The sequence below is a fragment of the Protopterus annectens genome, chromosome 6.part1 (assembly GCF_019279795.1).
Source record: "Protopterus annectens isolate FY-2018-M chromosome 6.part1, PAN1.0, whole genome shotgun sequence".
In the NCBI taxonomy this organism is placed as follows: domain Eukaryota; kingdom Metazoa; phylum Chordata; order Ceratodontiformes; family Protopteridae; genus Protopterus; species Protopterus annectens.
Window position 1 is genome coordinate 247368717 of NC_056738.1, and position 72089 is coordinate 247440805.

The following is a 72089-nucleotide window of genomic DNA, read 5'->3' on the forward strand; positions in this document are numbered from 1 at the left end:
CTGTGATTCAGTTTAAAGGTTCTGGATAGGTTGCACTCAGGTATTCTGGTAAGGTTTAGTTATGCCATACCTGTGTGAGAGTAGAAGTGAATAGTGAAGGTGTAGGTAGGTCGGTAGAGGGGGGGGGGACATTGTAACTGTATAGTAGGCCATTAGTATGACTGGTGTTGGAGAAATAGGGAAGGCATGCAGGATGTTGGGATTTGTATGTGGACAGGACAGGAGCTGTCAGTTTCACTAGTTGGTGTAGGGGTACGGAGTGTTAGTTGTGGGGCGGGGATTTGCCAGGTGGTGAGCATGTGCTGTTCCAAGTGTGCTTGAGGTGTTCCTTCATGTGTTATTTACATGTGTTGTGTGGGTTGGGGGTTCCAGATTCTGCCAATATAGTTGGGGAAGAGGATGACAATTACCTGTGACTGTGAACAGTAGTAGTAATGACACAGGGATCGATAGGTAAGTGGTGTTAATGGGGAACACAGAGTGGCAGATAGTAGGAGGGAATGTCCAGGGATGTGCAGGTAGGCTGACGGGAAAGTTCACAGGTGGCCATTTGTTCTCCAGTAAAAGCTGTGTATATACACTGCATTTGGAGGTAGGTTTGAACACTCACACCCCTGGGTGGGGGTGGGGACAACAATAATACCGTGTGATGCCACATAGTTCAGCTTACATGCCTACAGTGGGTTGTTGTGACCATGTGTTCTTTGGTCTTATTTAGTGGAATCTGCAACAATGCATCTGTTTATACCGTACTTTGCCATGTAAAATAGACTGTGCAGTAGTGGGGCTCGTACCGAGAGTGGCTGCTCATTGGGCAGCCGCTCTGCCCAATGAACACTATTTCTTACATCCCTGGGGCAGTCTGAATAGACCCATTCCAGCAAACACCTGCATGCCTAGACCCATAATTACATACCCATAGTTCCCCCACCCGCATCTACTCTACATCACTCATCCTTACTCTGGGTGCAGGTCGGGTCTAAACACACCACTACACACTGCCCACTCTCCACTTCACGGGACCCATCTTGTACATTGTCTCAACCCATGGGTCATCAGGCTTTCCCACCCTTGTAGTCCAGGTATGTACACACCCCTCCTTGATAGGTCATTGCACGGGCTTCCTCCTATAACATAACAATTTTTGGGGTGTCCCGCAAGGTACGCTTCTGTCTCTGTTCCAAGATTAGACTTCTCAGATCCACTGTGTTCCCTCCCCCCGGTTGTAACCTGTCTGTGGTCTGGGGAGCAGTGGATTGTTTACATTGTTTGTGGGTTTGTTTGTATGTTTCCCCTATCCAGCTTGGGGGGGGGTGATCATGCTACGTGTTACACGTTTGTTGCTTGGGCCCCTCACCTTCATTGGCATGGCCTGTGAACATAAGTCATTCTTAAGTGCTGTATCTTATCATAGCTCTATATCTGTCTATATCTACACACACACACACACACACACACATATATATACTTATATATATATATATATATATATATATATATATATATATATATATATATATATATATATATATATATATATATATATATATATATATATATATATATATATATATATATGTCTACATATATATATGTATATATATATATTGCTGTATCTATATCTAACGACATGTGGTTGTATGGATGTCTGCATATGTATATATATATATATATATATATATATATATATATATATATATATGTAGATATATCTATATCTATATATATATATATATATATATATATATATATATATATATATATATATATATATGTGGGTATTTATTTATATGTCTATCTATGTGTGTATACATTTGTACTACAGAGAGGGGGAGGTATATATCTATATAGTTATGAGTATTTATACAAACACATATACCACTAAATATTTAGCTACATATCCTGTAATGTTGACTGGTATTTGATGGATACTGTGTTTCATGTGCATACTGGCCAACCTTGTGTGCCACGTATGCTTTGTGATAGCTACAACTAAATCTGTTAGTGTACACAAAGTCACATGTGACATCTATTGTTAGTACCAGGAATACATTTGTCCCATGCGGGACAACCAAAAATTGGGTATTCAACCTTTGTCTACATCCAGGGTTACATAGGTATCCCAGGCTATGTGCATAGTGCGTGTCGGGACATCATACGGGATGGGTCCCGGGGGGGGAGCAATGTGTGGCAGTGTAGTAGCTACGGGCCAGTAACCAGGGTAGGGATGGTGGCTGCATGTGTGCTGTGGGTGGGGGGAAGCATAAGTATGGGCTATACATGTATGGGTTGGGGATGGCCTGGGTTGGATGGGCCTGTACTGCTTGGGCTGCCTAGTTGGTGGTGGAGAGGTGTATGTGATGTCAACATGTGAAATGTAAAAGAGGGCTAATTTAATTTCCTAGTTCAATGACAGACATACAATACTATGAGCTTGGTAGTGTATTGCAGGGCGGACATGTTTAGCTGTGTGGGGAGGTATACAAATTCGTACGTGACGTATATTGTTTAGGGCCTCTCAGGCCCATTGATGGTGCATGTGGGCATATATGTTTCTGTTCATCTACCACTGGTATCTACAGATGTCTGGCCATATATACCTCTGTAGGTATATATATTTGCTTACATATTTCTAACTATGTTGGAATATAGCTACGGAGACATATATCTGCGTACATATGTCACTTGATGTATATATGTGGACATATAGATGTTGACATATATATGTGTAGTTGTCAGCATTTGCATGTATATCTGTTCATATGTTTGTATACATATTTATATATCTCTGGATATTTATCTATATGTATATATATATATATATATATATATGTGACTACATCTATAAATATGTTGTATCCGTTTAGATAGTGATATATTTGCACACACACACACACACACACACATCTAGCTGTAGATATACATTCTCTGTACTGTTGCATGACTGGGCTGAGGTTATGTTTCTGACAGCATACAACGTTTTGCATGTATGGTATGGCTTAGTGGTAAATCGTTTTGTGTATGGTGTGCATAGTCCTGGGTTCCGACCTTGCAGAAGCTGTTTGTTTTGTTGCTGTGCCGAACACCAGCCATTGGATACGGTGTGCTTAAGGCACTTTCAAGTGGTTGTAAGCATGTTTGCGCAGAGGTAAGCAATGCTGACATCTGGTCACAGTGTCTTACACCCAGTTAGCTTCTCCTTTGCTTAATCTGTGTCGGCAGTGCTTCACCCCGCGCAAATGCACTTGCACACGCTTACTAGTGCTTACATATGCTTACTACTGCTTATCTGTGCTTATGCCTGCTTACTGCTGACTTATTCATTATGGTACTGACTCTTCACATGTGCATTTAATGCAGTACTCCAGTTCACATTTAAATGTTATTTAGTAGGTTATACAGCAATAAAATGTAAATAAATGTTCATATACAAATTTCACATGGAAAATGGTACATGCTGCAGTGGGACTCGAACCCGGAATGCCTGCTCACTAGACAGATACTCTGACCACTACACTATTGCTGTGCTGCTTCATTTGCATATATCTTCCTTGTTATCCTCTTCAGCCTTTTAAGCTGCTTTAACCGTAGCTAAGCGGTGGGCACACTGGCGCACCTACGGTTAGCTGTACTCGGAGTTTAAAAAAAAATAAAGGGGTTTCTTCTTTTTATTTTTATGTCCTGTTGCTGTTGTACACATGGCAGACTATTGGTGGGGATATGCGGACACCTATGAGTGGTCTCACTCATTTATTTACACTTTCTGCTGTTCTGCTTTGCAGGGGCATGTTTATTCTGAGAGCTCTGCTCTCAGACACGCCCTCTGCACTCATACATGCTCCATGTAGGATTAGGAGTTCAGGCAGCGCTCCTTCATTAATATGCATGGCACACTGCCATCCTCCTCCTAAATGGCCGCTTCTGTGCAGGACTAGACTAGTCCTGCATGGAAGATTAATGAATCCAGGGGAATGTCTGAACCCTTGTTTATTCATCTTACAAGAAAATCATAAATGTTGTATTTCATGGTAATGTTTCTTTCGTTCTTCAGCAGAAGTTATTATATTGAAGCATTTCAGGCCAGGCAAAAATGGCCTTCTAACATGCCAACATACCAAAATATCTGCATAAAAAACAGCTGGATAACCACGGTTGAATTTACTCCACTTTAATAAAAACAGTACTTCGAAAACATATAGGACAAGCGCTTTCGCATAAAACAAATGCTTCCTCAGATCCTCATATTTAACAGAAACAGTACATACAATATTTATAATACAAACTGACCAATCACAATAATGAAAAATGGAGCCAAAATGACATCACCATTAGTAGGAGGATGTTACATCTCAAATCATTTGTGCTTGTAATTCTTTAATTTCCGCCCCTTAAGGGCAGACTAACACAATTGTTAAGACAAGGAAATATGTGTGTTTGCATCCTTAAAATCCATTTTAACTCATTCTGTTCCAAGTAGTTGTTCACATCACCTCCTCTCAGAGTTAGACTTAGACAAACAAAACAGAAGAAGTAGCAGAGAGATTTTGGTGATTTTTCGACAGGTAATGTGTTTGTGTGGCCGAGACATACTAATGAGCAGCACTCTGATGTCAGGAATGGTGACCAATGAAGAGCTGTAAGAGCAACGCTGGAAACCAGAGAAGAGGGATTACCTGTCACACCCTCGTCCTTGACCAACAACATCATACTTGGCACAGCTAACAGTACAGCTGAGTTTGCTTGTATCCCGATGCAGAATACCAATATTAATCGACCGGGCATCAGTCAAGATGATAACAACACACCTCCCCCTAACCAGCAATTATGGAACAATTGTGTAACACGTTGGTTGGTTGGGCCCCTCACCTCCATTGGCATGGCCTGTGAACATATATCATTCTTAAGTGCTGTATCTTATCATAGATATATATCTGTGTATATCTACACACACATACACATATATATATATATATATATATATATATATATGTATGTATATGTCTGCATACACACACACACACACACACACACACACACACACATATGTATATATATATATATATATATATATATATATATATATATATATATATATATATATATATATATATATATATATATATATATATATATATATATATGTATATATATATATATATATATATATATATATATATATATATATATATATATATATATATATATATATACAATGTCTTAACAACTGTGTTAGTATTAAACCCACCCTTAAGGGGTAGAAGTTAAAGAATTACAAGCATAAATGATTTGGGATGTAAATCCTCCTACTAATGGTGATGTCATTTTGGCTCCATTTTTCATTATTGTGATTGCTCAGTTTGTATTATAAATATAGTATGTACTATTTCTGTTAAATATGAGGATCTGAGGAAGCATTTGTTTTATGCAAAAGTGCTTGTCCTATATGTTTTCGAAGTAATGTTTTTATTAAAGTGGAGTAAATTCAACCGTGTTTATACAGCTGTTTTTTTTATGAAGATTTATTTTTTCTATTTGAATATTCAGTCTGCACTGGTGATTTTTACCAAAATAGTCATCAGCATAAGTGTCAAAATGAATCTAACTAAATTTGTCTAGTAGCATAAGTCAAACTTTAATTTCTTTATTGTTTAACTTACAATGTGAATTAACAAAAAAGGGAGCCCATTTTGAGCAGCACACGAGAAACAGAAATAAAAATTATTTGTTCATCTATATTAATTGTGATAAAAGTGTTTCAGCTGAAAGCTATAAAATTGTCAGCACTCCAGTTTATAGATCCATTGGCTGGCAGATTGTGCACAGACACTTTGAAACTCTTATTTTGCTTACTCCTCTTTCTAGGCCAATCAACAACAGAGTTAAGTGGATAAAAATTCTCATTCTTTAGCCACTTTGATGGGATAGAGGAATAAAGTCCTAACTAAGGTCCAGTTGACCCAGGTTTGATTAGTAACTCCTGTGACTGGTAGAGCAGCAGGGAGAGATGGGTTTGCCTGCTCTAGGTGAGAGAGTATTTATCCCTGATATGCCTTTAAGGGAGGCATGGTTTAAAGAGAGGAGTTGCCCTCAAATGTAAGTGATGACCATAGGAGGTGACAAGTGGCTAGGGCAAATAAAGACCCCCCCCAGGACAGAAGCATTGATGGCTAAGTCCCTAGGATGCTCTTAGGATCTGCCACCAACCTCAGTAATACTAGATCAAGTCTGGGGGGGGGGCTATAGGAGGCAATCTGGTGGACCTGACATGGACAGGGGTCACTGGCTGCCAAACCGGTAATATGATGTCCTAAGAGGGACCAGAAGAAAAATCACATTTCTTTATTATCTGTTTATAAGATCATAAGAGTTAAAAAACAACTGAGCTGTAAGAAAATTACATCCTTGCCAGTACCCACTCTTAGTCCTTACAAGCCTTTTCAAGGAGATCCAGCCCAGTCATATCAGAGGTGAATTTATGAATGACCATATAGTTGTCCAGCTCCTTCTTAAAGTGAGACAAAATATTATATTGTTTAAATAAGAGAGGGAGTTTGTTCCAGAGAAGTAGGTGTTACGTGACAAATCTATTTTTCCTCTCTCTCTACTTATTTATTTGAGTAGATTTAGGTCTCTGATCATAGTGTTAGCTGGACTGTTCGATTTATTGAGGTATAAGAGTTCTTGGACTACTGAATCCATTATAGCACATTTAGCAAGACACAGATCATTCCTAAGGAGTCTATGTGAAACTGGATATAGCGATAAAACCTCCCATCTTTCTTGATAGTTTGGATCATTTAAGCCGTTGATCTTTTTAGTTACAAACTTCTGGGGTCTTTTCAAATGCTTGCTTTGCTTAGCAAGAAACATCCCAAAAGTGGTGCTGTATTCAATGATGGGTACAGAGTACAAGGAAGTGAAGAATTGTTTTGATCTAGAAGAAATACCCTTTCCTATGAGCTGTACAAGGTAAAAGGATTTTCTAATCACTGCTGTAATGTGATAGTCAAATGTAAGGGAATTGTCTACCCAAGAACTCAAGTCTCTCACAACCTTTTTATTTTGAAGTAGTCTGTTATCTATGCTATAAGCTGGGGCTATGACACACATACTAAATGTACAGTTTTGCACATTTTGCCATTGTGCTTGAGCGCACTTTTACTTAGTACACCAGCTGATGACAGTGTATGCTCCTGATGGATAGCCTGTATGTCCGAGGTGGAATTGACAATGACTCCCATCTTGCAATCATTTGTAGACATTGTTAATTTGCAATCGGTTCACGATTTCTAAAGTTCATTTTTTACTACCTATATTGGTTTTCATTCTTGGTCTCTGTTTTAAGGCAGTTTTAATTATTTGCATCTATTATTGCTGCTTTTACTTTTAAATAATTATTTCTTTATTAACCACAAAAAAAGTTTTTTTTTCTTGACCCTACATCATCTGGAAAAAGTTTTTAAAGCTCTTTAAGTCTATATTCAGTAATTCCAGTAAATATCTGCTCTGATTTTTCACATTTATTTGGTATAACTTTTTGAATTAAATCATGTTCTGTCATTGTGAGTGGATTTGGGACAGGCTACTTGCAGGGGCACAAGGCAGGATAGAAGTGTAATTGTGATTATCTGTTGAGGCCCAAGAGTATGCCTGGCTTCTGCCATTTCCCCAACCATTCAACAACAGAGATGAGTGGCTATAAAAATTTCCACCCCACCCCCTTCTTGTTGTGTTCTTAAATCCAGCCACTCGGATTCAGAAAGAGTTATGGAAAATGGCACCGTGTACTGCAAGTGGCCAACCCTTCATGGTAATACTTTCCACTTCAGAGACTGGCTCACTGCAGTGTCTTTCTTGTGAGAGGAAGAATCACTGTGGAAATTGATCCAGCCAGCCATGCTAAAAATAAAGAGGCTCTTCAGTGGAGTGGGTAATGCTAATAAGCATGCGTTCCCCCCAAACTGTCTGTGGTTTATGCTGCTGTGTAAATTAACATGGCTGGCCGAGAAAATTAACTTGGTCAAAATGCTGTAGTCACTCAGTGTAGTGAATGGGTGAAGCTGCTTTGCTGGTAAAGTTCAGCAGAGAGGTATTGGTGAGGTAGTGTGGGGGTGTGTCTGTCTGCTAGTATGTTTGCATATCTGCAAGTGAATTAATGGGATGAATGTGTGTGTGTGTGTGTGTGTGTGTGTGTGTGTGTGTGTGTGTGTGTGTGTGTGTGTGTGTGTGTGTGTGTGTGTGCGTGTGTGTGTGTCTTTAGTTTTACTTTTGTTGTTTATCTCATGCCTAACCACATATTTATGACATTTTTTGTCTGGCATTTGTGCTCTTCCTGTTTTACTTGCATTATATGTCCAATAATGAAATATTTTTGCCTCTTGTTTCATAAGATACACCAGTCCACATAATCAGTAACTTCCATCAGAGCAAGAACTAGAGTGGTGCAAATGGGGAAGGTGTCCTGGGCGGTTTCACTTCATAATCTCGAATGACTGAAATCCTGAATTTCAGTAACCCGAGACTATAAAGTCGAACTGCTACAATTGCGAAAGTCTACAAGTGTGAAATTTGAAATCGTGAAAGTTAAAGCATCTGAAAAGTATAGGGTTTGACTGCACTGTTCCTACTGAGGGAATCTTGTGTCTTACAATCATAATGCAGGATGAAATATCTTTTGTGCCAGGAACTGTTGGTGCTGTGTATAAAACAGCAATTTCCCAGAAAGGCAAACCTATTCTACTATTAGATGGGTACGTCATGCAGAGGGAGAAAGTGGTAAATGAAAAGACTTACATAAGCTGCAAATTAAAGTGCTCTGACAAATGTACAGGAAGAGCAGTGTCTGTAATTGTACCAGGTGGTGAAAAGCTGCTAAAAATCTGTTAAACATACCCATTCCGGAGATCCAAGTGAGGTGGAGTGTTATAGGCTGTGTGCGGAGTTAAAGCTAAAGTCATAATTTTCCTGGGTTACACTCTGCCTCATAGTTGATGATGTTTTAGCTGCAACATCTTCTAGTATAGCACCTAGTTTACCTGCTCAGAAAACACTGTTACAGCAAGTAGGAAGAGTCTGGAGGAAGGACTGTAAGTCAGGTACTGAAAAGTTGGTTACACTGCTAGATATAAACATGAATGATTTCCCTACAAAGTCAGGCGTCTTTGTCAGCAAATCTATGAATGATGTATCTACTGATAGAACCATTTTAGTTTTTTCTACTAGGCAGAACTTACTGGATCTCAGTACTGCGACCATTTGGCTAGTAGATGGTACATTATTTTATAAGGGAATAATCTGTCATTAGCTTTATAGCATACATGGTTTGCTAAAGTATGGTGGCTTCCATAAGAGTATGCCTCTCCTGTTTTGTTTAATGACTAAAAAGTAATTGAAGTCCTATAACTTCATATGGAGTTATGTACTGCAATTGTTTGATGAACATGAGTTTGAGATAAATGTCAAGTACATTCTCAGTGATTTTGAGATAGCTGCCAAACATACTGTTGCTTTAAATTTACATGGTGTCATACCTAAATTTGCCTTTTCCATTTCAGGCAGAACATTTGGAGAAAGGTTCAATAGTTAGGTTTAGCTCATTTTTATAATACTAACGTGGCTTTCCAGTTACATGTCAAATGTTTGGTTGGATTAGCATTCTTACCAGAGGCTGATGTGTTAAGTACATTTAATGAGCTCAAACAAGTGTTTCCTATTGAAGGGAAGGAGTTATTAACATACTTTTCAGATTGGTACTTGCTGGGAAGACTTCGTAAATTCTGTACCAGAACTACTGGTTTTAGTAGGTTTCTCCTTTATTCCTGTTACATTTTTGGAACCTGCACGAATTAAATACTTTATTTCTGCCCCGGACCCAAAATAGTGTTGAGCCCTGGCATCGCCATTTAAAAATCTCTCTTGGGCTGGAAAGCAACAGCTCTAGCTGTTCTAATGACTGTCTTAGCCAGAGAGCAAGACAGAGTCAACAAATTGTGAGTTCATATGGCCTGCGGAAACCCACCTTCCCCTAAGAGACATTATGTGATTAAACGGCACAGTCAGTTTGAAACTGTACTGAAGAATAGTACATCCTATACATATCTGGAGTTTGCCATGGCTATATCCAGGCTTCTAAAAATGTAAGGAGATATATCATTTTGCATTTTCGTTTGGAAGGCAGTTCCGAAATGAGTTTTGAAGAAGAGGAGATGTTAAATAATGGTATGAGGTGCAGATGGTTATGTTGTCTGGATGAGGAATACTCTATTTATGTTCACATTAACTATTTGGATGTGCAGGACTGCCTGCAGTATAGTTTTAGAAGTACGACATGTAGTCCTCTAAGCTGCATTGCTTATATTTATGTTTGTTTAGATCTTGCAGTGGCGAGTTGTTGTCTATAACACATATTCTGCTACCAACACTAGATTATGAAGGTGAAGCTGTTTGTGACGGTATTTTGCACGTTTAAGTTACGAGTAATGGAACTGGCAGTTTTGATTTATTAATAAAGCATTTTAGTTTTTTTCGAGATTTTGAAGTAAATGATATTTCAGTCTTTTAGATATAGGATTCTAGGATACGGGATTGTGACAGTTCGTGCTTTTGCAATTTCACCTTATAGTCTCGGGTTACTGAAATTCGAGATTTCAGTAATTCAAGATTATGAGGTGAAACCATCCTGTGCACAAACTGTTAGGGGAACGTGACCAGCAATTGGTGATGGGCTGGAACAGAAGATTATCATTAGTTTATGAAGCCACAAGAATATCAAGGCTTCTTAAATAAATGAAATACTGTATTCACATATGCAGTGAAATTCAAGTCACTGTTGTGAGGTGCATGTTACTAAGAAAGAGCTTACTGCAGTTAAAGACTTGTTTACTAAAAACAAGAAACAAAGCCTATCAGGGGGAAATTGTTTCCATGAAGACTGACTTGAATGGTAGATGGGCTATGTTTACCTCAAATTTCCATAGCATAAATAAACCTTTACTTTTCCTATATATATATATATATATATATATATATATATATATATATATATATATATATATATATATAGTCCCTGCTCTAACCAAATGTTTATTTTATATATACTCTGGGGAGATTGGAATGCAGTAATGGAACCTGACAAAGATAGATCCAATAAAGAAACCAAGCAACCACATATCATAAATATAGCTCTTAGTGAATTAGAAAATACTTTTGAGCTACTTGATCCATATGAGAATTTCCAACATGACATTTCACCTAGATCTATCTCGGATCATTCTAAAATTAATATATTCATAAACCTGCTAAATTTCAGCCAAAACAATCCGGTCTCTAAAATCCTACTTAAAGTATATAACTATATAATACAACATGAAATAACAGACATATATATATATATATATATATATATATATATATATATATATATATATATATATATGTTATCCAAGGAATGCACCCACAAGTTTCAGCCAAGGATACACTGCTCATGTGGACATTGTCAAGTTTGTAGATACATTGATAATACAGGTAAATTAGATCATCTTGATCAAAATAAAGTGTACATTTTCAATGTTTCTATGACATGCAGCAGTGCCCATGTGGTCTGTTTGGCTTACTGCTCAGTTTGTATGAAATTTTATATTGGTAAGACCAACAGATCACTTAGAGAGAGGATTAAAGAACACTATTACCATACAGGTAAAGGTGATGCAGTTAGTGCCTTATCTGAACATACTGTAGATACAGCTACATCTCATATTTTTAAGTTTATGGTGATAGGACGCATATATGAGAATATTAAGAAAGATGACATCAGGAATCAGAGCAGTTAGAAGCCAAGTGGATAGTTAGATTACATGGGGATTATGGCCATTGCCTAAATGACAAAGTACCTTTGAGACCTAAACTTAAAGCCAGACCTTTAAATAGAAAATAGTCTGGCTTTTGTCTTGAACCATTACCATATAAATATACACATTAATAGTGTTATATTTTTTACATTGTTAATATATATTTTAAAAATATATATTTTTATATTTATACACATGTTCATGTTGCACAGAGTAATTTAAGATATCTTATATTTGTAGTAGATTACATATTCATGTGTGTGTATATTCTTTAATGACTATATTTTAAGGCATAGGTCTTTGAGAAAGTTAATCATGTGATTTTTTAGTCAGTGTATTTAAAGGACTGCATTTTAAATTGCCCCATGCATCTGATGAAGTAGCTTTGCTATGAAACACTTATGCTTCTATGTTTTGTATAATAAAAAAGGATTTATTTTGGAGTTTTTTTGGTCTTCTTTGGATCTTGTTTTACATTTTTTGTGTTCTACAAATTAGAAATTTCATTATTCCTTAATTTTCTAATACTTACATAATCAGATGAATGCATAGCAATTCTACATATTTTACCATTTCTACAGAAGGTATATGTAACCAAACATATAGGCCCCAATTCCAAAAGTCATGGTGTTAGTATAAGTGACCACCTACACTGGGAGCAGGCTGAGAGCAGGTATTTTGGAATCTTGTCCCGGCAGTAAGTTTGTCTATTGACAAGCTTTAGACTGAAGTGGGTCAGTTACACTGACAGCAGGTTTTTCAGAATCAGAACAGACTTATGCTAAGAGTAACTCTTTGGAATCTGGCCTGTGCTATAATGGATGTAAAATTGACAAAAAATATTATTATCATTATTATTATTATTATTATTATTATAGTAGCTAGTTCTTCATATATGCGCAAAAAATACTTATTTTAAGTATTGAGAAAATGTCATATTTGATAATTGAACTAACTATATGCACACAAAGTGACAATTTAACCAGAGTGCAGGCTGAGTGTAGGTCTTTTGGAACAAGGCTTGGAATTCTTGCAGTTGTTCTTAGTTAAGTTCAGTGAATACAATTCCAACACCATCAGTATGATTTCTGAATTAATGGAGCTAATGTTTATGTTTAATAAGTGCTTTTTCATTAAAAACAGAGTGTAGCTATGAATGCTCCTGTTTCCCCATCCTTTGCCAATTTGATTATAGGATGGTGTGAGACCCAGTGTTTACAAAGTTTGCCTTTTTTGTACAGTATGCAAAAATATACAAAATATTTGTGGATAACCTATTTTTATAAATAACACGGTGGAAGATGTGATGGAATTGATAACAGATGCTAATTTAAATAGCACATTTTTTGGATGTATTTATTGTTGGAATAACACAAACAGAACCTTTAGGAGTAAGATTTTCAGGAAAGAGTGTTTTTCTAACAACTATTTGCATGAGACTAGAATACATGCACACTTATGAAAAAGAACATACCAGTTGGGCAAATGATCAGAATGTCTTGACTTACAACTACTCTGGTAGATTTTTTGGAAGGTCTTGCAAACATTGTTAGGTTATTTGCATATAGAGGCTATGACAGGAATAAACTGTAAAAAAACAGCAGAAGAGATTACATCTAAAAGAAAAACTGTCTTTCCTCCTATACTGCATGTAGGTATGACTAGCAAGAATATTTCAGATAAGAATGCCAGTATAAAATACATAGTTTATGTTTGTGTATGACAGTTCATGACAATAATATCAAGAAAATATTACAGAATAACTGGAATATTCTTAAAGGGAGTTTTGAACTAAGTCAGAAAATAGGTGAACAACAATGCTTTTATATTAAAAAAGTTAGGTCCATTAAGCAATTTCTAGAGACATATAATACATATGTTAGTTTTATTCATACTCATAAAAATTTAGGAATGTTTAAATGTGGGTTTTACATTAGTTGCAGTTACATTTGGGAAGGTCATTCCATTATTCTGCCCCATAAGAATAGAAGGATTAAAGTAGAAGGACATTTAACAGCACAGGCATAGTGTATGTTGCTATATGCTCCTGTTGTTACTCCTTTTATATAGGAATGACAACAGGGAAGTTAAGTGCTAGACTAAAGGGCGCTTATATGGTGTAAAGAATGGAGACACAAATAATGCACTGTTTAAGCATTCCACTGTGTGGAAAGTTGTATTTTTCTGTCCTAAAGTTATTTACAAGATTTTGAGGGGTGGTAACTACATGAACAAAATTCTTAAGAGAAACTTTCTAACAAGTTAAGATGCAAGCAGACAAATATTCTGGTATTAATTAAAGTATTTGTATAAAGTGTTTTTTAGAATAGCATATTTGTTATTACTGGCTGATTTACATACAAAATTATCCTTAATTAAATGTCTTCTATAGACTGAATTGGAACTGTTAGTTGATTGGTCAAGTATTTTAAGTGCTAATTTTTTTTACCAGTGTATTTAAATGTGGTTTTTACTACACCATTTATTCTAATAAATTCTTTGAATGAAAGCATTAAATCTCTATGAATAAATACACTGTTCTGAAGTTAGTAAAACTTCTGATGGAATACAATGAAATGAGGTTTGGTAACAAACCAATTTGTCCAGGGACATCTTCAGAAGGGGCTTAGATAAATATATTAGTGGGAGTTAAGAGGGTGGAGGGAAGAAAGGGTTAAACGGGAAGGTGGGATGATTGGGAGGAAATGAGAGAAAGAGGGGAGCAGCTTAAGCGGTTTAGGCAAGTGTAGCTAGGTAAGGGATCACATTTTGGCGTGAGTTTGCTACAGTGCAGTCTAACATCCAAGATGACTTGTAGGCATTGTTATGGTCAGGCAGGCCTTGTGACATGGCAGTGGTAGGTACTGTTAGTACTAAAGGTTTGTGATGTGTATTTTTTTTTTTTTTTACACACAGTGTCATTGTTTCAGGATTTTGAGGTTACTAGGTGCTTGGACAGTCAGGTTTGAAGGCACCATGATTAGGGTTGGGGCTGTGGTGACTGGGTAATGTGTCATGGCTTCTATTAGTTTGACTGCTCTCACAGAGTTCAATTTATGATGTTTGCGGGCTCCAGCTTACAGTTGCTTACTGTGCATGCACATTGTGGCTTAACTATTATGGAAAAGGGCAGAGTTATAAGAGGAAAAAAGGAAACTTTTAGATTTTGTAGAGTGGCCAGGCTTTCCTTAATTTAATCTGCTTGGCTTGGAATGGTAGTTTGCTGGTGGGCTGCTGAGGTTGCAGTTAATGGAAAAGGATGGGTGTTGAGATCCATACTTCATATCCTTATGAATATGCATACAGGAAGAAATCCTGCTGTTTTAGCATCTTTCCAGTGATAAGAGCAGTATTTGACTTCTATATGGGTTGGGACATGGTTTAAGGGTGAGGTGTTACCGTATAAACACAGGGGACAAGGTTAGCTTATTTATAGACACTTTTGGAACCTAGGTGTATTGCAGCTTTTATGATGGGTGGTGCAGTTGTACAGCCTCTTCATTATCTAGATGGCACGAGGTGTTGTCAGGTTTGGTGGTTGATTTTTTGTTGGAGGTTGCTCTTCTGTGCAATCACAGTATCAAGAGAAAATATTAACTTTGCAAGCTGTGTATGCTTTTTATCATGCAGCTTTGGTGTGGTGGGTTTGGAGTTGACCTATAACTTGGAGTGGACGAGTTGTGAGGGGTCTTGGGTTTTGTGGTGTCCAGTTGCTCTGGATTCATTGATGGTTTGGTTTTTCCCTGGCCATGCCTCCTTTTGTGGGCGGCTGCTGTTTCTTGTTTTGGCTGAAGGAGAGGGGGGTTGGACGCACGCGCGGGTGTGGCGAGGGACTATTACAGCCATTGGGGTTGGAGCCTTCATCTTTTCATTTGTTCCTCATAAATCTTTGAGTTTTTTTTCTGCAAATTGTGAAGATTAAATTCATTACATGATCATCGACACATGGCTGAGAACCTCTTATACTACAGAGGATCCACACTTACAATGGGGACTGGGATGGATCTTTTATTCTAGCAGCTCTGTGAGTTTACTGTATAAGACTATTAGGAGGGATTAGTGCTAAAAGGTGTCCCTATATTGGCCTTTGTCCCCACCTGCTTTTGGTTTTCTTCATTCATTAAACGGATGGGAATAGGGTTAAATAGTAATAACAGCTTGGGGGGGGGGGTACATGGCTGGAGGAATGGGGATGCAGTTTTAAAACAAAAAGAGAGAGAGAGAGAGAGAGAGAGAGATCTTTTCTTCATACTGCATAATGTATTGGGGCTGAAGGAAGGTGGAAGTGATTCCTTTGTAGTACAGGGAGTGCTCGCACATATGTCTGATTGGCTAGGTGTTTTCAGATTGGCCGGACTTGGTGCATACTTGCATCTCTGATCCATATTTCATGGAACAGCATGAACAAATATTCTCATTGTGGGGATCTTTGCAGGCTGACTTTAGAAGTATTGATAGATGTTGAGTGTTAGACCCCTTAAATTTGTAACAGTGTTATTTATATTAAAAACACTGTTATTTATATTAAAAAAATCTCTAGTTTTGAGCCTTTGCCCCACAGTTATTTATGGATTGTCCTGATTCTGTTGCTCTAAGAAGATTTTGGCTTTTTTGTTATGGAGTTCATTATTTAAAGTAATTAATTAAGGGTAGTGGCAGAGTTTGCTGTTTGTGTGCTGGATGAAGCATGCACGGTGTATAATCCTTGGAGTGGTGAGCAGCCGGTAGATCAGCAGTTTCGTGGGCTGGAGAGCAGTGGTGGGTGTTGGTTATATGCTGTTCAGGAGTTGTTACAGCTGAAGCTGCTCTGCTTTTATCTTGTGAGTGCTGCAGTTAAGAAGTGTTTGGTCTGGAACTGCTTCCTGTTGGGGACAGGTCTGGCACTTGTCCAGATTAGGGCAGAATGTCCAGATTTTGCCTCATGTCTTGGATCTGTTTCTCATGATTTGTGGCTTTTTGGAAATCGCTAAGATAGAGGTGGAGGTCACTATATAATGACATATGATGGGTAGGGGGTCTGCTCAGTTTTTTACTAAGATAAACAGCTACTTTAATAGAGAAGGGGGCTCTTCAGCTGGTGCACTACAGGATACAGCTACATTAATGCAGGTGACATTTCAGTGGACTGTTTGAGGGTCCAGTAAGGCAGTATTTGACTGCTTCCTGGCTACGTGACATTAATGGAAAATGCTGTGCTGGTTAACTCTTATGTGACTTCTGAACGAATTGGGCAAATCATTACAGATGGAAGTTAGAAAATAATGAAAGACATTTGAGTTTCAGACTTCATACCCATTCAGAATCTTCATGTTATGCAAATCCCTGCATCAGGTTGACACACTGCAGAGCAGTAAAAACAACAATGATACTTTATTCAGTATTTAAAAAAAAAAGGGTATATCTGCTTTGGTATGTAGATAAGCTAATGGTTCATTAGTGACCAGGTCTGACATATTCGTATATATGTGTGGCAGCCTCAGCACTTAATTATGTATCATGACAGCCATTTTGCATATGATAGCACTTGGTTGTGTTTCACCTCTTACACAATATGCACAGCTCCTACCAACAGTTAAGTGTTGGCTGTCCTTTTCTTTTGTCTTTTGGTTTACAATATTTTCTGGTGGGTTCTTTAGGATAGAGGCCATGCAATTGATGAGCAAGGTGGCACCTGGCAGTGTCTACTGTTAAGGAGTTTGGTTTGAGTATGTGCACAGCACTTAATTAGTCTTTTCTTTTGCAGATGGGAAGTGCAGAAGAGCATCAGTTGGTGAACTGTAAGAAGTGCTGTTTAAAGGTGATGGATGCTGTTGCAGTGGATGTTTTGGCTGGTGGAGTGGTGTGTAAAGCAGTTGCAGGTAATCTTACTTTAGTAAGTAATCATTTACAAGTCAGACTTGGTGCATAGTGTGGGGAAGGTAACTAAAAGTAAAGTTACAGGCAGTGTGAAGCAGGCTTGGCAGTGTTTAGGGGGAGTTGGGGTTGTCCATAAAGGGGTGGAGTTACTGCAGCATGAGTTTGGGGCATGCTTTGGAGGCATGGTAGTGGGGTTTTATGTTCTTTGGGTAAGGATTTGCTGATGGGTTGATCTGTGGGCTTTGAAGCTTTGACAGTTAGCACTGTTGAAAACTAAGGACAAGGATGGGCTAATGAATGGTTTGTAGCTCTTCAGTTTCAGAATTCTATATGTCAGGCAGTTCAACTGGTTTGCTTGGTGGGTTGATGGTTTTCTCTTTATCGAGTGTCATTGGGTAAAGTTTAATAGGTTGGTGCATATGGATTGGACATTGTGGTAGATTGGTGCTTAGTAGTTAATAGTAGGGTGTCTGCAGATAGGGTTGTTCCAGGGGATTTGCAATTAATTACAGAGATGACAGCAAATTTGGGGATGGGGTATTTTGGGGGAATTTTGAGATTGCGGGCCAGCAGGAAAGAAGGAAGTTGGAAGAAAGGATCTTAACTGTTTAGTTTTAGTTTGGCTGGCATTGATGGCTAGCAGAAGTTGTGAAGAAAAGGATTAACTGTTTAGAGAAGGTGTCCTTGGTGGCAGTGTTGCTTTGTGAGTTTAGTACTGTTAACCATTAGATTGGGCTACAGGGGTGATATTGTAGGACTAGATTACGGGTTTGACAGAACATTACCAAGGTGGGTAGGAGGGTGTGTTACTTTGGATGGTGGGGGAGATCCCGCCTGCACTCAGGCTTACTGATATTTGCAGTTACTGGACTTGGCTAATGCCCAGAAATGGCACAATTTTTTAAGAGGTTGAGAGGAAGGCAAATGTTAGCAGGAAAGCACAGTAGGTTCTTTCTCTAACATTGCTCTTAAAGTTAGGGATTGTAGGCAGCAGAAATGGGAAGAGAGACAGTTTCTGAGTGGTAGGGGGTTACAGTTTAGTGACTTCATATATTCTACTGACTATGCCAGTGTACCTGGAGTCCTGGTGAGTTTGGGAAGATGGTGGCTTCTCCGTGGCTGGGAATGCTGCTGCTATGTGCATGCTTTTCATGTCATTCAGTTTAGTTGTGGGAATTGGCACTATTACAGTTCACATAAGTTGCTGTTGCACATACTGCAATGGTTTAGCTTAAATTACCAAGTCAGATCATTAATATTTGTTTTTTTCTAATGTACATGGCATCTGTGATCTAAACAACCCCCATTACCAGTTGCTTCAGTGATTGTGCAGGGATATTCTAGTAGAGTTGATTATGTAAATGATTTAGAGACTGTTAAGATATAAGTTTACTTGGTCTATACTAGTTTGTATAGGTTTTATATGGAAATCAAGAGGTGACCCAGGTAAGCTATATTGATGTTTAAGCTATCCTTAATCTACAGTGATTAGTTGCAATATCTCCAGTTGGTATCTCATTTTACTGTCTGTGTTTTAATGAGGGTCATTGATTCTGTTGTGTGCTCTTGCTCTGGCTATGAAAGGATTTGATGGGGGTAAGGTGGTGTCAGGTTGAAGTAGGGGAGGCAGGGCAGTGCAGCGGGGGCAGTTCAGGAGCAAAGTGTGCTTTGACATTGCCTAATGTCATTAACAAAGTTTGATTTTTGCGTGCAGAGAATTTGCAGGGTTCTTTCTTTTGCAGGTGGAAGCAGTCGGGGCATTAAGGAAGTGGCTCTGGAAGGTGATGATTTGATGGGGTGGTTGTTCCTGCAGTTCTGGCTATACCAGTCACAGAATTTGTCCTGGTCACCAGAATGGTGAGCAAAGAGGTGGCAGAGGGCAGTTAGCAGAGTGAGTAATGGCTAGTGGCTTGAAAGAAGTGGAGTTGAAAGGTAATGAATTTTGTTGGAGTGGATGTTCTGGTGGCTGGTGTGGCACAGTGGGGTCATGAGTAATCATAGTTTATTTGGGTTCATTAAGGCACTGGGGATGCACAAGCCAGTGCATTTCTTTGTGCTGGTCCCAAGCCCGAATAAATGGGGAGGGTTGCATCAGGAAGGGCATCCGGCATAACATTTTGCCAAATCATACATGCAGATAACATTACAGATATACATACCGGATCGGTCGAGGCCTAGGTTAACAACGACTGCCACCAGTACTGTTGGCCAACAGGGTGCTGGTGAAAATTGGGCTACTGCTGACCGAAAGAGGAGAAGAGGGGGAAAGCATGCCCAAAGGCAGGTTAAGGTTACGACTGTGATAGTGAGGGTCAGAACTTTGAATGTTGGCAGTATGACTGGTATAGGGAGGGAGCTATCTGATATGATGGACCGAAGGAAGGTTGGGATGTTGCATGTGCAAGAGACCAGATGGAAGGGGAGCAAGGCTAGGTGTATCAGAGGTGGGTTCAAATAGTTTTATCATGGTGTGGATGGGAGGAGAAATGGAGTAGGAGTTATCCTGAAGGAACAGTATGCTAAGAGTGTTTTGGAGGTGAAAAGAGTGTCAGATAAAGTGATGTTTATGAAGCTGGAAATTGATGGTGTAATGATGAATGTTGTTAGTGCATATACTCCACAAGTTGGGGGTGCGATGGATGAGAAAGAAATATTTTGGAGTGAGTTGGATGAAGTGGTGATGACTGTACCCAAGGGTGAGAGACTGGTGATTGGAGCAGATTTCAATGGGTATTTTGGTGATGGGAACAGAGGGGATGAGGAAGTGATGGGTAGGTATGTTAAGCAAAGGAATGCAGAAAGTCAGATGGTAGTGGATTTTGTGAAAAGGATGTATATGGCTGTGATGAATACGTATTTTAACAAGAGGGAGGAGCATAGGGTGTCATACAAGAGTTGAGGAAGATGCACACAGGTGGATTATATCTTATGTAGAAGGGCCAGTCTGAAGGAGATTGGAGACTGTAAAGTGGTGGCAGGGGAAAGTGTAGTTAGGCAGCATAGGATGGTTGTTTGTAGGATGACATTGGTGATCAAGAAGAGGAGGATGAGTGTGAGGGCAGCACCAAGGATCAAATGATGGAAATTGAAAAAGGGTAATTGTGAGGTGATGTTCAGGGAAGAGTTAAGACAGACACTGGGTGGCAATGAAGAGTTACCAAATAGCTGGGTAACTACAGCAGAGCTAGTAAGAGAGATGGCTAGAAAGGTGCTTGGTGTGACATCTGGAAAGAGGAAGGAAGACAAGGAGACATGGTGGTGGAATGAAGAAGTACAGGAGAGTATACAGAGAAAGAGGTTGGCGAAGAAGTGGTGGGATTGTCAAAGAGATGAAGAAAGTAGACAAGATTATAAGGAGATGAGGTGCATGGCAAAGAGGTGGCGAAGGCTAAGGATAAGGCATATGAAGAGTTGTATAAAAGGATGGACACTAAGGAGGGAGAAAAGGACCTGTACCGATTGGCTAGACAGAGGGACCGAGCTAGTAAAGATGTGTAGCAGGTAAGGGTAATAAAGGATAATGAGGGAAACATACTCCCAAGTGAGGAGAGTGTGTTGATCAGATGGAAAGAGTACTTTGAGAGGCTGATGAACGAAGAGAATGAGAGGGAGAGAAGGTTGGATGATGTGCGGATAGTGAATCATGAAGTGCAGTGGATTAGCAAGGAGGAAGTAAGGATAGCTATGAAGAGGATGAAGAAGGGAAAAGCTGTTGGTCCAGATGACATACCTGTGGAAGCATGGAGGTGTTTAGGTGAAATGGCAGTGAAGTTTTTAACTAGATTGTTTAATGAAACCTTGGAAAGTGAGAAGATGCCTGAGGAATGGAGAAAAAGTGTTTTGGTACCAATTTTTAAGAATAAGGGTGATGTGCAGAGCTGTAGTAACTACAGAGAGATTAAATTGATCAGTCACAGCATGAAGTTATGGGAAAGAGTAGTGGAAGCTAGGTTAAGAAGGGAGGTGATGATAAGTGATCAGCAGTATGGTTTCATGCCAGCAAAGAGCACTACAGATGCAATGTTTGCTCTGAGAGTGTTGATTGAGAAGTACAGAGAAGGTCAGAAGGAGTTGCATTGTGTCTTTGTGGATTTAGAGAAAGCATATGACAGGGTGCCTAGAGAGGAGTCGTGGTATTGTATGAGGAAGTCGGGAGTGTCAGAGAAGTATGTAAGAGTGGTACACGATATGTACGAGCGTAGTGTGACAGCGGTGAGGTCTGCTGTAGGAGTGATGGATGCATTTAAGGTGGAGGTGGGATTACATCAAGGATCAGCTCTGAGCCCTTTCTTATTTGCAATGGTGATGGACAGGTTGACAGACGAGATCAGACAGGAGTCCCCATGGACTATGATGTTTGCAGATGACATTGTGATCTGTAGTGAGAGTAGGGAACAGGTAGAGGAGACCCTGGAGAGGTGGTGATATGCTCTAGAGACAAGAGGAATGAAGGTCAGCAGGACTAAGACAGAATATATGTGTGTGAATGAGAGGGAGGATAGAGGAATGGTGAGGATGCAGGGAGTAGAGGTGGCGAAGGTGGATCAGTTTAAATACTTGGGATCAACAGATCAGAGTAATGGTGAGTGTGGAAGAGAGGTGAAGAAGAGAGTACAGGCAGGATGGAGTGGGTGAGAAGAGTGTCAGGAGTGATTTGTGACAGGCTAGTGCCAGTAAAAGTGAAAGGGAAGGTCTACAAGAGGGTAGTGAGACCCGCTATGTTATATAGGTTGGAGACAGTGGCACTGACAAAAAGGCAGGAGTCAGAGCTTGACGTGGCAGAGCTGAAGATGTTAAGATTTGCACTGAGTGTGACGAGGATGGACAGGATTAGGAATAAGTACATTAGAGGGTCAGCCCAGGTTGGAAGGTTTGGAGACAAAGACAGAGAGGCAAGATTACATTGGTTTGGACATGTGCTGAGGAGGGATGCAGAGTATATTGGAAAAAAGATGCTAAGGATGAAGCTGCCAGGTAACAGGAAAAGGGGAAGGCCTAAGATAAGGTTTATGGATGTGGTGAGAGAGGACATGCAGGTGGCTGGTGTGACAGAGCAAGATGCAGAGGACAAGAAGAAATGGAAACAGTTGATCTGCTGTGGCAACCCCTAATGGGAGCAGCCAAAAGAAGAAGAAGATTAAGGCATATTTGAATTACACTGGTTTGGGGTAGTGGGGTTTCAGGAAGCATTGCATGTATGCGGGTGTTCTCTGGGATAGTTCAGGATTTAAGTGCTTTGTCTACGTAGGAGGCTTAAGCAAGGCATTGGATTTGTTTTTCTTTGCAGACGTAGGCCCTGTTTTAATTCCTTACTATCTTAGTCAATCGGCAGTTTTCAGTATTTATATGACAGGGCTTTGGGGGTTGATCACAGGGATCTAATTTGGTTTACAGATGATGGATACACCAAATGATGTTTGGCTTAACCCCTCCTTTTTATGGCTGGTTAAGTGGTTGAAAATTTTGGTAGGAGGGAGGGGGAACAGCCTGGTCAGACTGATCAGGCTGGTGGGCAGAGAAGAGGGACAGGCTTACCCTCTTCTCTTCCCTCTCTGGTGTTGGGTGTTCTTTTCAATGAGTTGAGAAAAGAAAGTGAGCTGTTGGAGACTGCTTGATAAATTAATAAGCAAGCGGAGGTAAGGACACTGCTTATTAGTTTGGATGTTTAATTCAATAAGTAGTAAATATAAGCAAGCAGAGGTAAGTATGCTACTTATCTGGTTGGAGGTGTAATTCAATAAATGGTATATTAAGTAAGTTGTTGGACACTGCTTCATAAGTAAAGTAAGTGAGTGGAGGTATGGACACTGCTTACTGGGTCAGGATGAGTGAGGTCAAGCTGTCCTGATTAACATTACATGGATGTTTATGCTGTGATTAAAATCAGCTATACTATGTCCAGTTGTAATTAATAAATATTGGTTATCAAAGCTATGTTATGGAAGTTTAATAAAGGTTATCAAACTTAATTCGGTGTGATGTGTGTTTATTGAAGGGGTCTGGGACAAAACTGTATTAGTGTTACTAATAATAAAATTAAGGCATTAGAGCTGCTTATTTCTTCTCAGTTAAATATTACATCTGTTCATGCAGAAGTTGACACCATTTTTGCTTCAATGCAGAGGGATGTTGCTACTATCATTGAAAGAAAGAAGAAAAAGTTTGCTGGAGTCATTAATGCTTATACAGCAGGAGTGGCTAATACTAACAACTTTAAAACCCATACTGCTGCTTCTTGTCCTTCTACTTCATCTACATTTATTTCAAAGTCTTCAGAATTTCCTCCCTTGGCTAGGGCTAATGACTCTGACTCTTTTTTAGCCCTAGAACCAGTGAGGAGGTCAAAGAGAATTGTGAACAGGCAGTTGACCAACTAGATGAAGTCAGAAACCTTCCAGAACCATTGGACCCACTTCAGCAACTGGAGGAGGGCGTAACAATAGAGAAAGTGGGAGAGGCCAAGCTTGGAAGAGGAAATGAACCATGGCTGTTTCTCTCAAAATATTTCAGCTCATTTTGTCAAACTGAAAGACAATCTTTATAATTTCACTACTGAAAGTTTTGATGAGGTACAAAATGGTTTGTTCGACAAAGGTTTGACCTCCAGGAGAGCTATTGTAAGTCAAACTTTGATTGGTTTCAAATTATTTTGTAGAATACTGGCTTTATTTTATATGTTTGACCAACTTAGTACTAAGGCTAGTGTTCCTTTTCAAACTAACAGAAAATTTAGTCCTGTGCTGTCTAATACTGTTTCTACATTTTATGATGCATTTGAAAAAGACATTCAAAATATGAATAGGAAAAAAAACTTTCTAACAGTTATTATATTTTAAGTCATCCTGAAAGGTCTGCTCTGTAAAAACTTAGTAATAGGTCAGATTTTTGCTTTATATGTGCAGACATAGGTGGGGGGCTTATTATTATGTATCAAAGTGAATACATTCAAACTACCGAGTCTATGTTAAACAATCCAGCTGAATATGAAAATGTTACTATGTTACAAATCAATATTAGATATTGTTTTATTTGTGTTTTACATGACTTACTTATGAACGGGTTAATAGCTCATGAAGTTTTTTCATTTTTTTATGTGGAGCATTCAAATGTTGCTATTTTATTTGGGATATCGACGTTACACAGTGGAAAATTTCCTATACCTTTCAGGCCTATTGTTACTGCAAAAGACAGCACTACAGAGTGTATATCTATTTTTTTCTTAACCCATTAGTTCGAAATTTAAAGAGCTACATCAACGATTATTGACAGTTTTTAGAATGTCTGAGTAAGACAGTGTTGGAAACTGAAATAATGGCTATGTTTACCTTAGATATAAAATATTTATAGACTTGTATACCTATAGAACAAAGCTTGGAATTCTTGCAGGTATTCTTAACTAAGTTCAGTGTATACAATTCCAACACCATTAGTATGATTTGTCAAATAATGGAGCTAATGTTGCAAAATAATGAATGTGTTATTTCATCAAAAACGGGGTGTAGCTATAGGTGCTACTGTTGCCCCATCCTTTGCCAATTTGATTATGGGATGGCAACAGACCTAGTTCTTATAACGTTTTCCTTTTTTATAAAGCATGTGAAAATATGCAAAGGATTTGTGGTTGATCTATTTTTTTATAATTGATACTGTGAAGACGTGCTGGAATTTATACCACGTTAATTTAAGTAGTGACTTTTTAGCTTTCACCTTAGGTAACGTAGGTACTAAAGTACATTTTTTGGCTATATCGATTTGTTAGAATAACACAAATAGAACCTTTAGCAGTAATATTTTCAGGAAAGAGTGTTTTTTTAACAATTATTTGCACAAGACTAGTGCACATCTACCCTTATGAAAAAGAACATACTAAGAGGGCAAATGATCAGAATGCCTTGACTTACAACTAGTCAGGTAATTTTTTTAAAAGGTCTTGAAGCCATTGTTAGGTTATTTGCAGATAGAGGCTATAACAGGAGTAAACTGCAAATAACAGCAGAAGAGATTACCCTTGGGATTCATGAAGCTCGGCGCAAGGACGGCGTTAGCCTTGCACCGACTGTGTGGCGTAGAGATGGCGCAGCAGCACCATATGCATATTAATGAAGGTGCACTGCCACAACATCCACGTGCATAGGAAACGTGCGTGAGTGCAGGGGGTGTGTCTAAGTGCTGCACGGAGGTGTGAACATGTCAGCTACAGACGCGCAACCTAAAACGCTGACTAGTACAGCCTGCCTCTAATAACAACCACTCCTGTCAGTGTCCGTGGATACTGAAATATATGCAAAGCATACAAGACAGTTTTGTGAACACCAAAATAAAAAGTAAACACAAAGGCAAATAGCTGAATATTGAGTCCCCATCCCTCAAACAAATGACATTTAAAACCCTGTGCCCGTATTCCATTGTAGTGTTGATTGTTATACCAAGTGGAAGCAAAATGCAGCATGTTAGCGTGCTGCTGCCCTTTGCTAAGCCTAGCCCAATGGTTAGGGTTACCACCTGTCCCACTGTGTGAGGGACAGTCCCTGTCTGGGCAGTTGTGTCCTTACCAAAACCATTAAAAATGTTAAATGTCCTGTGATTGTAGAACATAATTATGTCCCATATTTTATTTAATTCCATAAAATAGTTAATTTCGTATCTAAACTACCTAGATGTTACAAGAAACAGAATAAGCAACTAAACCGCTAAAAGAATAAGCTGTCACTTAGGCATAAAAGTAAAGTACTCTCCTTTGTACTGACCATGGGCATGTGTCGGCCTGTAAAATCTGATGTGTGTCCCAAAGATGTCCCACTTTGGCCATCTGAAAAGGTGGCAACCCTACCAATGGTTAGAGCATTCTCTCAATATCTGCCCATTCGCAGTCCAGGTCGTCCCTGTCTAGATGGCCCAAAGATGAATGGGTATTACCCAGGTCTACCTACCATGTCATGAAAGATAGGTATTTGCATGTACCTATGTGTGTGAAGTACAGCATGTGGAAGATCAAATATGCCAGGATTGTCCTCACAACCATATTGGTACCAGAGATATGTAGGGTATGCAATCTGCTCTGTTGTCTGTGCCATGGGCCATCAACCAGAGAAGGGATGGATGGTGTGTGTGGAATATGGGGGTGGGGGGTGATGGGTAATGTAATAATTTGCCAAGGGGAGACTGGGTAGGATGCACAATAGGTGAACTAGAGGTGTACGAGGGAGCAGTGGGTGAATCAGAAAGGAAACCAAAGAACAAACATTCACATCTGCAATACAACCTGACAGGCCATACTGCAGAACACAATCCCACAAACATATGAACATTAAAATGTGCGACAGACATGTACAGAAACGTTACTGGCTCACACCCACATAATGGTCTGGCCTGAGCCGAGCCATCCAACCCCAACACACCTGGATACATAACTGAATACCCATAATCCCCTACACAGCACACCCCCCCCCTTGCTGAACATCCACCAAAACCACCCATACATGGGCTGCGAGCTTGGCGTAGCCATATTTGCACATAGTGACCCCTACCCACATCTAGTAGGCAGTTGCATAGGGCAGTCTCAGGCTTGCAATCTAGGTATCCCATGCATGCATAACCCTACCACATATTCGAATAGCCAGCTGAATGGGGTCCATTGTTTACAATTTTTGGACATTCCTCATGGTATAAGTGTTTGTTCTCAAGATTAGACTTTGCGGTATAACACGATGTCCACCCCCGTTGACATCCAGGCACTAGGGCTACCACCTGTCCCACTTTGCGAGGGACAGTCCCTCCTTGGCCAGTTGTGTCCTGCATAAAAATTGGAAAAATGGCAAATGTCCTGACATATTAGGAAAAACATATTTCCTATATTTAATGTAATAGCTGCATAAAACAGTTATTCTGTTTCTGAAACACTTAACGTTATAAGAAACAGAATAAGCAACTAAAGTGCTACAAGAATAAGCATTTATGTAGGCAAAACAGTGAAGTTCTGTCCTATGTCCTATGTACTGGCTGTGGGTATGTTTTGCCTTGCAAACTCTGACGTTTGTACAAAACATGTCCCACTGTGGGCATTTGAAAAGGTGACAACCCTACTGGGCACAAGTCAAATTAGCAGTACCTGACCACAGCCCTGCTCAGCCTCCACCTGGTCCTGCAGAACCTACGACCTGGGATTAAACACCTGACCGTGATGCACTTCTCCCCACATAAATTATCGGGAATAAATACCTTTCACATGTTCCCATGAAGCTTCCCCATAGCCATCTTCCAAATAGTACATGTCCACAAATTGTATTCCCCGTCCATGTTCCTCGTAGTAATGATGCACAAAACCCCTGTATACAAACGGTACAGGTACCTCCCATATGCGGTCGTTCATATACATGGCCATGTATAACTCCAGATATGTAGTCATATATCTATAAATGTACATACTTACATTCGTATAGCTACACATCACAAATACATGCATATAAGTACTTGTCAAATATGTGTCCAATTCATAAATATGTATACTTGCAAATGTATATATATGCCTCTCAGAAACATATGAACAGTAACATGTACTATACATATGTACACCAACCGACTGCCACATATGTTGCCAGTACTGTGGAATGCCTGTAGTAATGTCATATATCCTAATTACCAGCCATACAGAATGTATCATGGATGGTTTAGTGGTAGAACCAGTGACTATGCTGTTCCTGTTCCCGGGTCCAAGCCATGCAAGAGCTGCTAATTTTAAATGATGCCCACAAAATTGCAGTCGGAAATAGGGTGATTATGGCACCTCAAAGCATGCGCGGGTATGCACGATGGTAAATGGCGGTCATTCAACAGTATGGGAAATGTAAAAATGCATGTAGGTGTATATGCATGTGAATGTACAGATATATATATATATATATGAAGAATGAACATAGACACAATACAGCAATCCTAACAAATGTGAAGAGAAACAGCAGTGGAAACCCCCGTAGTATTTAGTGCTGTCATATCAAGCTGCCCAGAAGTGAGCACACCTCCTGCATCCCCAACCACAGGTAGGGTACTAACAGTGGAAGCAACTGTGTGCACATGCTAAGTCTGACTTTCAAACAGGTAGAGGGCAGTCCCAGTCACCACTTGGACAAGCCAAACCAGAAGACTTAATGAACACCCTGACCATTATATGAATGTATGTCCCAGGACTGTATGCTTGGGACATCTGAATATACTTGGAGTGAGTCAACATGTAGGATGGGCCCAGAGCAGTAGGGAATGGTGCATGTGTAGTGGTGCAGTTTTCCTTACTGGAGAATGGATGCCTGTTGTGTCAGTGATGTGTTGAGGCATGTGTACAGATAACTATGAACTACGGGTATACATATAAATGAAGCAGCATACGAATAGTGTAGTTGTTAGAGCATCCGCTTAATGAACAGGCATTCACAGTTCAAGTTCGACCATAGCACATATTATTTTCCATGTGGAATGAATGTCGTCCTGCTGTAAAAACAACATAATAACATGTAAAAGTGAACTTGAGTATTGCATGGGACTTTTATCCAGATCATTTCAATCAAAGGGGTACTGTCATAATGAATAAGGCACAAGTAAGCTCAAATAAGCAGCAGTAAACATATATAACAAACAGTAAGCATATGCGACTGTGCTTGCACGGGTGTAAGCAGCGCCCAGCATAAGAAATGTGTATGAGTATGTACAGATGTAATATATATATATATATATATATATATATATATATATATATATATGTACACACACACACACATATATATATATATATATATATATATATATATATATATATATATATACATACATACATATATAGATACATATTATATATATATTTATATATTATTTATTTATATATATACATAGTAAATTTCACAGATACATGTGGATAATTATAACAAAGATGACAATATTTATCTAAATAATGTAGGGGGCCACCCCCCCCCCTACAACCGGACATGGGAACTGTACACGCAATCAATGTAAAATGTCCACTGCTCCCCAGACCACAAGCAGGATTCAACCGTGAGGGGGCACAGTGCACCTGTGGATTCTAATCATGGAACACATACTGGAGCGTCCCTTGCGGGACACTCCAAAATTGGCAAAACAATACATATGTGATAGATTGGTCATCTTGTCTGCGGTGTATACAGAATTGGAATACAAGGGTGGGTAACCCTGATGACCCATGGGCTGAGAGAATTGTATGAAATGGGTCCCGTGAACTGGAGAGTGGGCAGCATGTAGTGGTGCATCCAGAACCAACCAGGTCCCAGAGTAAGTATGGGTGCTGTCAAGGAGGTGAGGGTGGGGGAACTATGGGTATCTACTTATCGGTCTAGGTGTGCAGGTGTTGGCTGATGTTGGCCAATATGGACAGCCCTAGGGATGCAAGCGAATGTGTTCATTGGGCAGAGGCGTCGCCCATTGAGCAGCCACACCCATTGCAAGACCCACTAAAGCAAAGTGTAATCTATATGGCAAGGATTGGAATAACCAGATGTAGACGTATATGTGTAGAGCTATCTGTGTGTATATCAACCCATAGCGAGATAGAGATATGCTTCTCCCTCGCCGTAGTATGAACGTATACATACAGAGAATGAATACAGATACATGCCCACATATGAATATATACATATGCAGACAACTATAGACCCATATGTCATTAGATTATACACACACACACACACACACACACACACACACACACACACACATATATATATATATATATATATATATATATATATATATATATATATATATATATATACATATATATAGACAGCAAGATATGAATATACATGTATGCATACATGTATATAGCTAGGATATGATACAGCAGTTACGGGTAACATATGTTCACAGGCTGGGAATATGCTGGTGGGAGGTCCAATAAGCAAACGTGTAACTCATAGCATCACCCCCCCCCCCAGCTAGGCCGGAGAGACATACAGACACACTGTAAAGGTAAATACACCACTGCTTCCCAGACTACCGGCAGGAAACTACCTGTGGGAGAGATCTGCAAGATCTCGACTTGAAACACAGACATCGATGTCCCTTGTGGGACACCAAAAATTAATGACTGGAGCTAGGTCCTGTAATGATTTCCTTGACCAGGCTGTAGATGCACATGGACCAGTAGGTCGTGTGCAAGCCTGATAACACATGGGTCGATACAATGTACGACATGTGTCCCGACACGGGGAGAGTAGGCAGTGTGTAGTGGTGTGTTTATACCCGACTTGTGCCCACAGTAAGGATGAGTGCTGTAGAGAAGTGGCAGGTAGGGGAACTATGGGTATGCGATTATGAGCTTAGGCGTGCAGGTGTTGGCTGGCAGAGCCATATTAGGATTGCCCCGTGGATGTAAGTAATATTCCAATGTGGGCATAGCAGATGCCCATACCTCCCAAACCCTAACAGCACATCCACTGGATAGTCCATAAACCATTGGGGGAACACATAGGGACCATACCACAGAACTGTCTCCGATTACCAGGGACGTCCATGATTACGACTCAGAATCTAACTCTGTCCTACCTAAACCCTCCTAGAACTAATGATATTAGGAGGAAAGGCGGTGGAATACACGTAATGAATAATGACAACATGTAAGAGTCATAAAAAGCATGTACCTCAGACAATGTGTATGGCTACATATGCTCTGGGTCTGTCAATGTGTCAGGTTAATAGCAACAAACTTTTAAATGTGTCCCTCATGTTGTTATGCAGTGTCCCTGATTCAGTGTTCATTCTTCCCCATTCGTATGAGAGGTCTGATAGTGACAGAAAGCACATATTCCACTGACTTCCTTAAAAAGATGATAGAATAGGTTAGGGTTACCATCTGTCCACCTTTGCAAGGGACAGTCCCCTTTGGGCAGTTGTGTCCTGCAAAATAATTGAAAATATGGCAAATGTCCTGAGATTTTAGGACAAAGATTTCCTATATTGTCTGTAGTAGTTGCATCAAACAATTATTTTGTATCTGAAACACCTAAATGTTATAAGAAACAGAATAAGCAACTACAATGCTACAAGAATAAGCTTTTATTTAGGCAAAACAGTGAAGTTCCTTCCTTTGTACTGGCTGTGGGTATGTTTTGCCCTGCAAATTCGGACGTTTCTACATAAAAGTCCCACCTTGGGCAATTGAAAAGGTGGCAACCCTAAAATAGATATGCGGCAGCATGACTCGGCCGAGACTTGCCTGTATTGAAGAGTCTCAGTTCCCATGTATCAGCCAAACAGGAGCAGATTGTAAGAGGAGCACACAAATAATATGAATAAATCACTGGACAGGCCGCCTATTCCGTACAGTCGAACGGCATGCCGTCGCCTAATGGGCAACCATTCCCGATACTGTAGGCATGTAATCCAATGTAATATGCATCACAACGTAATATTGTGGTCCTCGCTCCCACCCAGGGATGTGAGTGTCAGATGCAAGCACCAATGTTGGTGCATTTGCAAGTGTGGGAGAGAGCGGGTGTAAGCCTGTTTGGCTACCAGTATGAGAGCATTGGTAAAGCAATGTAGAGGCTAACCGAGTGTAAGAAGCTGTAACCAGAGGTTAGCATTGCTTAACACTGTGCAAACCCACGCACACCCGCTCACAACTGCTTTAATGTGCCTTACTTCCTCCATATCCAATGACCTTGTTCTGCCCTGCGACCAAATAAACGTCCTCTGCAAGGCTCGGAACCAGGACCCTGCACACACAGCTAATGTGATTTACCAATACGCCATGGTAGGTATACAGACAATGGACAGTACCACAAACATATCATACAGTGCAGTCATTTAACAGTATAGGAATTTATCCCATCATGTAGATGTATATGTGAGTGGTTATGTCCAGCATATAGGTACATACATATATAGAGATATATCAGGAACATAACATGTGGCAACAAAGCATTACAAACGAATGAAATGGGAAGCATCAGCGATGCCTGTATTATGTAGTGGTGTTGTTCTATGTAATCTCAAGACTCCCTCAGACAGACATGTGTCATTCATACACGCAAACAGTTGTACATTGGCCATATACATCACTCTGTGCATGTAATGTACATTAACACAACAGTACCTGCCCAATCATTATGTGCGAACAGTACTCATGCAAGGTGCTGTGTGCAACATCCTCATCATGATAAAGGTAAATGGAATAACCATAGAGGGACTGATAGTGTTGTGTGTACAATGGGGTCATCCTCATCACGTGTACCTAGACCATTTAGGAGTGATGTGCATACCAGGATTGTGCGCCTGAGGGACAGGGGTGAGGATAACAGGAGTATGCTGTGATGCATATTACAAGGGTACATGTGTCCAGTGGGCACGTGTGTGAAATGAACAGCTATGTATAGGGCAGATGTTGTCCTAAGAGCCGATTGGCCTTATGTTTCTGTAGGGTGAAAGTCGGATGTGGGGGAAGGAGTGTAGGTATGGCTGTTGAGGATAGGTAGAGTAGGCTCACAGACAAGACAGCATACAGGGTTGGTATATGACACATGTGGGGGGATAAACCTCGGATGGGGATGGGTGTTCGGCATTCACAAGCCCATGGGAACAGTGGAACGATGGTCCCCGGCCATGGCAGCCACCACTGCACCTAAACAGCTGCAAAGGAGGCAGTGCTGGGGGCTGTCCAGGAGGGGCAGCATCACCCTGTAAATGTGACACTCTGCCCTTGAGCTTGCGTATCTGGCTTTGGAACCCATTAGTGAGCTCCCAACACAACACGTCCTTGACTACACGACAACAGACATGTACCTGTCTGGTCCTGCTCCCAGGGGGGACATGCCCCATCCTTAGTGGTGGTACCACCAGAAGGTGGTGCAGAGCCAGTGGAGGTTGATGTCCAAGGCTGGGCCCCAGATGTGGTGGTGCCCGGTGCCATGGTCAGCTGAAGTGAGACAGGAGGTTCTGCCCGGACCTCCCAACCCATTCAGCCTATGGTGTTGCAGTTTAAACCCACATATGGCTTAGCGATAGACAACAGCATACAGGATTACCTACAACAGTATGCATAAATATCACCATCAACCCAATACAACAGATGGTATACATTTGCAGAGGGAGCACAACACATGCATATATACTGCATGCCACCTGTACAATGTGTAGTAGACGTGTGACTGCAGCTATGAACAGTTGCCCATTATTGGCTTGTCACTGGGAACCCCAGACAGTGTCTGTCATACCACTGTTTCATGTGACATATGTCCAGTCAGGGATGCGATGGCAGTAACACATCCCTATCATCATGTACTGTCCACAATCCTCACACTATGCTCCTGCTGTGCACAGATATGTGTTCAGTGTGTAACACAGGAAACAAATGGTTCCACACACTGACAATTTCACAGATGGCCCTACAGATGGGGGTCCCTCACAAACAGAGTACTGTCATGTCTGTATTAAAACATGCAGAACAGCCATTACCACACACAACATGTTAAACAGGCAGTAGTCTCAATGCAGCATAGCTACACTTACATTCTGTAGTCATGTGTGGCACATCACCCTCCTGTCTTTAGGCTATTTCCCACTGTTATGATGTTTGAGGTACATCCAGATATCATCTGTGATGCTGTTTCAGAACACCACATCCAGGTAACACTCACAGCGACTGTCATGGCCAAATACCAACATGTTTTTCCTAGATAGTGTACTGTGTTTATCATGCGAATGGCTATGGGAACACCATCATAGCTGTTCCACATGCAATCAGCTAGAGGAGGACTGCAATAGGTGCAGAGGTCATCACCTGATAATGTCCATCACTTACAATACACATGCTGCTGCTGAGCAGGTGTACACCTCCACATCCACCATAGAGTGTGTGGGTGGGACAGGCAAAGTACACCAGAGAAGGACTTGGAGACCTAACCCTAAGCATCGTCTGCCACATGCCTAACAGTACAGGGGTCAAACACCTGGCTGACTAGTCATTGCTATTACATGTGCATGACATTACTACATGTGCCACAAAGCCAACATGTTGCTGTGCTGTAAGAGCATATTTGTGTAGATGAGAGACATCTGCAACAGAGATATAGTAGACATACATTAGGTGTGGCACACATGCCTGCCCACGTGAACGGATGCCATTGTCACCACAACCACACCCTTTAATGGACTCGCAATGACACTCTTTGCCAGGGTCACAAATACACAACCTAACTATTTTGTTTGCCACACTGCAGTAATGCACAGGACTACATGCACCACAGGGGATATCTGGAGGTTCTATGGGCTAGGGCATGTGAAAGTGTTTGACATCTGTTGGTATGCCAATGAGGGTTATACTGGGAGTGACTGTGTTTGGGAGCATCATAACCCACACACAGACACAAGTTGCCAGTACTGACATGCATGTATACATTGCTGCATGGGTGTGTAGTGGATGGCTGTGCAAGATGGCTGTACAAGGCTGGGTGAGGGCTACTCCTTGGCATCGCGTCAACTGATAATGTTGTGCAGTGCAGGGGTGTAGTGTCTGCAATGTCCCAGACAGATGGCTACTGCATGATCTCCCCTGACATCCTGGTTGCCAATGTGTATGGCCATAGCTTTGCAATGCATGCCATGTCTGTGTTTGATAGTCCTTCACATGGACATTGCCTGGGATGTGCATGTCTCACAATACTGTACAGTGACATGTACAGGTGTACCTGGTTTAGCAGGCACATGTCGTGTACACAGACTGTTATCCCCGATATGCCAATACTGTCCTGGTGTGGCGAAACCTGCTTATAGTGAGCAGGTCGACCCTGCACCTGCATTGATAGTATGATACAGGTATTCCCTGGTGTCAGTGGCATTGGTCCATACAGGGCACATGTGTACAGCATTGTATGGCCTCTGTGGATCACATTTGATTGCACCATATATGTTGCAGGCATCCAGTGGGGAACATAGTGAAGGCACAATGTCTGCAAATATGTGCCTATTGTACCACTGTACAGGGTGCCATGTCCTCTGCAGGCCACTGCATTCACACCATGCCTACTATCTGTCATCAATGTGTATGGTACTAGCAACATATCGGGATATCCTAGGTACCTGTGTTTGTGCATGGCACATGGGTGCAGGACATATACCGGGTACTAGTAGGGTTGGATATGTTGTTCACCAGGCCTTTTGCCAGATTTAGGGGTATGGCTTGCCAACACAGTCCCGTGGCTGACTGATAGCTGTACTCCTCGTGAGGTGGCCAAAGTGTCATAAGACGGACACCATATAGGAAAACTACAAAATCCACTCCACAACATGTCCAGTGGTAAGACACTCACAGCCACCTCTACACAGACTCAGACAGACAAACACACACTTGCCATGGCCTGTATATGAACCCCTACCTACCGTATCACACTGCAGCAATACACTTTTAGGGCATGCGCTACAGCGAATACTGGGTTACAGCACACCTGCAGGTGTAGACCTAGGTGGGTGACAACAGCAGGATTGACAAAGTTGGTCATGTGATTTGTACAGAGAGTGCATACTCTACAAAACAATGTACTTGTCTTACGCAGGCACACACACACACACACACACACACACACACACACACACACACACACACACACACACACACACACCTGGCATGTCTGGGATTGGAACACTGACCTAACTACTTTAGCACACTACAGCATTATGCAGTTACAGAACGTGCTACCCAGATTACTGGGTTACTGTACTCCCAGAGGTGTATTTGTAGGTGGGTGACATCATCAGCCTTGCCAAAGGTGGGTATAGGAATTGTATGGAGTGTGAGCAGTCTAAAAGCATTATTCAGTTCTCAGGCAGATGGGGACAAACACACACACACACACACACACACACACACACACACACACACACACACTTGGCAATTCTGGGATTAGAACACTGACCTAACTACTTTATTACACTGCAGCATTACGCAGTTACAGAACGTGATATGGAGATTACTGGGACACAGCACTCTCAGAGGTGTATTTGTAGGGTGACATCATCAGCCTTGACAAAGGTAGGTATAGGAATTGTATGGAGTGTGAGCAGTCTAAAAGCATTATTCAGTCCTCAGGCAGAAGGAGACAAACACACACACACACACACACACACACACACACACACACACACACACACACACACATGCACACCAGTGGTAAACACACACACACACACACACACACACACATGCACACCAGTGGTGGGAATGGAACACTTGCCTATCTACAGATCACTATTGCAATACTACGTAGTTATGTCACGCCACACAGACTACACATTTCAAGGCTGTCATTATGACCTTCTAGGAATGCAGACATCAACAGGGATGCTGGCAGTTAAGATGTACATACCTGTGAACCTGTGTGTTTAAAGTAGGAATCCATCCTGACCTGGAGTATGCCCATCTGTGGAATGGACGACTATCACTATACAGGGTTACAATGGCCATGCCCATACACATAGAGGCACATAACCGACACAAGGTGTCACTGGGCATGCTCACACACTTAGTAGCACAGGGCTGTTCGGAATGCACTATGTGTCCATCTACACAAGGTTACACTGGTCATGCTCATACACTTAGTAGCACAGGGCTGTCTGGGATGCACTCTGATTCTAAACACGGAAGGCCACAGTAACCATGCTATTACAGTTAGACATAAAGAACACATTGTAATGGACTCTGGTGTTAGTAGTTGTTATTGTTAGCAGGAATGCTGCTCTACATATATCAGACACCATCTTATACAGAAGGTCTGCTGCTGTCCGTCACCTTAGATGTAGCATCCTATACCAAGCACAATATCACCACTCGCAGTGATGTCTTGCTAGGAGTGGCAACCGCTTGACCAGCACAATGAGCAGTGGTAGGAGTGGTAACTGCTAGATCAACACAATGAGCCAATGTCCTGCTGTAATTATGAGGTTGTCCAGTGTTTGTCATTCTGGGATGACATGACTTGACAGTAGACAGGCCTTTGACACATATCACATGTATCCATGATTCAAGGGAGTGGGGATAATACCTAAGTCGCATTCACACATATAGTGCCATTCCAAGGCAAATGTCCTAAACACAGGATAACACCCTGACACCTAGAGGACAACTGCATTGTATGCTTATGCTAACCAGTGCTAGATGTGTAGTGTCCATACTCACAGCTACTCACTGTAGATCCAACAATGAGGAGTACTGACATCTGTGCAGTGAGGAACACCTGGCTGAAGGCTCTGTAGTGCACAATAGCACTACCACCATATACCTTAGAACCAGACATGTGGGCCATAACACAGGTATGGACTGTCCAGGTGGTGGTGTCCCCACATACATAGAGGCCACTCACATGTACTGACTGGTACTCCCACAAAAGTCATCACAGATGGGTCAGGTGCAGGACACAGTGTCAAATGCTGCATTCTAGGATGTAAACCTCAGACACCACCATGCCCTCGGACCACCAACACGCATCCATACATGTTGTAGGACATATAAGAGTACACCACCATGTGACCCATGACCAGTGGACTGTACCAAGCTCTACATCAACTGTGCAGAGTACCCATGTACTGAAACATTTGCACCATGTGTTATGCAATGCAATGATACCACTCTCTGTAACCAGGTCAGCCATACACATACCAGGGGCCCTTGGTTATTTACAGCATTAGCAGATGACTGTTGCTGTACACCAGTAAACACCCTCATGTTTGGATATGACATATATGTACTTGCCCTGGATATGTACATGCCACACACACACACACACACACACACACACAACATACATGTAAACAGCATAGCTGTTGTTGTCCTTTGTGCAGACAGGAGGCTACAGGCATTGCTCACATGCATATGGAATGTAGGTCCATGGCTGCTGAATGCTAACAGTGCATAAGATGTGATATCAATGTTGACAGAGATAACATTCCATCTGTACCGGTCACCCATTACACCTATCATATCATACAACAGTCAATGTGTCATGTATGTCATTACACATGTCCACCAATTGTAATGCCTACAGACATGCCCAAATGACAGGATTGTAGGACCTAACACATGTACAAGTAGTGGTGTGCTTTCAGATACCATGCGTGTGCAGTTGCTGATGTATGCAGGTGATGTGTATCTTAGTACATCATGCAGTTGCAATGCAGCCTCAACATTGCCAACTGTATATGGTGATATGCTGAATGTATGGAAACATGTACCTCAGGTATGGACAGATGTGTGGAAATAACTAAGTGGTGGGTCATCTTTGCAGATGGATGTTTGCTGAGGACAGCTCACAGGTGTGTCACAAGCGGTCCTACAATAACCTGTGTAACTGGTAAGCAATGGTTTTGTTAACTGAAGGGCATAACACACAACATAGACAGCGGTCAGGGTGACACCAAGGGTAAATCACTTGACACCTGTAACAGTTAAGACCTCCCATGTGCATATATCAGCACTGTTGCCAAAGGAAGCATCAGTACACTTTGTAACGCATGCAATACTGCTGTAAGTCTGTCATACATATCATGAGCTAGGCAGGTGTTTGATTTACAGTACTGGCATGTGTGGTTGCGTGTGTGTCCATATATGTCACGTATGGTGGGGAATACTTCTCAATTGTTATTCTCCTGTACACTAGTGTAGACATCTGTACAGACTGCAATGTAGAAAGCAGGACATAGGCAGGGGTGTGTATCTCACACATGTGAGGTATCTGTATGTGCGTGATATAGGTGTATTCAATAGTGAATGCCACAGTGTGTGTGTGTGTGTGTGTGTGTGTGTGTGTGTGTGTGTGTGTGTGTGTGTGTGTGTGTGTGTGTGTGGTCCCTGGAGTGAGGATGTATGTTACCATACTGAACTGATAAGACTGCTCTCCCCATCCAGGAGATGCAATCTACTATCCATGCTGATGTCCCTGATCTTAGGCCATACTGACTACCTGTACATGCGTATTCTCTGTGGCATGTCATGTAGGTGCACAGTACTGTAATGATGATTTGCACATAGGCAGGGGGTCCTCACTTCAACAGTAGCAACTGTGTGTGAGTGTGTGTTACTGTGTTGGTGAATCCGTGAGTGTGTGGGTGTGTTACTGTGTCACTGCATAAATGTGTGTCAATGCCTGAGTGTGAGGGTGCAGTTGTGTGTTGGCATCCTGTCATGGGAATGTGCATTACTGCTTCCCAATGAGGCATCACACTTCCCACCGGCCTCTACCATTGTAATTAGCTAGACCGCTTTCTCACCTCACCACTCCATGTAACTGTACCTGTGATGTCACCCACTATGGATGTCATATCTGTAGCCACAGTAGCTTAATACACAGCTATCATGCTCTTGGATCAGTAGACATGTTTGGAACGTGGGACATTCTCACTGTGATGTGGCAGCTACAAGGTGCATGCTGGTATATTCATACATATCTGTGAGTAGCCTACATTGACATATGGTACACTAACAGCAAACACTGACATCCACCGGCATGTTCAATTAGACCTGAAGGAGGAAAGCAGAACATCATGACCAACATGCAGTTACTGTTGTTACACAAGACACATACTGTTAACAGTACAAAATGCATTGTACACCTGTAGTACATGGTATGTCTGCTGCCTGTCAACAGTATTCAACAATTGTAAACTACACTTACCTGCCTAGTCTGTTCACCCTGTGCATCAGACCATATGAGCATGTCCCTGCACCAATGGTGTGGATGTCAGGGATGCGTCACAGGCATCATCATATGCACAGGGTGATAATGTTTGCCAGAGGCCTAGGCTGCACCATTGGATGACATCATGTGTTTGGGTTAGGGCCTTTGATCTAATTGGGCGTGTGCAGATGTTATGCATGTGTGTGTTGCGGTGCCCTACATATGTTTCTGGTGTGTGCGTGTATGTATGCACACAGTTCTGGCATGTGTCTGGCCTACACAGGGGTATTATTGACAGCTGCAGACTGTACAGGCCAGGTTTTACATTTCACTGTGTCTGGCCATGGCCATGTGACCTGTGCCTGCCAGTGGTTGCACGGGCACTACCAGGCAGAGGTGCAGATTGGGTACTATCTGATGACACTTCTCCACTGGAACCTTGTCCCTTTTGGGACCATCCAGGGCCATGTGCACATGGCCTGCTGTGTCATGGTGTGGACAGCACAGCACCTGCTGCTCTGCTGCTGCTACCACCACTATGGGAGCGGCCATGTGAGGTAGCTCATTCACATAGACTTGAAACAGGTGATCTAGCAGGCCTATGTCCATGTGCCTGACACCTCACTCCTACCAGATGTTACAACACAGACAGCTCACACTTGCAGATTGTCTTGACACAGTCAAGGACTCCAACCATGTCACCCAATCATCTATCCAAAGCTTCAGCAATCTGCTGTTGAGCATTTACCATTGCCTGGATGTTGTTGTTTAAAGAAAGGACAGCAGCCCTCTGAAGCCTCTGATCTTCTCTCTTGTGCTGTTCAGCATATGCCTGTGCCTCCATTACAGCCTGAAACATGCATCTGGTGACACCTGCTGCTGCACTCTGTCTTGCAGGGACTTGTTGGCCAGGGGTTCCCCTACGAGCATGTGCCTGTGTGGGGCATCACCAGTCAGTTGGCTGACACCATGGTATGCAGGCACACCTTCCATAGCCCCAGCACTTTCCTGTTCCAAGCTACCACACGCCAACTCTCCTTCCTCTCTGGCCACTGGTGATGGGGTATGTGTAGGCATGAGATCTGTGTGCGGTGATGAGGAGGATATAGGTGGAATGGCAACCAATGGCACAGATTCAGCCCCTGACAACCCTGTCTGTACCTCAGTCATGCGTTGATCATCATTGCTAGAGTCTGTGGGGACACTAACATCAGATGGACCACAGGAGGGCAACGCATCTACATCACCAGTGAGGGGCAGACAATAACTGTACATTACAGTCTATACAAAACACACAGACACACACACACACACACACACACACACACACACACACACACACACACACACACACACACACACACAGACGCACACACACTATGGCACCCAACATGCATGTGATATGACAGAAGGCATGCAACATGCATGTGATACAGCAGATGGCATGCAGCGCAGACAATAATAGTGGTAGTTAACATACATCCCCGGGTTGCACACAACAGTATGCATGTGTCATAGCAGAAGGCATGCAAATTACACCATCATAGTAGTAGTCAGCATATGTCCCTGTGTTACACCATGTAGGCAAGCACAGGTTAACAGTACACCTACCTGATGTGTGGCATATGTCCTTGGCAATCACATGTAGTATGACGTGATCTGCTGACTTGTGCAATGACATGCATACATGTTTAACACAATGGTGTCCTGTCAAATATACAGTGGGGTAATGGTGTCTCAATGCAGTGTTGTCTGTCCGCCCTAGAGATATACTACACATTTAGCTGATGTGCATGCCCATTGCAGGGAAACATGAGGCATCTCTATTGCTATACAGTGTGAGTTACAGACACAGTTCATAGCCATGACTGTGTTCAGATACAATACATATATACTGTGGAATGTGACCCACATCACTGAGGTGTATACACACTAAACCATGATGTGGAATGTGTGACACAGGTCACTGAAGTGTATATGGATGACACCCTTGCACATCTGCAACCATATTGCTGCTGCCTGGCAACTATGGCCAGACATGGCGAACTCGTTGGTACACCATGTCCCACATGACATCTGTGTACCACACACACACACACACACACACACACACACACACACACACACACACACACACACACACACACACATGGGGAACAAGGATGACATTGATGTCCGATACCACCAAGTGTAATGTACTGTATCTGTGGGCTGATGTGGATACTGTATAGGTGACTGCTGTCATGTCGTGATACACTCAAGAAGATCAACACATCTTATGTGGTGAATTGATGTCCCATCTATAAAAGATGTGCACAGGCCTGTAGGATGTCTAGTGTTCCACATCTGCAATATAACCATTACACAAAGGCCATAGTTGGACAATGTGTAGCCAATGTATGACAGGGTGTACACACAAGCACATCACGTCTATTGTGTGTGTTGCTTCATGTCTCTGGCCATCCTTCATGGCCATGTGTGTACATGTGTTGGCCAAATTATTGTGACGGGCATCTATTTCACATGTCTGTATTGTCCCATATGACATACACCCATAGATGTCATATGCTCCACTAACGACAGGGTTATGCAGACAAAGGGTGGTATGTTTGGTATGTGGGATATGTTCTTCAGGATAGTTAGGCAGTGTTGCAGCCAGGCCACTAGATGTCATGGACATGTCAAGATAGCACATCACATTGTGTGACATTCATAGCAGAGCTATGATCCACACCAGAGAATCCTGTGGGCTGGCCATAATCCAGCTCACTGTGTAGTGCTGTTTGTATTCCCCACATGTGTAGTTCTGATCTGTAGTACATGTCCCTACAGTGAACAACACCTCCACCATTGTATGCATGGCTGTCCACACATCTGGCAATGACAGTCTGTGAGGTTTCACGCTGGTGTTTCACATAGTTTGCAAGTGTTGCACATGGGTAGCCATTGTGATGCATTGCAGGTCCGACCTGTATATTGTGACAGGACCATACATTATGTCTACATGTGGTAAATGGCCACATGGCAGATAGATCTGTGGATTAAGATGCCTGATAAATAATAACAGTCTCACCTGCAATGGGCTGCTGTCACAGCAGAATGCCAGAGGTACCTAAATAGGAGTAACACAGCAGTATGAGCATTATCCACACCTGTATGATAGCTACAGGGGGCAATGTGCATGTTAGCACATACACCAGTACAATGGACTATATTATGGTGTATGCACATGTGTGCATACACAGAGTAGCATACTATAGTATGCGGCATGTGTGTATACATGCCTTGCATATGATGTTACATTACATATTGTACAGTGACACATGCAACTATATGGAATACAGTTGTTATAGGTGCAGTAGTGACTTACCAGGCAACTCCAGGCTCGGTGGTTGAGAGACAGCCACCTCCACAATATCGGCTAAGGCTTGTGGATGTTGTTCTACAGGTGTCTCCAGGATGGCCAGTAGCTCCTCGGTACATGTGTGTGGGGGCTGGGTTGGTGGCCCACCACCTGTTGCACCTTATTCCCTGGCAATTGCATTCACCCGCTGTTTCGCCTGTCTAATAAGGTCTGTACAGTATCTGCGCACCTATTTGTATGTGCCGTTGTGGCCACCCACATCATTAACCCTCCTGTGAAGTTCCATCCACAGGGCATCCCGCTGCTGTGCATCCTGTGACACATGGCAGAACAGGATATCATGATTGTCATGTAGGTATGGGATGAGGGCCTCATCCTCCAAGTGGGTATAAGGGGGTAGCTTTGCACATGGCATACCTGGAAGACATAATGATGGTGACAGGTCACAGTAACTCACAGAGACATACAGAGCTACAGCTGAAGATACATGTGTATCGCATGTATTATGATTAAATAGTTGTCTTTGCAAATCTACATGACACTGACACCACTGACATGTTTGTGTCACACACTTGTGACACTCAGTGGTGAGTGGATATTATCACCATATATGTGTGTGTGTCACCTGATTACATTGCTCATACTCCATGTGGATGCTGTCTTGATGTGGGCATGTCTGTTTGCCTGTACTGGTGTTCCTACCTATCAGCACATGGCTGGATGTGCCCACATTAATGCAGTCGACCTTGATGCTGTGTATATGTTACATATAAAGACTTACACTGCCATAACGGACATGACCTGTGACCTTGCAGGCTTGCTCATGGAAGGTTTTACATGCATGTGTCCTGCCATATACATCTACATGGCACTGTACAGCAATTCAACATTCTACCATGTATCACCTGTGTTGCACATGTGATACACATGGGACACTGGCTAGCCAGATGGTATTTGCAGGGATGGATATCAACTATAGCATGTACAGTCAAAGTCAACTAGTAGGCTATATGCCCTGGGCCATGTATGAATCTAGGATGAAAAGTTACCTAGCTGTAGCTGACAGATGGGTCTCTGGGGCCAGGTGGAGCAGTGCCACATAACTGATCCACAGGGTTAATGATACATTTAACATGCAGTCGTCACACCATGTCTGAGAGGGGGGCAATGTGCAGCTTTGCTGGACAAGAATGCATAGTATGGCAGGGCGATGTAAAGTGTATGGGACAAGGATCTGTCCAGCATGTGGTGATCCCAGTACTAGGAAGGTGGATGTCCATGAAGTAAGTTTTTGAGATCAAGATGTGTACGTGTAGCATGTCCAACATCACCGGGTTGGACAAGGATTTATTCAGGGTATGCATCATGCTACATAGTTGAGATGGGGAATGGGAAGGCTGGTGTAGGCCATCTGAACATGGCCAATACCTCTTAAAGGAAATATGTGATCTGATATGGGTCACTTGAATGTTGTGTATGGCTGGACAATGATCTCTGTATTCATGGATGGCACCCTGTCATGATTAGGGTTGCCACATATGACTACCTGACAGGTGTGGTGACATAACTATCACAGGAAAGACAACTGCCCAGCTGCATCCCTTACACACAGTGTCCATTATGTTGACTGCTGCCTAGGCAGTAGTTCATGGATACAGGGTTATTAACATAGGGGTGACAATGAAATATGTAGCTGTCAGATTGTGGCCATATGTCACACACACCTCACCCATAAAGCCCCTTCTGTATGTTGTCCACAACACTCTGAGTCGGCAATTGCTCCTAGGTCATAGTCATTTGCATACTTCAATAGGCAGATGCCTTCTGTTAGTCTCTGTGGTATGAACTACAATGAGGGGGTGTACAATTAATTAACCCTGTCTTACTGTAGCTGGCACTGCTGTGATGTGCATGTATTATTCAGACACCTTTTGTAGTGTTGGTTCTGCCAGCAGTCCTGTTGCAAAACACTACTGTGACACAGGAATGTACATCTAGTATACTGAGTGTAGGTGGAACACAGTATGAGTGATGATGTCCTATGACCTGGCAAGGTTATGATATGCAGTGTGAAATCAACCCTACTGTCATCTACATCTGTACTGCTGACCATAAGCTGAACACCCTTGATATCCACATCCCGCCCCCAACCCCCATTAAGGGAACAATGGTATAATATGTCTATAAAGCCAACCTCATGCTTCTTAAGACAGACATGGTGAACTTCATGATACCCATGCAGATGGACAATACAGTTATAACTGCTGAATCCCACACAAATGCACTCTATAAGCACTTACATGAGTGCATGGATTGTGCTATCCCAAGCAGAACCAAGACACTATACTCCTAATTAAGGAAGCCAATCTGGTGGTCCCCTGCCATAAACAAACTGTACAACAGAAGAAAGACATTGTTGCAAAAGAGAGTACAATCCCATGTGTGGAGGAGCTCCCTGGTCAACCTCAGTAAGAAGGTGAGATCCCTTATAAGATCCTCCAAAGCTAGCTACAGAAACAAAACTGCCACTAATTCCAATGACAACCACAAAGCATTCTATAGCTATGTCAAATATCTCGATGTCAACACCCAGATCTGCTCTGAGTTACAGCACAAAGGCACGGACATTACAGAACCAACTGATATTGCCAACATCCTGGCAAATAGGTTCAGTGCTACCTTTCCCCCCTCTCACCCTCTAAAGGGCCCATATCTGTACAGGAAGAGTGCAGAGTCCCTGTAATCACAACTACGCAGGTAAAAGCTGCACACTCTAAAGCCAATATCACAGCATCCATGGGACCGGACAACATCCCAGGCTGCATTTTACACAAACTTCAGAACGTACTGGCTCCCCACCTACGCACCATGTTCAATAATAGTGTTGCACAGGGCTTTGTGCCCCTTGAATGGTGCACAGCAACAGTTATCCCACTCCACAAAGGTGGTGCCACAACGGACCACGGGACCTATTGCCCTATAGGCCTGACTAGCCTGGTCTTCAAGGCTTTGGAGCACATCATCATGAATCTCAGTCACAGAGACATTAGGTACCTCCAAACCTTTGACCCCTCCCAGTTTGGCTTTGTTAAGGGCATACCATGCCTCCTAAACCTGGTGGACTTCTTAGAGACAGTTACCAAGGCATTATATGAGGGTAAGGAGGTCCACACAGCCTACCTTGATCTCTCAAAGGCTTTCAACACCATTTCCCATTCTGGTATTATTGACATATCCATCCACCTGAACATTAACCCCTACGTCATGTGATGGTTTGCAAAGTGGCTCACAGACAGAACCCATACAGTGGGAGTTGCATACCCTAGGTCCGACTGTATACCAGTTGCAAGTGGCATCCCCAGGACTCAGTCCTAGGACCCCTCATGTTTGGTATATACTTCTCTGACATACAGGCAAGCACAGGAGGGCTTTGGCTGAAAAGGTTTGCAGACGACTGCAAACTAGGGGCCATAATTGTTTCCCCAGCTGATACACATACCCTCCAAAAGGGTCGCACTGAGACAGATACCTGGTGTCAATATCATGGCCTCAAGCTGAATGCCAAAAAGTGCATAGTCATCCCCTTTGGATATAACTAATTAACCGCGGACTACCACATAAGTGCTAGTCCCCTACATACAGAAAAGGTAATAAGGGATCTGGGAACCCCAGTAGATAGCAATCTCTCCTTCAATACCCATAATGACAAGGTGGTTAAAATATACTTCTACGTGGCCCCCCTAATCTCTAATGGGTTCGCATTCAGATAAAAGGATGCCATTGTGTCTCTCTACTTATGAGTTATTAGATCCATTAAAGGATTCAACACCCCATTTGGGATGTACATTACAAGGGAACTGCAACAGCTTGGAAGACCACAACCATACCACACCAAGAGGATTACTGACCTCAAACAGATGACCTATGCAGACCAACCTAAGAAACTCCAGCTGTACTCAGTTGCATACCGCATACTCACAGGTGATCTCTGCTTGACATGCAAGGCCCATGTCCAACCCTGTATTGCTGGATATGCTCAACCTAAACAGAAGCCCCTGAGAGCCACATGCTTTAGGGATATACACCTAACCACAACAATGACTAGGATGTGCTGGACGTATAGATTCCTGACTCAGAGACTCCCCATGCTTTGGAAGATGATTTCAATGTACATCAGGCATGGCCTCTCACTAGCACTCTTCAAGGGAAACCTTGATGGATGGATGGGATACAGACATGCACCTCGGGGAACACTGCAGTGGCTCTGCTGGACAGAGGCACAGGGAGCTAATGGCTCTGCCATTCAGAGGCACAGGGAACTAACCTAAGGGGGTGGCAAAAGCCAATACACTCTAGCTAGGCTTATTAACACCCTTAGGCAGACAGCCTAGTACCTACCTTTGCACTTATTACATGTCTTATGTGCATGGATAGTTAACTAGCTCTTCCATTTTACTTTGCTATCATGCTGATAAACTGTCGGGTGACTACAAGTCATATGTATCCTGTTATTATGTATTGTAAATGCCAATAGACATAACTAATGTTTGCCTTACATAACAGTAATGCTATGTAACTTGTAATACATATCTGCCTACAATACTTTACATTAAACAGTTATTGGCACAATATCCCACCATGCAAATTATAATTGCACAGTGGGCCAACCTTCAACATGTTATTCTCAGTAATACAACCATACATATGCCTACTGTTACAATATATCAACATATACTATCCCCTGTTATAGCACATACTTCTTGGACCAGCCCTGCCACTGACAGCGGCCGGTGATGAATATTTGGGTTCAAAGCCCTTATATAGCATCCCTTGTGGTGTATGCGGTGTTTGCCTTGTGACCTACAGCAGTACACACATAAATACTACAAGCATTACTATGCTCAACAATACATCACTACAAGATAACAGTTTCCACTATATGGATTACATACACTTTAAATATTATAGAACATGTACTACATACACAGACATACCGAGTGTTCTACATTCCTTATTAGTAACCCGAGGTGTCGTTGACTGTTAATTCAATCCTTTTCAGTTTGTGTTTCTATCTTCTTTGTAACGTTCTGCTGGTATATACAGATGGTTTGAATGTATAATAAGCTATCCTTTTATAGTTAAATATCGGTAACATGTGCTATACTGACCATCAACTGGTGTTCCAAAGTAGTTAATTAGATGCACATCAGCTGTGCAGCTTCTCCATTAGCCAATACCAAGGCAGCAGTGGTGTATAATTGAGTACTCCATGTGGGCATTGTCTGTTTGCCTAACTTTTGAGAAGACAGCCTGGATGTGTTGTTTGTGATGTATTTCAACAGCTATATGGAGACAGACAGAGATATATTAGCTTCATGACTCCCATGGATTGTGCGTAATGGCTAGAAGATGTTCTACATACATGTGAGTGCAGCTGTTATATTTCAGAACATTGCTACTCATGCAGGGTTTGTTTGTACCTGATACTTCTGCAGATGTTTCAGTCTGGCAAGGATGTTTGGGCAGCTCAAGGCTGTATGGCTACGCATGAACTGTTAGGTGGTTTACAGTGTGCTCACCAGACATCCTTGGTTTGGTGTACATTGTATCAAACTGTGCTGTTAATCAGTAATTGGTAACACTTCCCTCTGAAATGGGATTAGTGCAACAAACCCTGTAACATCAGCAGTTGTTCCATTGTATAACAGCAACTATTTCACATAGGGCCATGTTAGTGTGTCTCTGACAAAGTATGTTAAGGCTTCTGCAGATGTCATACAGTGAGTGAATGATTTGTGATGTTAATACAGTTTGTACTGTAATTTGTTTGGGTGTGGGGGTGATGTTGGTGGGTGTACATAGCAGATGCAGGTGTGTAGAAACTGCTTTTATACATAATATGTGTGTGAGGGTTTCTTCCCTATTTAAACACCTATCCTTTAGTGGACTAATACTACGGTAACTGCAGGCTGATTCATTAAGGCACTGTCAATTGGTTCCTGTATAGCATGCAGGTGATGTTAGTCCTTGAATCCTTTCAGAAATACATTGGAATGTAATAAAGTGTTGCTACATGAAAGCTGTGTATTTCTGTCATAGGTATTTGCAGTCATTGGAGTTGTGTTGGTGACTGACTCTCTTTGGCTAGGGTTGCCACCTTTTCAAAGGGCCATAGTGGGACATTTTTGGGACACACATCAGATTTTACAGGCCGACACAAACCCATGGTCAGTATAATTTTCCTTTTTTGCCTAAATATAAGCTTATTCTTGTAGCAGTTTAGTTGCTTATCCTGTTTCTTGTAACATGTAGGTATTTTAGATACAGAAAGAAGTACTGTATGCAACTATTACATTACATATGGGACATAATTATGTCCTACAATCTCAGGACATTTGCCACGTTTATTATTTTTGGTCAGGACACAACCACCCAAAGATGGACTGTCCCTCGCAAAGTGGGACAGGTGGTAACCCTATCATTGGCTCATGTCCATAGCACATATTTGTAATAGTGTATAGGCATATACTCTCCATAGCCTTTGTTCATAAAGTTTGGTCGTGGCGGAATGTGTGATTGATATGGTCCATGTTATACACATATATGAACACTTCAACCACTGTATACGGGATATCCATGGAATCCTGAAACCACACAATTCCGACGCCCACAGTACCGTGCCCAGACTCCCATACCCCACATTACCAACAGCAACAGTAACTCACGCAAGTAACACAAACATGGAACACACACACGCACACACAGACACACTGCTACCCACCACATCCAAACAAACAATCCTACACTACATATGAGCAGGTGGGCAAGCCCCCCTACACCACCCATGTGGGTGTCTGCGCCCCCACACCCCCCTACTTTAATATTCTACCTCCTAGATTGCACAAACAGACACACAAAGCAAACCCACACCCACAAATTACAGTCCCCAGGAACACACACCAGACTCAGAACACACACTTACACACACTACAGCCCTTAGAAACACACTTACACACAGTAACCTACCTGAACCACAACACCAGAATCACTGACTGAATGTCCCTTAACATCAGGATTTTAAACCTCGCGCTTCTGGTGTTTTGGTACTGTGGTCTTTCAGACTTTAAGCCTCGTGATTACACTCGTCAATATGTCAAGCAGTCGGTATCTGGTAGGTATCCCATTTATATGTACCTCCATGGTTATGTAGATGTTGTTAACCTATCTATATATCTACATATATATGTATATCCCCATATATCGACATATCTCTCTCTCTCTCTCTCTCTCTCTCTCTATATATATATATATATATATATATATATATATATATATATATATATAATGTTGATTTATATATATATATATATATATATATATATATATATATATATATATATATATATATATATATATATATATATATATATATATATATATCGACACACACACACACACATATATATATATATATATATATATATATATAGCATACACCTTTCATTGGGTACATGCCGGTTTGTCCTATTTCCAGACATTCCTACCTTTTGAGTTTTAACCTGTCAGTATACACAACTGCCATTGGTACATCTCAGGTAGCTTAGTGGTAGGTTATTGTGAAGATTGTGTAGACGGTTGCGTGTTCTAATCCTGGCAGTGATAATTTTACCTCTCAGAGCAGGCACTGGTAGTGCAAGGGTGATTAACGCACATTTTAGTGGCTGTGTGTTCCAAATGTTTATTATTCTGTGAAATACTACCTATATATGCAAGCTGTGGTTAAGGTATACTATGTAACATGTAAATCATCCCTGACTTTATTGGGATTTGAACCAGGACTGCACAGTTATTATGCAAATGCTGTAGCCATTACATTATTGACATTGACTTTCCTTCTGCCTATTTCCTATGTCCATGAATCCTGTGTGTAAGCTTGGCTACACAACAGGTGGAGCCACCCACACCCAGTGAGCTTCTTGAAATACCGACATGACACATGAATTGGGAGACTATACATTAACATCCTAACTACATTTGGCATAGCCACTCACTGACACACTTCAGGGGAAACCTTGATGTGTGACTGGCCAACAGTATATACATCCCTGGGATCATGTGTCCCAGACACATGCAGCCAGGGTGTGGGGGAGCCACTAAAGTTCTACAGCTGCAAGACTTGTTGGGGAAATTGAATGCTGTTGCTTTGTCATGTTAACATGCCCTTTTGAGATCACTATGTGCCCCTATCACCCTACAGCACACCAGTCTTCAACAGCTTCCAGCAACTCTGCCTGGAATCACTTCATTAGCTTTGCTTGACAGAGGCTCAGTTACTTCATCAATGGTGTAGGTAAAGCCACCACACTGTAGCTATGGTTCTAAATGCCCTTGGGCAGATAGCCTACTACCTATCTGGGAACCTCTACAGTGCAGGCCATCTCCAACATCATATGTGATTGTACAGAGTTTTCTGATCACAATATACAGTGTACATTCACCATGTAGTCAGACAGCAGTTAAGTACAGCAATAGCATACAGACCACTGATACATAATCACAACAAAAGCCTATCTTGGAAGCTAGTGGACATGTATAGATATCAGGCTTTGTATTGCTTACCAGTAGGTTACCTACAGGAAAGATGGGACACAAGCACAGATGGGATACATGCCTGCAACGATGCCATACCAACTTGCATGTGTCAGCCTAAGGCTTTGGAATGCTGGCCAAGGCTATTGGCACACCCATGGTGCCATTTGTAGGCAGGTCTCAGAGGTGGATCTCACCTCCATGAACTGCACAATAGCGGAACCAATGAGGGTTAGGCGACTCAACACCAGGGGTAGTATTCACAACATGCATGCACTCACAGCTCCCCCTCAGTATGGACAACATCTACATGACTGGGACCTGTATAAGGCTCCTGTGAGCACACCAGCACTACCAGACTACAACCCGTAACACACATTTCAGCCACTGTACATGGACTGGCACAGACATGGAGGGGTTGTATCCATATTCATCGGGAATACCTACACCTCCAAGTTAGTGGGGCAGCATGATACCTCTGTGATCATCCATTTGCAGCTAACATCAGCCACGACTGCAATGCAAACTGTAAGCTGCTACAGATGACCCTCCATGACCCAGGAGCAGCACTACAACTATCTGGAGACAGTAGTAAACATGACAGTCCTACCAGACACCCTGTTATTGATCAGTGTCGGCTACCCTACACTTAACTGGATAACCTACTCAAGTATGCACTTCTAGGCCCAGCACTTCCTGGGATTTATCACCTCATATGGCCTGTATCAGTTGGTAGATGGACTAACGAGAGGTGAAAACATACTAGAAGTGGTAATCAGTGACATGTGCAACAGGTGCACTACAGCAGAGGTAAACCGGTCACTGTTTAGATCTAACCATCAACTATTCACTGATGATTTCTACTCCCAACCATCTCCCCCACACAAGGGACACACAGTGAATACCTTTCCTATAGTTAAATTCACAGTACTAATGACAGAGGTGGGAGGGTTCACAGCCCCCATGATCAGGGATGACACTGCTCAAGATACAGACAGAATTACGAATGCACTCTGTAAGCACCTACAAAGATGTATAGGTCATGCCATCAATGGTAAACCAGGACTAGCTACTCCTACACAAGGACACCAGTCTGTTGAACCCCTGCATTATACAAGCTATACAACAGAAGTAGTACAGTAGTTCAGAACAACAGCAAATTCCAAGACATGCAGACGTCTGTGACCAGTATTAACAAGATACTTATGTTACTCATGTAATCATCCAAGGCTGACATCCACAGGTAAATAGGCATGGATTTGGAATATGACCACAAAGGCTTCTTTGGTTATGTCAAGGATGTAAGCAGTAACACACAGATTTGCACTGTGCTGGTGCAATATTGCACTGAATATACTGACCCTACTGATATCACCAACACACTTGATGATACATTCGGAGCAAGCTTCACCCCCTATTGGTCCCACAACAATACTCAAAATGTACAGTATCCCAGACATCTGTGACATACAGGTGGTAATGGCCCTTTCAAATGACATGATAGAGCATCAATGGAGGCAGATGGTGTCCCAGACTGCATCCTGCAGACACTACAAGATAAAGTGGCCCCCCGCCTTATTTAGCAATTCACCATCAGCCTCTACACAGCTACATGGCCATTCACGGGCACATGGCAACAGCTATTACACTCCACCAAGGTGGTGACACAACTGACCATAGTAACTACCACCTCATAAGCCTGAGTAGCCTAATCTGCACGGCTATGGAGCGCATCCTCATGGCACTCATGAACATAGACAATGGTAACCTCCAGACACTTTACCCAATCCAGGTCACCTTGATTGAGTGCAGCTCATGCCTACTGAACTAGTTTGACATCTTGCAACCACCTAGACTTTAGGTGTGAGGTGTGGTAGTTCACACATACTACCTGGACCTCGCCAAGGGCTTTGACACCATTCCCCACTCAGGTAGTATTTCTACACTCACCAGCCAGTACATACACCCATACATCACAGGTTGGTTTGCCAACAGGCTTATACACAGAACCCACATGGTAAGCCTAGCAGCCTCTAGGTCCAATTCTTGACCAGTCACAACAAACGGACTAACACAGGTGGACTACAGCAGGCCGTGTTTGGTGATTACTGCAGACTGGGAGCCATAACTGACAGTCCAGCTGTCAGAGACATTCTCAAGGGGCCTCACATAGACCAACACAGGGTGTCCGAGTGATGGCCTCCAGCTAAAGGCAACATACTGCATGGTCATTCCATTTTGGGAAACTACACACACACATATTAACACATGAGTGGCAGACAGTATAATTCAGATGATGTAATGGGTATGTGGGGACTACATTACATAGTGATCTCTCCTTTGACAGTCATATGTGCGAAGTAGTTAGGACATCCATCTATGTAGGCCATCTAATTACTTAAGGGTTCACATCTAAACAAACTTAGGTTATAGTGCCCATTTACTCATCAGTCATCAATCGCATCATCGAGTATGATAATCCATTTTGGATGTACCTCAGAAGACACATCTAACAGCTGGAAGGGCCATGAACATACCTCGCATAGAGGGATAATGCCCTCAGACATGTGTCCTATGCTGCCAGACTGCATAAACTCATGCATTACTCAGTGGCATCTTGTTTACTCAGGGATGATATTTGATGGCCAACAAAACTGTGTCCAAGTTAGGCTTAATGGATATGCTCCACCTATGGGCATCCATGTCACAGTGAACCACACACTGTAATGAGCTTCATCTTGCCACAACCATAACTGGAAGATGCCGGAGTGACAGATTCCTGTCACAGGTACTCCCCATTATTTGGAACTACATCCCTGATTACATTATATGGAAACCCCTCACTAACACTCCAGGGAATCCTTGCAGAGTGGGTGGGGAACAGTGGATACACCCCAGAGATCCCGCAATTGGCTCTGCTCCACAGAGGGACAGTTAGTTAATCAATGGTGTGGTGACAGCAGACACTTTCTGGCTATGCTTATGACTGGCCTCGGGCAGTTAGACATGTACCTACCTATGCATCTATGAACCTATACATACAGTATGGACACATGCTGATAGCTTAATTTACTGTTCGGATATTGACATACCTTGTGTCAATTGCAGTTGTGTGCACAATAGTTGAGGGCTGCCTATGTAGGATGCACACAGTAGGCCACCTATACATGACAATTTACATGTGATTGTGTGTGTGTGTGTGTGTGTGTGTGTGTGTGTGTGTGTGTGTGTGTGTGTGTGTGTGTGTGTGTGTGCCATCCATGTTTGCTGTGTGTGCAGATGGAGAAGGGTGTCAGTCCATAAGTGCCTACATTGTCAGTGTGTGTGTTATACATTCCCTCTTTGCCAAGGTATGGGCATACTGCATGTGTAACCCAGGATTGTGTTGTGAAATGTGTTATGTAGCTGATCTACTGCAAGTTTGCTTTGTTCTGCTGTGACAGTTCTCCTTTCTTTGCAGTACGGCACGCCCCTTTCCTGTTCTGCAGGTAGCTGCTAGTAGCCTTGTTAGCTGTTGTCAATGGCCCACTGTAAGTTCTTAGGTGTTAATTACTAATTTGTACTCCAATTACCATGCTGCAGCATTTCCTTATTGTCTTCCCGTATCCTTCCTGTTTCAGCTATGGTGCACGCTGCACACAGCCATTTACCAGGTTTCGAGTGCGTTTTTATCCACGTTCACATGCACTTTCGGTTACCTTGTGTGCTCTCAGCTAAGCAAAGCTATGGCTACTTCCACACCCCTATCCTGTGGCTTTGCTTAGCAACAGACAACCTGGATTAGCAATGCTACAATGTGCTTACAGCTACGGTGGCGCACCCCTCTCTTGATGTCATGTTTACCTCCAGGCCACACCTCAGTGTTGTACTGCTACACTGTGTGGTACATCCTTACGCCGGCGAGGATTTTGCGATTCAGTATTACTTGACTAATTTGCATGGCATTGACTACTAATTCCTAGTTACCACACAGAACACTGTCACAGACCCTTAGTAACCCTTGTGCCATGGTTGTGGTGTAGCATGTGTGCCATTGACTATTATAGGGAATTCATGAATTGTGTTACATTGCAGTTTTATGACATCTAAATATATTTTCATTGTGATCCCGTTTGCACACCGATGCACTGCGAATTTACTTTGCGTTAGTGTGGCCATGACATTAAATGTTATTTTTTATGTATTGTGCATTTATTTTATGCCATTGGCTATATATTTAGCCCATGGCATATATTAACATTATAATACGTACGTTTGGTCTGCTTTCATGGCTCCGATTTTATGTTTGAAAAAATGCAAACGGTTTTTTTTTTGGTTTACATTTCTTCATGCTTACACTACGCCTACACCACTTCATGAATCACTATATACCTTCATTTGCATGCTACACTGCTGCGCATGGGGTAATTAGCATACATGCGCTGGGAGCTGCACAGCTCTGGTGTCCGCTGGTAGTGCACGTGGAAAACAGCTCATACCTGAATCGCTCGGCGGCCATATTTGGCATTAGATCCCCGACGCTACTCCTGCACCTGGCACAAGCTTCATGTACATCTAAAAGAAAAACTATCTTTCCTCTTATATTGCATGTATGGCTGACTAGCAAGAATGTTTCAGACAAGAAAGTCAGTATAAATTACACAAGCAGTTTCTGTTTATGCATGACAGTTCATGACAATAATATCAGGAACATATTACAGAATAACTGAAATATTCTTAAAGGGACTTTTGAACTAAATCAGAAAATAGGTGAACAACCAAGCTTTAATGTTAAAAAAGCTAGGTCCATTAAGCAGTTTACTTGTTTACTATTTCTTTCTTTTCTCTCATTATTAGTACATTTAATGGTATGTTTATTTAAGTCTAACTGTCATAATTTCTGCTATTTGCCTTATTAAAACTAAATTGCGGAACATTTCATAGTGCAGGCTACACTTAAATATCTGTTTTTATATTTCCAAAAAAAAACACAAGTGAACTGTGCAATAATTGTAAAACAATTAAAAATAACACAACTACAAAATCAATAATTTAGTAAACTCTATGTCAGTTTATTAGATTATCAAATCAATAATTTCATAAACTGATATAGAGTTAGTGTTTTTATCCTTCAAGAGATTTCATCAGACTAAGTCTGACGAAGTCTCTTGATGGGACAAAAGCACTACATCTGCATCAGTTGATTAAATTATTGATTGTATAATTGTTTTATCTTGTTTAAAAACATGTTTTATGTTTTTTTTTTTCTTTTCTTACTGCCTGCAAGAATGTTTGAATGATGGATTTCTTGCTATTATTGATGTGAAATATTAATGGGATATGTACATACATTTTAAAGATGGCAATACACTACGATGAAATATGTGAAAGCATTTGAATGCTTAAATAATATAATATAGTTTTCTTTTCTTATGTAAAGCTTTGATTGAGTTTATCATGCAATTTAGAAAGTAATGGAGATGTTGTTAGGAAATATCACTTCTCCATTTGTTGTAAGCCAGGAATTATATTTTAACGTAGTTTGATATACTAGTATTTCTTGAATAAAGAAAATCTACTAAGTAGTGAGGCTATGCTGGGGCAACATGTGTTTGCTGTGTTGGCATGCTGAGAAGAATTTTTTGGAAATTCTATATTTTTTTTTTACCTCCAACTTTCAGCCTTCCAAATGTGGAATAGTTAATTTTTGTTTGATATTTCTAAATAGAACAAACAAGGAAACTGTCAGAAAATGGTTTTCTAATAGAACTGTATCCTTCATACATATATACATACATACAAATATTTCAAGCATGGGCATTAAAAGCCCTTCTAGCTTGCCAATATACCAAAACACTTGTTCCCATAATAAGTGTCCAGGCTGTTCTTAAAAATATCTAAACTAGTACTTGCTTTAATGTAATTTGGTAGTCTGTTCCATGCGTCAACTACTCTGTCAGAGAACAAATTAGTACACTTCTCATTCTTATAGAATCTTCTACATAGGCTGGCTGATGGTTCTCTAGTACATTTTGATAACCCCAAACATTCCCAGAGGTAGTTTTCTTTAAATGCCCTATATACTCTAATAAGAGCTCCTCTTAAATATCTGTAAGAGACACTGTACAATTTCAGATATTTTAGTCTTTCATAATAACTTAAATTTTTACATCCATGGAAGCTCTTTGTATATTTCCACTGTACTCTTTCCAGTTTACTCATGCTTGTTTTCTTATAATGTTTCCATATTGTTATGCCATACTCAAATTTGGGTCTAATGTAACTAACAAACAATGACTTTATCATTTTTGATTTCCTAGACTTTATAAATATTTTTATACAACCTATAGTTCTATAACTATCATTAACCAATTGGTTGGTATGATTAGAAGAAAAACTCATAGTTGAATCTACCCATATACCCAGGTCCTTAAATGAGTTTACGGTTTCATCATACCTCTCAATTGTACAGATTTTTGCAGAATGTCCAGGTTTTGGCCTCATATTTTGGTACATTTTTCATGAAATTGTGTTTTTCTGGCAAATTATTGTTAAGTCGTTAAAGATTGAAGTTCAAAAATAATGACAGACATTTGAGTTTCAAACTCCATATCCTTCAGAAAATCCATGCTAATGCAAAACCTGTTATTCTATCAACTTTCTAAGTTTGTAAGAGCAATATTTAAAAATTATCCTTATTTTTGGTCTTATGTTCCAGTTTTATTTATGGCTTTGACCAGATTTCTTTCTTTAAGAGGTTGAGAGGTATGATTTCAATCACTGTGTGATGTATTAAATAATCATCTTTCAATTTATGTCTCCCAAATCTTATATGCTTAGTTTTTAATGTATTTATCAGCATATTATTCTCCTGTGCCCAAATGGTCAATTTAGTCAAGTTATTTTGCAGACATGCCTTATCTGTAACACATGTTATCAGTTTACCCAATTTCAGGTAATCTGCATATAGACAGTAGAACACCTCAGATGAAAAAGTTAGGTCTGAAAGATACCATCTAAACAACTAAAGGCCTAGAACAGAGCCCTGTGGGACACATTGACTGTAACCAAGGATTTCACCTGTCCAGTTGCTGTATGATACTTTCCATGTCCTATTTATAAGCCATGCAGCTGTCCATCTTATCAGGAGTACACCAATATCTAGTTGAAGTAATTTATTAATCAGTGTTTTGTGTATGACCCTGTCAAATGCTGAAGTTAAATCTATATAAATAACATCACAGCACAGTTTTTCATTCATAGCTGTTATTATATTGTTATAGAACATCATGTGACAGGTGGTAATAGATCTGTTTTCAACATATGCATGCTGATATATGGTTTCAAGTCCCAACCTATCCAATTCTGACAATAACTTATCCAGTATTACCTTCTCCATTATTTTTCCACAACATGAAAGTAGACTTAAGGGTCTATATGACTCTGGGTTTGTCCTACTCCCCTATCCTTTGAAGACAGGTTTAATAAGTGCAGGTCTCCAATCTTGAGGAATCTCCCCATATTTAGACGACCTAGTGAATAAGGGATATAATGGTACTGTAAGTTCTTGCTAAGGTGTTCTCAGGTCATTGTTACTAATTCCGTCTCCTCCTTGCACTTTGTTTGGATCCAGTTTGCACAGTTCTTTTTTCGATATAATCTAATTTGATTCCAGTATCTGGTGTTACCTGGATATCACTAGGACAACTTATTACCCCCCCCCCACTTTTTGAAGCCAGACTGTTTTGCATAAGATTTAGTAAATATAACTATGATCTGTTTTGTCTGAGAATAAATTTTAGAGTCTGCACAGTTTATCAATTTGTGTGTCTTTACTCTTTCCACATGTTATGTATCTATAAAAAAGGTTTTGTATTATCCTCAATATCTTTATTTACATTTTCTTCAAATGTTTCTTGATCTTGTCTCACACTATGCTTAATCTGTTTGTTCACCTTGTTTATTTCAGTTTTCAAAGTTCTAGTTCAACCCCTTTTCCATTTCTTATATTTTTTGTCTCTCATCATAATCAGATATATTGTTCTTATAGAAATATATCCCCCTGATGTTGTATGCCTAGATCCTGATGTTAAACATTTTAGATTTTTTGCACTTAAACAATTTCTCTTTCAAAACTTTCCACATTCCATCTATAGTTTCTCCACTGAACGCCTCACTCCAGTTAGGTTTTCAGGGTGACTGTTTTGCTTCCGTATAAACTGTAATTAACCTTCTGCGCATTGGTTTAGATTTCAGTGTGGCAGAGTTATCTAGCTCAAAATAACCTTTATAACCCTATGACCACTCCACATCAATGGTGGTAAAACTTGACTTGAAGTAACAGTAATTTCTTTAGGAACACAAACAATGTCTAGTATGTTCTGTCCCCTGGTAGTTTTTTTTTTTTTTTTTTTTACCATCTGAAGCAGCTGTTGTTCCTGAATATATTGTGAATACTTTCCTTACCAAGGTTGTTGAATCAATATTATTCCAGTCTGTTTCTGGTAAATGTAAGTCCCCAGCTAATATTATTCTTCCCTCTTGTGTTTCATGCAAGAAATGTATGAATTCCTCCAGGTCATCTGCACTCGACTTTGGTGCTCTATACACTCCAACAATTGTTATATGTTCCAGCATTCTCTTTATTGTCACAGTTACACAGTATTGGTATTATCATTGAACATGTAATAATCACAGGTCTCATAGCTATCTTTAATCCCTATCATAACACCTCCACCTGATTTTTTGTTAGAATGTCTGTTACAATAAAAACATTTTCACCCTAACATAACTGGTTTCCAGTCATTGTTCTTTAACCATGTTTCACAAACAATAACAACATCAATATTGTGGGAACATAGTAACATTTCCAATAAAAAAAATCATTATTAATGCTTCTAGCATTAACAACCATCAGAGATGCATCAAATGTTGCTATCTGAGAACTGTAAAATTTTCGACCTGGTAAAAATCCTGCAAAATATCTGCTGCAAAAATTCTCTTCCCTGATCTTGACAAATGCACGTCATTCTGTCTGAACACATGTGCCCAAAACTAGGCTTGGATGCTACACATTTCCATTTTTTTAAAACAGGACATTTTTATCCATTTAGGTATTTACCAAAAAAATCTTTTCATTCACTGTGACCTGACTATCCTTTCTATAGGTGATTTGTGAAAGATACGTCCTAACACCATTACAAGCTATACTAAGAGGGCTGCCAGTTCCCCACTAACAGTCAGAGAATTGTTGCGGATGACATTATTTGTACCAACATGAATAAAAATGGATTTGTAATTCCTTACATTAAGGCATTCCAAAGCTTGTCTCACATCTTCTATTTTTGTTCCTGGCAAGCATAACACTATTTGATGTTCATTATCTTCTCTGCATATATAAGTATCCGTTGCTCTAATAATTGAATCTCCAATTACAAGAATATATTTGCTGTCCAGCTCTGAATAATCTTCAGCTTATAATACAGGAATATCTGCTCTATCAATTGTTATGAAGGACAGATCTTCATCACCATTAGTCTTATTAATCCCACTGTTTTCATTGTGTATTAAATTTGCATCAATCTGGTATGTAAATCCACAGCTTGAGCCATGTAGTCACCATCTGTCTTTCTCTTCTTTTTTCTTACAGTAATGTTCTTCAATCCTTCCACGTTCAATTTTGATTTCTTCCTTTTCTCCTGCCCCTTGCCTCTTTTTTCTACCATCTCTGTTGGAAAAAATGATGCTTTTTCTGTACACTGAAGGTTTTTTTATATAAAAATATCATCATTCCCTGTAACCTGTGTGTTACATAACAAAATGGTGTCCTTTTTATTACATATTCTCTTTCTTACAGTCATTAATCAGTTTCTTTTTCTTCCTTGTTATTTGTTGTTAACTTCTTCCTTTCTTTTTCTGTTTCCTTCTAAACACACTGGATCCACAGATAGCTGAATACTTGCATCCAAAATTCCAAAGTTGTCATGGGCATCATCTTGTTTCATAGGGGTGAATGATTTTTGCAGACAACAGATGCATAATTTCCTAAATGTGTTCTGTTTGTTCTATGCCTAATATTATTTATTTCATCAGTCCAGTCATTAATATATGAAACAACAATTTTCCAAACTATGTCAATTGCACAAGTGCAATCATCATCATTTAGTCTAGATTTACTTTTAACAATGGTAAGCAAATCATTGAATTGTTGTCACGAGGAACACAGATCACCAGTGTTTTCAGCTGTTATCTTTAAATATGCATAACATTTATTACACTGTACAAGATATTTGTGCATTAGCAAATCGTTAATTGCATACTCATTTAAGGAATCCATATTCAGCTTCAAATGAATAAAATAGTGTAAAAGAAGAGAATAATTAAAAACAGTAACCACAGAATTCAACGAGAACTTAAATCAACTTCTATGACAAAAAAAATCACACCGGCAATGTACAACTAAATAATAAATTAAGTACAGTAAAGTTGCTCTGACCATACAAATTCTACAAGCCAGACAAAAGTTGTAATTTCTTTACATCACGTACGAAGGTGCTCAGTAGCTTCTGCTCACTATCGCTCGCAGTCACACTTCTTTTTAACAGTAAAGATCAATAAATCACAAACCAAGGTAGGATTGTTTAGATATTATCATAATTTTCCTCTCTGCAATCTGTGTGAATTTGTAGCTGTCTAAGCCCCTTGGGGTGGCTAGAGCTTGCCTGCCTACAACCTCTCCCTTTCTAACAATCAACAGTGAAATTAAAGGTAAAATAAAATATGAATCAAAGTAAGTCTTAATAACAAGCTATCCCTTCCTACCTACAAACAGTTAAAAACAGTGGTAACAAATACAATATAAATTCAAATAAAACTTCTCTTACCAGTCAACTTCACAGTAAATTACTAACCAAGGTAGGATTGTTTAGATATACTCAGAAATTTCCTGTCAGCAGTCTGTGTGAATTTATAGCTGTCTAAGCCCCTTGGGATGGCTAACGTGCCTGTCTGAAACCTCTCCCTTTCTAACAACCAACAATAAAATTAAAGATAAAACAACACAATAAATCACAAACCAATGTAGGATTGTTTAGATATGTTCAGGATTTTCCTGTCTGCAGACAAGATTAATTATCTTGATGTAATCATTTTAAAGGACAAAAATGAGAAAAAATTGTTTCTAACATTTATCAAAAAGAAACAATTTTGAATTTCTTATTGCATTCCAATAGTTGTCACCCCTTTTCTGAAGAGAAGAATATTACTACGGGTCAAATGGTCCATCTCATGAGGTTGGTTTCAAGAGATGATATGTTTGATATTGAAATGGACAAACTAGTAAACGTGTTTTATGAAAGATATTAACCCTTACCACTGATTAATGAATGCAGGGAAAAAATTATGAGGGACAGACTTATAGAAATGTGCCCCTATTTTAGGTAATAACACCTCTACAGTTAGTAAAGAGAATTATAATAAAGGCGACAAAGAGAAAATGGGTCAATGATTATTAAATTTAAGGAACATTCTGAAATAGATGTGGTGGGAGATAGTATTCCCTCTGGAATATAAAAAAAATTAGAGATGTCTGCTAAAACAACTTATAAAATGGGTATTAACCTTAATAATTTATTTGAGTTACACACCACTAGATCTAAAGTTTCTAAGATGTCAAAGTGTGGCTTTTGTAAGTATTGTAGATATATTAATGATTAACCATATGTCACAGTAGAGGGGTTTGACAAAAGTTTGATATGCCCTAGCAAATGTAACTGCAAATCTAAAATGGTTGTATATTTAGCTAGTTGTATGTCCTGTCTGAGTTGTTATATAAGGCAAAATACTAGGTTGCTTAAAGAAAGAATATATGGACATGTCTACAAAGTAAAAAAGAAAAAAAACAGACTAGTATCCTTTATAATCATTTTTGGAGTGCCTGACTTTTAATAAATTCACATTTTTTTATAATCGATAAAGTAGGTATTACAGACAGGGGTTGAAACATTTTATTTATTTATTTATTTATTTTACATTTGTTTACTGGGATAGTCCGACTGGATACATGTCCATTTTCAGCGGAGGCCTGGGGAGAAATGCTCCAAAAAGACATTCAACAAACTGTTACATTTTTACAGTTTAAAACACAAAATAAAACACAAATAAAAGGATTTTTACACAGATGTAAACAAATACAAAAACAGATACACAAACAAATTATTACATTTTTACTCAGATGGAAAATTCTAGACAGTGTTTTTAAGAATGATCGGGTATTGAATGCCTAGGCTAACCTGGTAGTAGATCCAAGGAGATCATAGGATTTATAAGTTAAGAAACATTAAAGTGTAGGCAGAAGTCATCCATGTGCACACAAGTGATGCTTAGAGTTAGTCTGGATTAGGACAAGGACATAGCCATTGTTTTTTAAAGTACTGAATCAGACTTTTCTTGAATTGAGGTAGAGAAAGTTCAGATATAAGATTAGCAGGAAGAGAATTCCAAGTTTTGCCAACAGAGTTAGCAAATAGAGATTTACCAGCTGTGTTGTTGGATTTGAGAGCTTGAACTAGTAGCCTTTCAGATGAACAAAGTGCACTAAGGTTACTGTAGGGGGTGATGAGGTTTTTAAGTATGGGTGTATTATCTGGTTGGTACAGGATCTTGTGTGCAACTATTAATTAGTTAACCTGATGTAGGTTAGGCAGTTCAAGCCATCCTAGTAGGTTTCGGTTATGGCAGTGATGGATTCTGTAGGATGCATTGGTAGCAAATCTAGCAATGTGATTGTAGCTGCTAGAAAGTTTATTAAGGTCAGTTTTGCTGAGGTTTGTAATAGAAGGGAAGCATAGAGGAGGGTGGAGAGTAAATGTGTACAAGCAATTGCAGTTCTGGCTAATTGCATTAGGAAGGCCTTGATCCTATTTATTGAGCCAAGTTTTTTATTAACTGTTTTAATAGTTTTATTGATATGCAGATCAAACTTAAGGTTATTATCTATTATAACTCCTAATAGTTTTTTTCCAGTGACCCTAATGATAATGGATTTTGCAGTGACCCTAATGATAATTGACATCAGCTGGGTATAACAGCCCTGTGTTTCTAATGCTTAGTCAGAATCGACAATTAGCTGAAACACCTGATGTTCATAAGGATCATCTGCATATATTCCATATGCCTCTTATACAAGAGGATTGGGAGGTCACTCAGAGGAAGTTCTAGCTTTGCTGGAGTTTTCATTTTGTTTTTACTGATTACTTTTTTCAGTGACCTTCTCACTCATTGTTTTAGTTTGTTGTTTGAGATATTTTTTCAGTGACCCTAATGATAATGGACATCAACTGGGTATAACAGCCCTGTGTTTCTAATGCTTAGTCAATCACTCTGCTTGTGCTGTACTGACAAGGTCATAACAAGGCCAAAATATGCATATCCACAGCTAGTGGCATTTGGCTTTATTGGCCTGAAATTGTCCAGTAAAATGACGGAACAAGTCATGGGCATTCAGAATTGCCAATTAGCTGAAACATCTGATGTTCATAAGGATCATTCGCATATATCCCATGTGCCTCTGATACAAGATGTTTGGGAGGTCACTCAGTGGAAGTTCTGGCTCTGGTGGAGTTTTCATTTTGTTTTTACTAGCAGTTTGGTTGAGGAATCTGGAGAAATAATCATTCTGTTGTTGGATTTTAATGTAAAGGTTAAAGGGGCAGACCTGTGACGGGGGGAGAAAAGCAGCAGTTTGGTTTTATTAGGATTTAACATGAGACAATGGTTAAGGAGCCAATTTTCAACTGTGTTAAAAGTATTTTGGGATAGAATCTGCAACTCTGTAGGCAAAGTGTCGGAGCATACTAAAGTGGAGTCATCCACATATTGAATGCATGTTGCATTTGGGATGACCTTATACAAATCACTGATGAAAATGGAAAATAATAGTGGACCTAGGGGTGATGGGTAAAAAGGTGGATAGGACAGCCTGTTGTCTACCACTGAGATATAATTGAAACCATTGGATTGCCTGGTCCTCTAGGGAGATGAATTTCAAAGTGTTTATGAGTATTTGGTGGTTTACCATATCAAAGGCTTTTGAAAGATCGAGAAAGATAGCAGAGGAAAGTTTATTATTGTTTTGGTGTTGGTTAATGACATTAGAGAAGGAGAGGAGGGCTGAGGTTGTACTATGGAATGGTCTAAAGCCATGCTGGGTGTTGGCTAGAAGATTGCTATGGATAAGATAGTTCAGGAGTTGATTGTGGATGCATTTTTCCATAATTTTAGCCAAGGGTGACAGAATAGCTATGGGTCTATAGTTTGAAAGTTCAGTAAAGCTGCCCCCTTTATGGAGCAGGATAACATGAGATATCTTCCAGATGAAGGGAATGGATGCTTCAGTAATAGTTATATTGATCAGGATAGTAATAGGGTATGCTATGGCATCTGCAGTTTTTTGTAGATATTCTGCAGGGAGGAAATCAGCTGACAGGGTGGTAGGCTTTAGTTTTTTAAGTAATTTTCAGACCAAAGATGTGCAAACTGGCTTGAAGTTAAAGGGGAGTTGAGAGCAGGGTGTAGTGGCCGGAGAATATGGGCATCCAGGTGATAATTGGTTAGCTAGGTTCTGGATGGTTGTTGTAACAAAGCTTTTAAAGGTATTGGCAATTTCTGCTGGGTTTTTTGGTTAGAATCCAAGGGGGTAAGAGTGAAGTACTGTCCTGGACTAAGGAGTTTGTTTATACCTACCTAAAACTTTTGTGGCTTGTTTTGGTGTTTTTCTTGTAGATGACAGTAATAGTTTTTCTTGCCTAATGTGGTGGATTTTTTTGTTTCATTTCTTAGCTGCCTGTATCTAAGTTGATCTATGTGGTTTTTTGTGGTCTTTGAAGTGGCCCAAGCCCTATTTCTAAGTCACATTTTATGTCTGGTTTCGTTTGAGAGCCAAGGAGCAACTTTTGTTTTGGTTCTAATAGTCCATGCTGGTGCATGGGTGTCAAGGATGGATAGGAATTTGGTATTAAAGTAATTTACTGCTTCTTCAAGTGGTAATTGTTTCAGAATTGACCAATTGCAAGATTTGAGTTCATTTTGGAAATTTGTGCAGTTGAAATTCTTATTGTTCCTTATTGTTTTAAAAATGGACTGGTTGTGTATATCAGCTATGAAAATTAAATTAGAATTTAAGAAGTTATTATGGCAATTGTGCCTTAATGCCTACATAAGCCAGGTCTTAATGACATGACTTTTTTGTATATTGCATTAATACTGAGAGCAGATTAATTCAACTAAGTATTTGGGGTTTAAGAAGAATTAATATTTATTGCATGTTTTATAATTATTTTTAATTCTATTTATAGGATTTATATTGATTGCAAGATGTTATAAATAAGTATTTAACAGGATTTTTAGGATTATGTACTTGAAATGTTTTTTAAGTTTTAATAATGTTGTTTTCTCTTTAAATATTTTGTGATTACTGAATTAACAGTGGTTAACTTTACCTGATTTGCGATTGATTATTATTTAAACAAGGTGGGGAGAGTGTGCTTTTTAATCTCTGATGATGTTCATAATGTAGTTTAGATGAAAGCGCTCAGATTTAATAAAGGTCATTTTCTGCCTATTTTAAGTGGAACCTTTTTATTTTTACCCCACCCATTATCAGTTTTCAGTATTAGTAATGTCACTATTATATTGGTAATATATGGAGAAGTTCTGTCTTATCTTATAATTTGAATGATAAGCTGAGAAGTTCTAAGATGCCCTGAGGAGCCGCAAGTGCTTGTGTTCTTTTATAGCAGGATCTCACAGCCCACAACATGTTAGTAACTCTGCAGGAAATGTCACCGAATCATAAAGTCAAGTTCTTCTGCAGCCCCACTTGGATTTCTCACTGTTGTCATGAGCTATGGCTCCAGTGAATTTCAGCATCACCTGAAAAAAATGAGGAAATGAGGGGAAAGACAAAACAAAGAAAAAGTGGTTTAGAACTATTTTACAATGAATAACAACTTAAATTATTTGTTTCCACTTATCAACAAGATGACCACTGGGAATTTAACCATGCAGGAAGAGGTGGTAGAGAGAGCCAGTTTGCCAGATATGGGAATTGTGAGAACTTCCAGTATGTTGGTCAGAAATGTTGGTGATGCAGCCCTATGCATAACAAACTACATGGTAGTTGATAGAATGGTAGTTCTTCATATTGTGGTATCACTCCCTCTGAGGACCAGATGGGGCACTAACTGCAACACAGGTACAATCTATCACACTTTGTGCCTCATGGAAATGCGCCACCCTATAAAAGGCACTCATAGTCCAGGCTTAGTCCTGAGAGGACACTGAGAAATAGATGTACTGATCCACGTGTGACCAGTATGTCCAGGAACAGCTGAAATATCCTTGTGGTAGAAGTCAGTGAGATACATAATGTGTTCCCAGTTTGTATGTGGACATTTTCCATGGCAAGTATAGTGAGGGTTATACACACTTTAGTATCCACAGGGATAGGAAGAACATGCATTACACCTGTACCCCTGCGTGGGTCATACATGCTCAGTAAGACTTTTATAATATCCCTGCCCAATCTGAATCCAGTAAGGATTTCCTGTTTCTCAAAATTATAATGAATAATACTTTGCCTATATCTCCACCTTCATGGCCTGTGAGAGCCATTGAGTGCAAGTGGTTTTGGCTTGGACAAAAAAGTTGCTTAAGCCAAGGAACAGCTAGGCTAGTAGCAAAGGACTGGGTCATTGTGGATTGCAAAGTGGACAGAAAAGGCACAATTCTAGCAAATCTGTATATGGTACAGAAACACATCAGTTTTTGACTATGAGTCGCAGAGGCAGGGGAATAATTTATTAGCATATGCTGTTTAACATAATTTCTCATTTGCATCTCATTATCTGTGCATTTGTATAAGTACATTCATGTTCATTCACATTCATTGCATATTTGTGAAGCACGTTGATTGCCTTTACACATTTACTTCATAGCTATAAATACCACACAGTAAGTTTAATCACCTTTGTTAGACACCCACAAACTATTTCCTCTCATAAAGCAAATATATAGTGCAAAAAGCAAACTTATTCTTCAGCATAAATTAATCAAACCATGAATAAATAAATAAAATAAATTGATAATTAAACAACAGATACATAAAAAGCAAATAAAAACAGTTGAAGAAGAAACAATAACCAACATGGGAAAATAATACTTAGCAAGAATGAGAACCATTTTTCTCTCAATAGCTACCTCAGTGCAAAAGACTATAAATAAAGGGTCTATATTATATCCTCGAATGCTTACAAAAGCGAACGCTGATTGATCAAACTTATTTTCACGAAACTGCAAAATATCAAAGCAGCAGAAACTCGAATTTTTTCCTAGGGAAAGAATTTGGTTGTCCGTTTCTGTTGCTTCAGTATTTTCAGTGTTATGGTGGAAAGTTACCGGTCGGATTCAGGTAAGTGTGCGATTGTGTGGATGGAGTGTTAGGGTGATTTAGGTGAGTTAGGGTTAGGGCTCAGGTTAGGTGTGTGTGCGATTGAGTGGACATGAGGGTTAGGGCAGATTTAAGTGAGTTAGGGTTAGGGAGCAAGCGAGGTGAGTGTGCGATAGTGACGGACCTTAGGGTTAGGGTTTGGGTGAAGGTAAGTGGGTAGTTAGTGGTGTGTGCATAGTTTAGTGTAGGGTTAGGTATCAGATTTTAGGTGTATGTGTGTGGATTTCTGTTTGTTTGGTGTGCTTGTGTTGTGTGTATGTGTTTTGGATCAGCGATTTTTTTCCCTGGGAAAAAAATCACTGATCTGACAGTTCGAGATTGTAAGCTTTCACTTAAATTAGGTCGATCAATCAGCGTTCGCTTTTTTAAGCGTTCGATGATATAATATAGACCCTAAATAAAATATACCCAATCTCTCACAGCTTGAACGATGCTTACAAATAATATGCATTTAACAGAATTGGAGCTGCAGAATTTTGGTTGATAGATGAACTGTAAAATCATTAAGGAAAATGGAAGTTAGATCAAAGCTGTGTAGTTCAAGAAACAGAATATATAAATGCTATTACATAAAATATAATCTAAGCACTACCCAAATGAGATTTTGCAGCAAGCAGAAAGCCATGCATCTGAATTTCAGGGAAGAAAAAAATATGTAAATACTGGCACACAATGAAAACCACCAGCACAGGCAAGAGGTGCACAAGTATGAAGCAGGCAGAATAATACTGTGTAGGATTGGTGGGCAAAATGTAATAAAGTAGCCAGAATAATTTAAGCATCCAGAATAATTTGGGGTAGGTTTGGTGGGTAAAATGCAGTCAAGCAGCTAGAATAATTCAGTGTAGGATTGCTGGGCAAAATGCAATCAAGCAGACAGAATAATTTGGTGTAGTATTGGTAGTCAAAATATAATCAAGCAGACAGAATAAATTGGTGTAGGATTGGCAGGCAAAATATAATCAAGCAGACAGAATAATTTGGTCTAGGATTGGTAGGCAAAATGTAATCAAGCAGCCAGAATAATTTGGTGTAGGATTGGTGGTCAAGATGTAAACAAGCACAGAAAAAAATTATGTAGGCTTGATGGGCAAAATGTAATGAAGCAGACAGAATAATTTGGTATAGGATTGCTTGGCAAAATATAATCAAGCAGCCGGATTAATTTGGTGTAGGATTGGTGGTCAAAATGTAAACAAGCACAGAAAAATTTTATGTAGGTTTAAAGGGCAAAATGTAATCAAGCAGACAGAATAATTTGGTGTAGGATTGCTTGGCAAAATATAATCAAGAAGACAGAATAATTCGGTGTAGAATTGGTGGGTAAAATGTAATCAAGCAGCCAGAATAATTCAACATAGGATTGGTGGGCAAAATGTAATCAAGCACTCAGAATAATCTGGGGTAGGATTGGTGGGCAAAATGTAATCAAGCAGCCAGAATAATTTGGTGCAGGATTGGTGGTCTTAATGTAATAAGTAGAAATTCACAAATTACTGCTGCCCTTTTTTTTATCTAGCCAGCATGCTAAGCAAGTTTATTGACAAGTTACCTTCATATTTTTTCTTTCAATTTTTTATGTGATCAAAAATAGCTCACTATTGATTTTATACTTCGGTCAAGTTGATTTTATAATTATGTTTGGAATACATGTAAGTTGCTTATATATATTTTATTTAATCAAGGCCTGATTTTATGATATGACCAAACTTTGAAAGCTATGTATTGCTTCTTTTTTCTGTTGTATATCATTAATTTTGTGATACAGGAAACAGTTTTTGGTGAACATTTTTGTATATTATTTTTTTATAGGTGTAACTTCATGAATGCTCTAGATAGAAAATATATCTGACAGAATATGAGATTTATTTAGGTTACTGACACCAATATTCCAGGTCTTTATTTACTCATGGAAAGTTCTTTCTTTGAAACTCCGATGATTGAACACAACCCATTGAATGTTCATTAATCGAACATTCACTTCAGTGAATATGTGAGATGGGGAAAGTAACTAGTTGGCTAACATTTCCACATCACACAAATTACAGTATTTCAAACTCACCCAGGTGGAGGGCTAAACTCCACACCCTCCCTAATGTGGGGAGATTTGCCCCCCACATACACCCTAACTATATATATATATATATATATATATATATATATATATATATATATATATATATATATATATATATATATATATATATACATATAAAAACAAAAGTTCCACTCTGGAGCCAATACACTACAACCCAAAAAAGTTT